This window comes from Oncorhynchus mykiss, chromosome 4 (genome assembly GCF_057628025.1).
Source record: "Oncorhynchus mykiss isolate SJ-2025 chromosome 4, ASM5762802v1, whole genome shotgun sequence".
In the NCBI taxonomy this organism is placed as follows: Eukaryota; Metazoa; Chordata; class Actinopteri; order Salmoniformes; family Salmonidae; genus Oncorhynchus; species Oncorhynchus mykiss.
The window spans coordinates 8,918,146-8,990,055 of NC_143025.1; the positions used below are offsets into that span (position 1 = coordinate 8,918,146).

Below are 71,910 nucleotides of genomic sequence, written 5' to 3' on the forward strand. Positions count from 1 at the left end.
GTTAAGGTCTTGTTGAGCAGCTAATTAGTAGAATCAGGTGTGTTTTAAATTAGTGTTGGACTGAAAACTCATTGGACTGTAGATCTCCAGGAAGTGGGTTGGACAGCCATGCTTTAGGCTGTTATTGTAGACTCTCTTTAGTCCCAGTAAGGGGAGAGTTAGGCTTTGTTTAGAATTGGATAAGGGGTAATCCCTAGTTATGCTGTTGAGCATTTAGGCCTAGTTTTAGCTGCAGCAGGAACCCAATTGAGGGGCTGCGCTTTAGACTCACAGTCATCTGTCATTTTTGTGAATTTTCTTTTCCTGACTGTTGCTATGGATAACTGTGTGAGACAAGCCATGTGTCCTGAAATTCATTCATTCAAGTATTGTTTTTGTACAATGATGGGTCCTCATTCTATCACCTCCCTTGGCTACTCTCGGTTCACTCCCTTAAAAGTAGTTATTGTAGTCATTTTCAGCTTTTTAATCATTTGTAAAAATGTCTGAACAAAATTCCCCTTTGACATTGTGGGTTATTGTGTAGATCAGTGGCACAATATAAATTGATCAATCTTTAAATTCGGACTGTAACACAACCAATGTTAGGGGGGAAAAAACAATTTTAAAAAGTCAAGGGGTGTGAATACTTCCTGAAGGCAGGCACTACGTATTAAATGTGAGCGGAGAGAGTTACTTTTATAACTTTGCGCATGCGCCGTGGGAACTTGGAATTGCGCTACCAGCTAAAATCCTTGAGTCAAAGTCTGATCCCATCAAAATTTGCTTGTCCGTAACGTTAGCTGACTGTCGCTGCATCATGTTTCGAGCCGCCGTCCGACTTTCGGTGTCCGGTGCCCGGAGTTTGACACGGCCACAGCTCGGACTTACAGGTATTATTGTGTTATCACTTAATTTCGTAGTTTGGGACGTTCATGCGGAAATCACTGTCGGCAGTCGTTTTTGGCTGGCTAGCTAATGTTAGCATGTTACTAGCACAATCAGTTGCGAATGGTTAACTACAAAATACACGTTTTCGGTGAACTACAAGTGGTAGACGTGTTAGATGAGCTATACCCCTTTAATCCTTAAAACAAATGTAATGTTTAAAAACGCTCTGTAATATTAAAGTGGATTTTTTAAAACATTTTTTTATTGATGTCCTTGCAATGACCGACTGCTTGAGGTGAGGCTTAGGCCTGTAACTAGCAAGTTAACTATCTAATGCCATAACCATGGCCTATATTTGTCTAATACTAGCTAGCGAATTACCACTGGATAGCAGATGACTTGCCAGCCATGTCTAACTAGCTTACGTTTGCATATAGACTGGAATGGTTGTTAAACTCGATGCTAGATTGTGCTTTTAAATGAAGGACTGTAACATTAACTAGTACTAACAGGCAGCAACTCTAGCTAGCAAACCAGCTCGACTAACTAGTAGCGAACTACTGCTGGTTAATAGTACATTGCCGCATAAACCCATTAATAGACCTGCTCACTGATTTGGTGCCTATTGACGATGGTATACTATGACCAGGGGTATTTTAAGATCCCCGAAGCTCGTTCTGAACATGGGCGGCCACATGTACTAATTAGCTGGCGGGCTCCAAACACCGGTGTAAAGGCTTCGGTGTGGCTGGTGCCTAGCCGAATTTAGCTAACCGTGTATGTTACCCCCTTAAAATACCTTCGGCAATAGTACTGTCTGTCCATTTTTTTTTTACAATTTGAAGCCAGTATCCACTTCCTCAATAGTCCGAATTAATCTAAGAACTGAAATCGGTCAATAATTCGTTTTTGCAGATATCTTAATTGCACAATTTCAGATAATGTTTGGTGCAGTATTTTTCAATGAGGAAAATGGTCATGAAAACTAGTAGTCTCTCGTTGAATAACATACTTTTATTGAAGAGTCCCTACTGTTGACCAATCACCGATGAAGGGGTGTAGACTTCGGCTCCGTACTTCCGTTTTCCTCAAGATCATTTGTGCCCGAACAGCCGAAAAAAAAACGAAGTCCAAAACGAACAAACGATGTCATATGTTCGACTGGGGAGCATGCAGACGCCTTATGCGTAACTGGGGAGGAAGTGTCGTTCACTTTAACTGGAGACACACACACACACACACAGTTTATGGATATGTGCAAAGCTGCTACAGTAAGTGTTAAGACTATTTCTCGCTGATATGAAAGATAAGGGGTATATCAGTATATGGTTTGAAAACCATTTATCAAGTGACGATTATTGACTTTAAAACGTTAACACAGCGTCGGAATTTTAGTTCACCAACCGTGGCCGACGCTAACCACTGAAACCCCTACTGTTATATTAAGGGTTTTCTATAGCGAGGTGCTGCCCTGCATAGCTCAAGCCATAGCAAATGGCATAACTTGTTAGCTATATTTTCTCAACATATATTGGAACATATTTGGTTCTTAGAAAGCATAACTTACTTTGTCTAGCTACCCAGACTCCTTGCTCCAGACAAACAGGGATGTTATTATATTCTCCACAATGACTCTGGTTACCTCCCTGCACCGAAAGCTCACACATTTGGGTCTGTCTGATTGGTCCAGAAACCGATTGGTTGGACCAGACCCAGCCCACAGGTGGGTAAAAGCAGCGTTTAAAAAAAAAAATAACAAAAAGTTAATGACTTTGATACTCTGATTGGTTAGACGATCCAATTGCTGATTACTTTGTACAACACTCCTCATCACCTCAAATGACTAAAATGATGGCCGTCTCAGACCGAAGTATGTAGGGAACGACAGAGCAGGGGAAGCATTTACTCAGTCGTCAGGCTATAATTTACTGTGCCTTCAACCTGGCTTCCATTCCCTCACCATGTTGGACTGTGAACAATTTAACCATTAATGGTGCCATGACTGCCATCTAGCTAGGTCATGCCAATACACTGGTCACACAATGTCAGTTTTTACTTATTTACATCTACGGCCCTAGTAGATGTAGCTAAATACACTTGACTAGTGATGGCTCTGCTACCCGACCCCTGACGTTATACATCAGGTTCTCTTTTTTTCCCCCATCAATAACTAGGGTACGGGCAGGGCTCGGTTATCACTAAATGACTCATTTAGAAGCTTTGTGCTCTGCTTGCTGCGCTGTAAAGTCCCAAAGGTCTAAAATCATAACATGGTGTCAGAAGTGCTTCAACCTCATCAAATATAAGACAAATTATTTCACAATGTTCGCGATTTATCGGAGTTTAGGGTAGTTAAATCAACTACAACAACAAATATTTGTCATATGCGCCTAATTACAACCGGTGTAGACCTTACCGTGAAATGCTTACTTACAAGCCCTTAACCAACAATGTAGTTCAATAAATGGAGTTTAGAAAAGATTTACCAAATAAACTAAAGTAACACAATAAGTTAACAATAATTAGGCTATATACAGGGGGCACTGAGTTAATGTGCGGGGGTACAGTTAAGTTGAGGTAATTTGTTCATGTTTGTAGGGGTGAAGTGACTATGCATAGATAATAAACAGCCCAAGTGTTGTTGCTATGCATACTCAGCCCCTCCCATGTTTTGAACTGGGATCTGAATATCTGTGGCCCTGACTAGAGTCTGAGGCGATGCTCTAGTCAGACTATAGGCTCTCTATTCCCCAAAGAAAAGGGGTGGGGCTTAGAGAGCCTATAGTCTGACTAGAGTCTGAGGCGATGCTCTAGTCAGACTATAGGCTCTCTATTCCCCAAAGAAAAGGGGTGGGGCTTAGAGAGCCTATAGTCTGACTAGAGTCTGAGGCGATGCTCTAGTAAGACTATAGGCTCTCTATTCCCCAAAGAAAAGGGGTGGGGCTTAGAGAGCCTATAGTCTGACTAGAGTCTGAGGCGATGCTCTAGTCAGACTATAGGCTCTATTCCCCAAAGAAAAGGGGTGGGGCTTAGAGAGCCTATAGTCTGACTAGAGTCTGAGGCGATGCTCTAGTCAGACTATAGGCTCTCTATTCCCCAAAGAAAAGGGGTGGGGGGAGGGCTGACTCCCAAAATCCATGGTGGTATAAGACTGAGGTGACATTTTTCTTTAATAATCCCTGTATCTTTTCCTGCAGCTCCCCTGGTCCAGAGGTGTTATGCCCATGGTGGGAAGCTGGAATCGGACGAGGAGTTTGATGCCCGCTGGGTAACCTATTTTAACAAGGCAGATATTGATGCGTGGGAGCTGAGGAAAGGTGAGTGACGATGAAATCACATGGTCAGCCCTACGATTATGACGAAGAGCATAGTGCACAGCTGCATTGATTACTTGGAAGAGTGTGTGTATGTATGTTTTTATGTGTGTGTGTGTAAATCTCTATATACAGTTGACTAGATATCAGTAGTTCTCAACTAGGGTTGTGGAAGTCATGACATTTTGTCAGCTGGTAAGTGTCATGCAAATAACTGCTGGTCTCATGGTAATTGACCGTTAATTAACAAAGCATGTTTAGCATCTTCACTCATAGCCTACAAACCACTGATGCCGACCTTTGGAACATCTACAATTGAAAGTCTAATAAATCAATTTATACTCAACAAAAATATAAATGCACCAATATAAAATATTTGGCTTAATTACATTAATTACATAGAATCACAAGGTTCAGTCAATTGAAAGAAATTCATTAGGCCCTAATGTATGGATTTCACATGACTGGGCAGGGGCGCAGCCATGGGTGGGCCCGGGGGGGGCATAGGCCCACCCACTTTGGGAGCCAGGCTCAGCCAATCAGAATGAGTTTTTCCCCACAAAAGGGCTTTATAACAGACCGACATACTAAAGAAAGTTCTCAAGAAACGCGTTGTGAAAATGTCGTATTTCAGAAGAACAGAATACCGTATTCTGAGTCATCCTTATGTTGGGCCCTGATCTGGTTATGCCATATGGCTGTAGGCTACACTAGTTAATTTAGCAGACAAGATTTGCTTATGATTATTTTATAGTAAGTAATACAATTGAACGTGGCTGAAATAAAATAGAAGATATGATTTCCGGAGGAGTTGAACGGTTAACAAAATTATTATTTGAAACAGGTACTCCTATATGCTTTACTTTAAAGTTAAAAAAAATATATATATATTTTTTAATGCAACTTTAGTTGTGATCCGAACCTTAGGCCAAATGTTTTGGTTTCTAATACATTCTTAGGCTGCATGATAAAACTACATATGTTTTGAAAAAAGTTGCATGAAAGGCATGACCTCTGCTCAGTTAATTGGTCAGACTACACACAATCAGTCTCTCATTCACAATGTGACAAGGACTTGATGTTATTCTCACCATCAGACTATTCTCCATTTTTATTTGGTATTTACATATAACCTACAATGTGTTGAATTATCTTTTTTTTTAGACATTTTTGCTAATTTTTTTTAATGGTGGTTAGACATTTTTGCTAATTTATTAACAAAACTTATATTACATTTACATAAGTATTCAGACCCTTTACTCAGTACTTTGTTAAAGCAGCGATTACAGCCTCGAGTCTTCTTGGGTGTGACACTACATGCTTGACACACCTGTATTTGGAGTTTCTCCCATTCCTCTCTGCAGATTCTCTCAAGCTCTGTCAAGTTGGATGGGGAGCTTCGCTGCACAGCTATTTTCAGGTCTCCAGAGATGTTGGATCGGGTTCAAGTCCAGGCTCTGGCTGGGCCACTCAAGGACATTCAGAGACTTATCCCAACCTTCGCCCCAGTCTGAGGTCCTGAGCGCTCTGGAGAAAGTTTTTATCAAGGATCTCTCTGTACTTTGCTCCATTAATCTTTCCCTCGATCCTGACTAGTCTCCCAGTCGCTGCCGCTGAAAAACATCATGCTTTCGCCACCATGCTTCGCCATAGGGACGGTGCCAGGTTTCCTCCAGGCGTGACGCTTGGCTTTCGGGCCAAAGAGTTCATCTTGGTTTCATCAGACCAGAGAATCTTGTTTCATGGTCTGAGAGTCCTTCAGGTGCCTTTCGGCAAATTCCAAGCAGGCTGTCATGCCGTCTGGCCATTACTGTAAAGGCCTGATTGGTGGCGTGCTGCAGAGATGGTTGTCCTTCTGGAAGGTTCTCCCATCTCCACAGAGGAACTCTGAAGCTCTGTCAGAGTGCCCATCCAGTTCTTGGTCACCTCCCTGACCAAGGCCCTTCTCCCCTGATTGCTCAGTTTGGCCGGACGGCCGGCTCTAGGAAGAGTCTTGGTGGTTCCAAACTTTCATTTGAAGAATGATGGAGGCCAATGTGTTCTTGGGGACCTTCAATTCTGCAGACATGTTTTGGTGCCCTTCCCCAGATCTGTGCCTCTACACAATCCTCGACACAGTCTCTGTGCTCTACGGACAGTAGAAGTATTTCTGATTAGTTTTTATAAACGGGCAAACCATTTCTAAACCTGTTTTCGATTAGTCATTTAGGGTGTATTGTGTGTGTGTGTGTGTGTGTGTGTGTAGACAGAGGGCGGAAAATATACATGTCATTTATTTTAGAACAAGGCTGTAACGTAACAATGTGAGTAAAACGTCAAGGGGCCTGAATACTTTCCCGCATACTAATTATACAAATAGGCCCTATTATAATCAAATTCGCTAGCTTCTACTTGCTTTAGCATGGTTTAAATGATTCCTGTCTGTATGATACAGTACAGTAATACAGTTCACTCAAAGATTAGCCTAATGGAGCTAGTTTAATCGATTTACCCAAGAGAACATGTAGCTAGCTCCATCTATGGGCTTTTGTGTTTTTCCTCTCGTGCGGAATTTGCAGTAGCCTTTATCATATGTATTGGATAACGCCACAATCATTTGGGCTTCCTTGAGCTCATTAATAAATGTATTTTTTTTTGTTATATAGTACTCCTAAAATGTATTTCATGTATGGCTCGTTAGGTTCCGGTAGCATCGGGCTTGACTTTTATACCAAAAGCTATAATCAAATCCAGACATATTTATATACTTTGGAATGACACTTACGGTTTTAGCGGGAAATCCTGGGTTACCCGGGAGTAAAGTGATTTATTCTCGGGATGGAAAACATTTCTAAAATACGGGTATGCACTTGAACAGAGGACTCTCTTCCTGCAGTTCCTTTTCATGCCAGCCGGGTACGCTACTCTTGTCGTGAAGCGGCGCGATATTAATTCATTAACATTAGAGAAGTTGAGAAATAAATGGGCCTAGCCTATAGAACGCTGATGCGATCTTTTTAATACAGGCCATCAACTTTCTCACTCGGTTGCGTTAGCCTATAGAACGCTGATGGGATCTTTTTAATACAGGCCATCAACTTTCTCACTCGGTTGCGTTAGCCTATAGAACGCTGATGGGATCTTTTTAATACAGGCCATCAACTTTCTCACTCGGTTGCGTTAGCCTATAGAACGCTGATGGGATCTTTTTAATACAGGCCATCAACTTTCTCACTCGGTTGCGTTAGCCTATAGAACGCTGATGTGATCTTTTTAATACAGGCCATCAACTTTCTCACTCGGTTGCGTTAGCCTATAGAACGCTGATGGGATCTTTTTAATGCAGGCCATCAACTTTCTCACTCGGTTGCGTTAGCCTATAGAACGCTGATGTGATCTTTTTAATACAGGCCATCAACTTTCTCACTCGGTTGCGTTAGCCTATAGAACGCTGATGGGATCTTTTTAATACAGGCCATCAACTTTCTCACTCGGTTGCGTTAGCCTATAGAACGCTGATGTGATCTTTTTAATGCAGGCCATCAACTTTCTCACTCGGTTGCGTTAGCCTATAGAACGCTGATGTGATCTTTTTAATACAGGCCATCAACTTTCTCACTCGGTTGCGTTAGCCTATAGAACGCTGATGTGATCTTTTTAATACAGGCCATCAACTTTCTCACTCGGTTGCGTTAGCCTATAGAACGCTGATGGGATCTTTTTAATGCAGGCCATCAACTTTCTCACTCGGTTGCGTTAGCCTATAGAACGCTGATGGGATCTTTTTAATACAGGCCATCAACTTTCTCACTCGGTTGCGTTAGCCTATAGAACGCTGATGGGATCTTTTTAATGCAGGCCATCAACTTTCTCACTCGGTTGCGTTAGCCTATAGAACGCTGATGGGATCTTTTTAATGCAGGCCATCAACTTTCTCACTCGGTTGCGTTAGCCTATAGAACGCTGATGTGATCTTTTTAATGCAGGCCATCAACTTTCTCACTCGGTTGCGTTAGCCTATAGAACGCTGATGTGATCTTTTTAATACAGGCCATCAACTTTCTCACTCGGTTGCGTTAGCCTATAGAACGCTGATGTGATCTTTTTAATGCAGGCCATCAACTTTCTCACTCGGTTGCGTTAGCCTATAGAACGCTGATGTGATCTTTTTAATACAGGCCATCAACTTTCTCACTCGGTTGCGTTAGCCTATAGAACGCTGATGTGATCTTTTTAATACAGGCCATCAACTTTCTCACTCGGTTGCGTTAGCCTATAGAACGCTGATGGGATCTTTTTAATGCAGGCCATCAACTTTCTCACTCGGTTGCGTTAGCCTATAGAACGCTGATGGGATCTTTTTAATACAGGCCATCAACTTTCTCACTCGGTTGCGTTAGCCTATAGAACGCTGATGGGATCTTTTTAATGCAGGCCATCAACTTTCTCACTCGGTTGCGTTAGCCTATAGAACGCTGATGGGATCTTTTTAATGCAGGCCATCAACTTTCTCACTCGGTTGCGTTAGCCTATAGAACGCTGATGTGATCTTTTTAATGCAGGCCATCAACTTTCTCACTCGGTTGCGTTAGCCTATAGAACGCTGATGGGATCTTTTTAATGCAGGCCATCAACTTTCTCACTCGGTTGCGTTAGCCTATAGAACGCTGATGTGATCTTTTTAATGCAGGCCATCAACTTTCTCACTCGGTTGCGTTAGCCTATAGAACGCTGATGTGATCTTTTTAATACAGGCCATCAAATTTCTCACTCGGTTGCGTTAGCCTATAGAACGCTGATGGGATCTTTTTAATGCAGGCCATCAACTTTCTCACTCGGTTGCGTTAGCCTATAGAACGCTGATGGGATCTTTTTAATACAGGCCATCAACTTTCTCACTCGGTTGCGTTAGCCTATAGAACGCTGATGGGATCTTTTTAATGCAGGCCATCAACTTTCTCACTCGGTTGCGTTAGCCTATAGAACGCTGATGGGATCTTTTTAATGCAGGCCATCAACTTTCTCACTCGGTTGCGTTAGCCTATAGAACGCTGATGTGATCTTTTTAATGCAGGCCATCAACTTTCTCACTCGGTTGCGTTAGCCTATAGAACGCTGATGGGATCTTTTTAATGCAGGCCATCAACTTTCTCACTCGGTTGCGTTAGCCTATAGAACGCTGATGTGATCTTTTTAATGCAGGCCATCAACTTTCTCACTCGGTTGCGTTAGCCTATAGAACGCTGATGTGATCTTTTTAATGCAGGCCATCAACTTTCTCACTCGGTTGCGTTAGCCTATAGAACGCTGATGGGATCTTTTTAATGCAGGCCATCAACTTTCTCACTCGGTTGCGTTAGCCTATAGAACGCTGATGTGATCTTTTTAATACAGGCCATCAACTTTCTCACTCGGTTGCGTTAGCCTATAGAACGCTGATGTGATCTTTTTAATACAGGCCATCAACTTTCTCACTCGGTTGCGTTAGCCTATAGAACGCTGATGTGATCTTTTTAATACAGGCCATCAACTTTCTCACTCGGTTGCGTTAGCCTATAGAACGCTGATGTGATCTTTTTAATACAGGCCATCAACTTTCTCACTCGGTTGCGTTAGCCTATAGAACGCTGATGTGATCTTTTTAATGCAGGCCATCAACTTTCTCACTCGGTTGCGTTAGCCTATAGAACGCTGATGTGATCTTTTTAATACAGGCCATCAACTTTCTCACTCGGTTGCGTTAGCCTATAGAACGCTGATGTGATCTTTTTAATACAGGCCATCAACTTTCTCACTCGGTTGCGTTAGCCTATAGAATGCTGATGTGATCTTTTTAATACAGGCCATCAACTTTCTCACTCGGTTGCGTTAGCCTATAGAACGCTGATGTGATCTTTTTAATACAGGCCATCAACTTTCTCACTCGGTTGCGTTAGCCTATAGAACGCTGATGTGATCTTTTTAATACAGGCCATCAACTTTCTCACTCGGTTGCGTTAGCCTATAGAACGCTGATGGGATCTTTTTAATACAGGCCATCAACTTTCTCACTCGGTTGCGTTAGCCTATAGAACGCTGATGTGATCTTTTTAATACAGGCCATCAACTTTCTCACTCGGTTGCGTTAGCCTATAGAACGCTGATGTGATCTTTTTAATACAGGCCATCAACTTTCTCACTCGGTTGCGTTAGCCTATAGAACGCTGATGGGATCTTTTTAATACAGGCCATCAACTTTCTCACTCGGTTGCGTTAGCCTATAGAACGCTGATGTGATCTTTTTAATACAGGCCATCAACTTTCTCACTCGGTTGCGTTAGCCTATAGAACGCTGATGGGATCTTTTTAATGCAGGCCATCAACTTTCTCACTCGGTTGCGTTAGCCTATAGAACGCTGATGGGATCTTTTTAATACAGGCCATCAACTTTCTCACTCGGTTGCGTTAGCCTATAGAACGCTGATGTGATCTTTTTAATGCAGGCCATCAACTTTCTCACTCGGTTGCGTTAGCCTATAGAACGCTGATGTGATCTTTTTAATACAGGCCATCAACTTTCTCACTCGGTTGCGTTAGCCTATAGAACGCTGATGTGATCTTTTTAATGCAGGCCATCAACTTTCTCACTCGGTTGCGTTAGCCTATAGAACGCTGATGTGATCTTTTTAATACAGGCCATCAACTTTCTCACTCGGTTGCGTTAGCCTATAGAACGCTGATGGGATCTTTTTAATGCAGGCCATCAACTTTCTCACTCGGTTGCGTTAGCCTATACAAAAATTGTACAATACGGCTTTAATAGAAAGTTATTTTAAATCCATGCATCAACCAGCAATGAGGAGCTGGCTCTCGCTGAACAGGTGCTCCTATTACGCTCCAACTCAATGCCAGGGCTCTGTTTTTATTATTTAAAAAAAAAAAATATTTCATTAGCATTGATGTCAGAGATGAGAGGGACAATAGAGCACTGAGTACCAGGCCATCAGCAAGTTTTTGTAGGTTATGAATGACCATCAACGACATCAGAGCATTTTGGAGAAGCCTAGTTACCATGACTCAACGGTCATGACTTATGACTGCCGATGTGGCGGTAAGATGGTCACCATGCCAGCCCTATGCTCAACCTGTCCTGGTTACTGAACCCCAATCATATTTTCCTCTGCCCTGAGTCTTCCCCAGGGGTAATGGTAGTACGACAGAACCAGCGCCCTAGATGAGCAAAACCATTTTTTTTAAGGAATGATTTGAGTGAACAAAATCTATCCTTTTGGAGTCTCAAGTGACTTGCCGTCATTATTTTTTTTTTTTAAATCAACTGTTGTGAAAAGTAGACCTCTTCTATCATCCTGTGGTAACTAACCCTGGCGTTGTTTGTCCAGGGATGAACACGCTGATTGGATACGACCTGGTGCCTGAGCCTAAGATCCTGGAAGCAGCTCTCCGAGCCTGCCGCAGATTAAATGACCTGGCTAGCGCCATACGTATCCTGGAGGCTGTCAAGGTGAGTTGGAGGATGCTCCTCGGAACACGTCAAAATGATAACGATCAGTTCTAGAAGAACGCGTGTTGAATGGCAATGACCCCTTTGACCCCCCCCCCCCCTAGTCACTAGTCTATCCCCTTTCTGTATGTTTACTCTGAACATGAGGTATATTACAAACTCCCAATTTTATATATATTTTTTGTAATCATTCTGCCCAGAAATAAACAAAACATATATATATATATATATATATATACACATATGTGTGTGTGTGTTGCTGCACATCGTCCCTGACATTTTCCTCAAAGCAGTTGGTTTATGTTGTTTCCCCCAGGACAAATCTGGCCCCCACAAAAAAATCTACCCATACTTAATTCAGGAGCTGCGACCAACACTAGAGGAGCTTGGTATCTCTACACCTGAAGAGCTTGGCATGGACTAAGTATAGATGGGTAGGTATCCAATGGACATGCACTGTCTAAGCAATAAGGCCCGAGGGGGTGTGGTATATGGCCAATATACCACGGCTAAGGGCTGTTCTTAAGCACGATGCAACGCGGAGTGCTAGGACACAGCCCTTAGCCGTGGTATATTGGCCATATACCACAAACCCCTGAGGTACCTTATTGCTATTATCAACTGGTTACCAATGTAATTAGAACAGTAAAAATAAATGTTTTGTCATACCTGTGGTATACGGTCTGATATTCCGGCTGTCAGCCAATCAGCATTCGAACCACCCAGTTTATTACAGTCTTTATACCCTGAATCCCAAATGAAACATAATCGGCACACGTTGTGTTTGTCATTTTAAATCATATTTATATTGGGGGGGGGGGGGGGGGGGCTCAATATGCTTTCAAATAACTAAAACCGAATTGAAACTGGTGTAGAAATTATAATTATTATTTTTACTGTGTCCACTAATCACTGAACTGAAAGCTAGATTTGTTTTGTGCTCTTACTATCTAAAACCATGGGTGGAGGAGTATCTTAGGGCAAATTGACAGCAAATAAATATAACCAATTTTCAGTGCGGCCCTTCGGGCCTAGTTAAAGACTAAATGAGTCACGCCCTAGGCAGTTGTATAGATCTTAGAGGATTGGATAGGTGTAAGCAATATGGTGATGGCTCCATCTGGTATATTACCCTTTAGATAGGCCTGGTGGAAATGCAGCGATAGTGCTTACACCTGTTCTCTTAACTGAAATAATGTTTTCCTCCCTAGTTTTCTCTGGGCTGCTGTTTTCTCTGGGCTGCTGTTGTCTCTCTGGGAACCTTGTACTTCGTCTTTGCCTCGTATAAATGTGATATTTAATTTGGGCCTTTATTAAGTTATTTTGCTTGTATAATATTGATGAACCTAATAAAGGAAAAAATACAATTTTTATTTTTTTATTTTTTTAAATGTGTCAAATGTGCTTCTTGGTATCATTTTAGATATGTTTGCATTTCAACATTGCAGGTGATTTATATTATTATTTTCTTCACGTTTTTAAATGTAACTAGGGAAGTCTGTTAAGAACAAGGATGGCCTACACCGGCCAAACCCTAACCCGGACGATGCTGGGCCAGTTGTGCTCCGCCCTATGTGAATGCCGACTGACTGAACTACAGATTGCCTTGAGTCATAAATAACTATTAATTATTTGTAGATCAGTCACAATTTAACCAAAATGCCTCACGTCTGCTGGGGCGGCAGGTAGCCAAGTGGTAAGAGCTTTGGGCCGGTAATCGCAAGGTTGCTGGAGCGGATCCCCGAGCTGACAAGGTAAAAATCTGTAATTCTGCCTCTGAACAAGGCAGTTTAACCCACTCTTCCCTGGTAGGCCATTATTGTAATTGACCGTTGAGGTGGTGGGTGCGGTCTGTCAGGAAGTCTAGGACCCATTTGCAAGGACCATTCTAGTCATTTTAAAGTAGCCCATTATCATCGTCTGACTGCTCAACTCAGGAATCGCCACCCAGTTGACTACTTTAAAATGGTAGAAGCCCTCTGGCAATGTCCATGCTAAAACGCATTATCTGTGATTTAGTCTCTGACAACAGGCTGATGACAACTCTGATAAGTTTGTTTTTGGGTAAGTTGCCAAAAGGTGACCAAGCCATAGAGAAAGATAGAGGACTCATTTGTATCAGTGTTGTTATAGCATCCACTCAGTGCATTTATAACAACCTAAACATTCCAAACATCTATTAAATCAAATAAACCTCAAGCAGCAATTGAGCAATTACCTTTTTTTTGTTTACCAAATAAGACGCTCATTGACCTCCATACAGAACTCCTCACTTCTGGGCAGTGTTGTAAAGTACTTCAAAATATTTTAAAGTACTACTGGAGTAGTTTTTGTTTTGTATTTCTACTTTAATATTGATATTTTTGGGAACTTTTACTTCACTACATTCCTAAATAAAATAATATGCTTTTTACTCCGTACATTTTTACATTTTGACACCCAAATGTACTCGTTACATTTTGACAGGAAAATGGTCCAATTCACACACTTATCAAGAGAACATTCCTGGTCATCCCTACTGCATCTGATCTGACGGACTCCAAACACAAACGCTCCGTTTGTAAATTATGTCTTGAGTGTTGGCGTGTGCCCCTGGCTATCCGTCAATAAAAATAACAAATGTGTGCTGTCTGGTTTGCTTAATATAAGGAAGTTAAAATGATTTATACTTTTATCAAATTGTATTTCTAACATGCGCCGAATACAACAGGTATAGGTAGACCTTACAGTGAAATGCTTACTTACAAGCACTTAACCAACAATGCAGTTTAAAATAAAAACAAACATTTTAGTAATTCCATTTACTTTTGATACTTCAGTATATTTAAAACCAAATACTTTTACTCAAGTAGTATTTTACTGGGTGCATTTTACTTTAGTCATTTTCTATGTTTTTACTTGGGTCATCTTTTACTCGGGTACGACTATTGAGTACTTTTTCCACCACTGCTTTGGGGTTTATTTTCGTGGACAGATTTTGGGCAGAGAAACCTCTCACTTTCGCTTCTTCCTCTGTCCATGGTCTCTGAGATCTTCCGTCCAACCGCGAACTGAATGATTTGCTTTTCAATGTTTAAATTCCTTATATTGCATTCGAGTAGCACTATAGCACCGGAGAACGTATCTACTAAACGAATGACTCTTGCACTGCTCTACCGTGACTATAGCAACTGGTGATGCAGTGTTACATGCATGTTACAGTGTGTTTATGCCACCAGGGAGCAGAATCGAGTCCTGAATTTGATAAGTACTGTTAACATATTTTTATATGCGGTTTTGACTAGAATATAGTTTGTCGCAATTTACCATAATGCATTAAAAAAAAGCCAGTTAGGGGAACATACGCAGCAGGTTAGCATAACTAAGTTAAGGTTAGGAAAAGGGTTTAACTAAAATACACCACCAAAAAAAATCCACTTTCGACTTCAATTTGACAAACTATATTCTGTTTAAGCAATGACCTTAATATGCGCTCATCACGCTGAAGCGCGTGGATGGCCTCCATTATAAAATGGGGGAGACTACATCAACATGGCCAAAGAGCAGACCTAGATATAGATTGTAGGCATAAACATGGTATGGTTATAGTTTTTTAAACATGGTGGTATAGAAATATGCCATGCAAAGAAATTGATAACCGCTGTCTGGTCTCCGCACCAGTGTAACATGTGATCGGACTTCCTAGCATTGTGCTTTTAAAGAAACGACTGTCCAGCCAGTAAACCCAGTTGATTGGTGTTTCTTCTGATGAGCGGGACAACAGTATGTTGATGGTTGTAGATTAGTCTGTTGGCATGAAAATAACTGAATTAGCAGGGAGCTAATGTGACCATTACAATTACAGCATGCTAAGCTAACTCGCTGTTACAGCAATAGCATACAAAAAGCACATATCAGGACGCCCCCAACACCTAACAGGTACCATACATATATATAAACATAGTGAACTCATACACGTTGTAAATCTGAGAATATAATACAGTATTTCAGAACGTGACCGACTGCATGGATGTCAATATCAGACTGGGAAGAATGAATGTTCGCGATCCCCCCCTAATCTGCAAGCATGACCAATGGCGTAACACCTTTTTGATATGTCAATTCAACCAACCAATAGGAATACATAAACATTGAATACATATTTCTGCTACCTCAAGTGGGAACGCAACTAACCCTGCTAAACGTGTAAAATACGTGGATCACCCATGTGCATGTATTGTTGATGGTGTTGGTTAGTAGGATATAAACTATGCTATGAAAAACACCTTCATATAGCAGGCTACAGTTGCGTCATTTGTTCTATAAACACTATTCATAGTGAATAGTATTTCACTTTGCTGTCTGAGGAGCACTGTGGTAAGAATTGACCAACACCATCATGTTGCGAACGAAGAGGCACCACTTTTGAAGTAGGGCGGGCCTTCTCTTGTTACTGTGGGGGTGTAGTAGACTACTAACCTATACAGGCAAAGACAATCAAGACCAGGGTGAGTTTTTTATGTTCAGGCTGCGGTCAGGGAGGTGAGGCCCGGCATTTACCCTACACTGGCCTCCTCGCCAATCTTCCTATCACAACAGTTACAGGCATTATATGGATTTCAACCGAACGTTTATCATAATAAACTATATTGGTATATAAATTGATTTACGTAGGAGAGAGAACGAGTGAAAAAGAAGGTTAAATTGGGAAGCTGAGGGGAGGATGGAAAACTCGAAATCGCAAATGGTGAGTTTCGATCGAGTCAGTTCGCTGCTGACGGACGGTTTCCTTTGGCACCGTTCCCCCATTTAGTTAGATACTGCAACAAATTGGGCAACAGTCGTGAAAGTGCATACGTCGTTTTACACTTTTGAAACTAATATTTAATAAACCATGATGGGACGACATTTTGTTACCTGGTCGGTGAATTGTTTACCTTATTCCTATACGTGTTTAAAGATTGAGACACTACTTTTGGAAAAGTAGGCGACTGTTGTACACGTCATGTTTGCTTTACCATCACCACGGAGCAGAAGAGATCATCACATTTTAGAAAGTTGTAGATTGATACATTGTTGTCGATGGAATCTCGTGAAATATACATTCGACAACATGTTTTCTATTCACCGTATAACCCTTCGTAGATCAATCGTAATTGTAAATTCATCTGTTGGAATGGTTTAAATGTAATGTAGACCAGGCGTGAGATTGTATTTATCTCAACAATAAGTTTGTTTGAGCCATCCACGTGCCAGTGTATCCTATTTATAAAAAAAAAAAACGGTCATTTCGATGTACTAACGGTCATTTCGATAGGGGCATATTTTATTTAACTACTTTGGTTTAATAAGTAATATTTAATTAATCATATTTTCATATTTCTATACCGTGTGGTAGGTAACTGCCCCTGTTTATCAAAGAAAACATGCCTCTCCTTGAATCGCTTTTTAAATTACTTTGAACATGCTGAAAAGAAAAGCCAATTATAGAAACTGTGTTGACTCTTACACTGCCGCCATTTTCTTTCAGGGTAACTTATAGACCTATATGTTAACAGCTGACCATACATTGTGTAGGTAAAATTCTGAAGTGGAGTGGTCGAGGCTCTACCCAGAACCCTAGCCAGCAGATCCGACATGCTTGCTTACTGGCTGCACTAGGATCCCTGTGTATATTAAGGACACTGTGTAGCCATTGTGAGATATGGCTTGGAAAACGTACCTCAATCCAGGGATGAGATATGCATTGGACTCCGAATTGGCCCATTATTCCAACTGTTAAACTGAGAAGATTGAACAACTGCTATACTTATTAAGCTAGCAGTTTAATCTTTACTGTGTAACAGTTAGGATAATGGGACAATTCGGAGTACAACGCATTTCTCCTCCTTGGATTGAGGAACATCTTCAGAGACATATCTTGTGCTAAATCAGCACAACACAGCTGATTTAAATAACCAACCCATCATTAAGCTTTCATTCTTTGAATTGTCTGTGTAGTGCTTGGGGGAAAAAATAAAACTAAATGCAGTTAGGGGGAAGGGGGAGAGCTGATTTAGTTTGGAAACCCTGTCTTGATATACACATGAATGCTGTCTGACCCTGGTGCAGCTGTAACCGAGCAGGTTGGATCTGCTGTCTACCCAGAACCCCATATATAGGACACAATCTTACACCCCTGTAACACCCAGCCATCAACTACATAACTATACAAATAAGAATATTCTATCTTTGGGAAAATCTTAATTATTATATAACAGTTATTTAAATTGCTATTTATAATGACGGCCTCCACAATGTATCTGCGTGTACATTGTTTATCTCTAGTCTATAAATTCCATAATGTATCTTTTTGTACAATATTTTTTACTTCCTTACATCTGTGGGGAAAAATAAGATATCTGTTTACAATATATTTACTCTACATTTCGTTGCTTTCCTCTCCCTACAGCCCAACCTATCGCAGGAGGCTGGGGGTGGTCTGGGTCTGGGTAGCCCTGTTGGTGTCAGACTAGAGGCTGTGATGGAGCAGCTCCAGAGACAGCAGGAGGCCAAGCTGGAGATGGACCGGCAGGAGAAACACCTCCGCCAGGCCCAGATGATGTTCATTAAACACGTAACTGCCACCCGGAACACTGGAGCCCCCCTGGACTCTGCCTTCCTGGGCAAACGGGTGGAAGGAACCGGGACAGGAAGGACCCCTCAGATGGGTCGGCAACAGACCGAGGCTGGTGGTAGTAACACCAACACTCAAAGTGGTGTGCATAGAGAGAACGGAGAAGAGGGACTGGGAGGTGAAGGGTCAGAGGAAGATGATGAGGAAGAAGAAAGGATGGCATATGAAGAAGAGAACAGTGAGGATGAGGATGATGGTGGCCACATGACGAAGATGTCTCCACTCCAACAGGATAGTTCCTTATCTTTTCCTCTGTATTCGACCTCTCCGTCAGCGGCTGCTGAACACAGCGCCCTTCCTATGAATCTAAAGCAAGAGTCTGTGGAGAAGGACCAGTCTACCACAGAACAACACTCCTTCACATCGTCCAATGGATTTGGAGATTGGAGCTTTGATGATGGACCATTCAAACAAGTAAGTTGTATTTCACCCTTCAACCCCTTACACTCTTGTCAATGTTTTGTGGTAAGATTTTACATTCCAAAAGCCAGGAGTGTGATCTACTTCCACTTGAAGAACATTGGAATGGGTCTCTACAGGGAATGTGCAGCCTAAACTGTGCAGTCACTTTTAATGACTGGCTTCATATGAAACTAATGCTTCACAGTGAGTGGCGGCATCTTTTTTTTTCTCGTCTTCTGTTGTTTTGTTTCCATCCCTCCTTACTCTCTGTTGACCCACTCACACTGAGAGTCAAGGACCGAACACTGCCATCTCTGCTCCTGCTGCTAAAATAATATAGTAACGTACAATGTCCCACTTTAGCAAAACTGTGTTTTTATTCAAAATGACTTGGTAGACTAGAGTGATTGCATAGAGCCTACATTTTTCTATTCTCTTGACGGGCTGTTAACATAAATGGAATAGCTGGCCAGCACACTGAGATTAATGCATTCTTTAGTAGGGGTGTGATCCTTATTGGACATGAACTCATGACTTTGGCATTGCTTGTAGCACCACTGAAATCCTCTTAACAATTGAGTTTACACAGACAGCCTGCACTGCTTCTGCTTCCTGTTTCTTCACATGTAGAGGTCAGGCAGAGAGCACAGAGAACTGTGTTCTCCTGGCAGCTAGCCCAACAGGAAGGGGAGAGGAGGTTATTCTCCCACTTTCTTCTTTGTCATCGTGTCTTCCTGGCCACTAGCCCAACAGGAGGGGAGTTTATTCAGCCTGGCGCTCCAGGGGTTTTCCCACCTTCTTTTGGCTCGTGTGACTTCTTCTTGTTTACGTCCCAAATGGCACCCTATTCCTAATATAGTGCACTACATTCTACATGGACTCTGGTCAAAAGTAGTGCACTATATAGGGAATAGGGTGCCGTTTGGGAGGGTACCCTCCACACTCTTCACACAGAAGGGTTCTTGGCAGAGCTAAGTAGCCTTGGCCTCTGTCCAAGATACTGTTGAATGAATGGGAACTACTGGAAGCAGCTGGTTCAGAATGAGATGTGATAGGCCGTAAAGTGTGAGACTAGTATTTGTGAATGAATATGACATCAAATAGTTTTATGGGGGGGAGGGGGGGGGGGGGGGCAATCGAATCAAATTCTATTTGTCACATGCGCCGAACACAACCGGTGTAGATCTTACAGTGTAATGCTTACCTACAAGCCCTGAATCAAAAAATGTTGTTAAGAGAAATACCTACAAAAATAAGAAATTTAAAGTAACAAATAATTAAAGAGCAGCAGTAAAATAACAAAAGCGAGGCTATATGCAGGGGGTACCAGTATTTTATATTTTAATTAGGATCCCCATTAGCAGCAGCTACTCTTCCTGGTGTCCACACAAAACATGAAACATTATACAAAACATCATTACACAAGAACAGCTCAAGGAAAGAACTACATACATACATCTTGGCCATGTTCTGTTATAATCTCCACCCAGCACAGCCAGAAGAGGACTGGCCACCCCTCATAGCCTGGTTCCTCTCTAGGTTTCTTCCTAGGTGTTCTGGCCTTTCTAGGGAGTTTTTCCTAGCCACCGTGCTTCTAAACCTGCATTGCTTGCTGTTTGGGGTTTTAGACTGGGTTTCTGTACAGCACTTTGAGATATCAGCTGATGTAAGAAGGGCTATATAAATACATTTGATTTGATATATTTTTTTAAAGGCACACATAGCCTACATGTGAATACATACACACAAACTATCTAGGTCAAATAGGGGAGAGGTGTTGTGCCGTGTGGTGTTGCTTTGTCTGTTTTTTAAAACCAGGTTTGCTGTTTATTTGAGCAATATGAGATGGAAGTTCCATGCAATAAGTGCTATGTATAATACTGTACGTTTTCTTGAATTTGTTCTGGCTTTGGGGACTATGAAAAGACCCCTGGTGGCATGTCTGGTGGGATAAGTGTGTGTGTAAGTTGACTAGGCAAATAATTTGGGATATTCAACACATTAATGTTTCTTATTAAATGAAGTGACGCAGTCAGTCTCTCCTCAACTCTTATTGAAGAGAGACTGGCATGAATAGTATTAATATCAGCTCTCTGATTACAATGAAGAGCAAGACGTGCTGCTCTGTTCTGGGACAGCTGCAGTTTAACTAGGTCTTTCCTTGCAGAACTGGACCATATGACTGGACAATAATCAAGATTAGATAAAACTAGAGCCTGCAGGACTTGCTTTGTGGAGTTTGGTGTCAAAATAAACGGAGCATCTCTTTTTTTTACGGCCAGACCTCTCCCCGTCTCTACAACCATTGAATCTATATGTTTTGACCATGACAGTTTACAATCTAAGGTAACAACAAGTAATTTAGTCTGCTCAACTTGTTCAACAGCCACACCATTTATTACCAGATTCAGCTGAGGTCTAGTACTTAATTTGTTTACAGAGAAATAGCATTGTATTTGTTCCAACACAATTTTTTTCCAACAGTTTGCTAAGAGCCGGCAGCAAGCTTATAGGTCTGCTGTTAGAACCAGCAAAGGCCACTATACCACTCTTGGGTAGGGACAAGACTTTGGCTTCCCTCCAGGCCCGAGGACAAAGACTTTCCTCTAGGCTCATATTAAAGATATTACAGATAGGAGTGGCTATAGAGTCAGCTACCGACCTCAATAACTTTCCATCTAAGTTGTCAATGCCAGGAGGTTTGTCATTATTGATCGTTAACAATAATTCTCCCACTTCTCCCACACTAACTTGACAAAATTAAAACTTGCACTGCTTTTCTTTCATAGTTTTTTCTTAATACATGAATATAATTGCTCACTTTTTGTCGTTGGGCATTTCCTGCCTAAGTTTGCCCACTTTGCCAATGAAATAATCACTCAAATAATTGGCAACATCAAATGGTTTTGTGATGAATAAGCCATCTGATTCGATGAAAGATGGAGTTGAATTTGTCTTTCTTTGTGCTCCACAACCTGCTCCACCCGTCGATGAGAATGGGGGCGTGCTCCGTCCTCCTTTCCCTGTAGTCCACAATCATCTCCTTTGCCTTGTTCACGTTGAGGGAGATGTTGTTGTCCTGGCACCACACGGCCAGGTCTCTGACCTCCTCCCTATAGGCTGTCTCGTCGTTGTCGGTGATCAGGCCTACCACTGTTGTCATCGGCAAACTTAATGATGGTGTTAGAGTCGTGCCTGGCCATGCAGTCATGAGTGAACAGGGAGTACAGGAGGGGACTGAGCATGCACCTCTGAGGGGCCCACGTGTTGAGGATCAGTGTAACAGACGTGCTGTTGCCTACCCATACTACCTGGGGGCTGCCCGTCAGGAAGTCCAGGATCCAGTTGCAGAGGGAGGTGTTTAGCCCCATGGTTCTTAGCTTATTGATGAGCTTTGAGGACACTATGGTGTTGAACGCTGAGCTGTACTCAATGAACAGCATTCTCACAGGTGTTCCTTTGTCATCCATTCTTATAAGCTTCCGGGTTAGAGTCCTGCTCCTTGAAAGCAGCAGCTCTACCCTTTAGCTCAGTGTGGATGTTGCCTGTCATCCATGGCTTCTGGTTAGGGTATGTACGTACAGTCAATTTTCGGGACGACATCATCGATGCACTTATTGATGAAGCCAGTGACTGATGTGGTGTACTCCTCAATGCCATCAGAAGAATCCTGGAACATATTCCAGTCTGTGCTAGCAAACCAGTCCTGTAGCTTAGCATCTGCTTTTTTTTATAGACTGAGTCACTGGTACTTCCTGTTTTAGTTTTTGCATGTAAGCAGGAATCAGGAGGTTATAATTATGGTCAGATTTGCCAAATAGAGGGCAAGGGAGAGCTTTGTATATGTCTCAGTGTGTGGAGTAAAGGTGGTCTAGAGTTTATTTATTTATTTTTCTCCATCTGGTTGCACATTTAACATGCTGATAGAAATGAGGTAAAACGCCTTGTTTCCCTGCATTAAAGGTATTTCAGTAACAAACCTCCAAGAACTAACAAAAGGTTGGACATAGACCGGGAAACACTTTTATTAAACTTTGAGTTAGCTGGGTGTGGGGCGACTTTTACCTGGGTGTGGGGCGACTTTTACCTGGGTGTGGTGTAAGATGATGAGTGCGGTGGGGATTTCTTTAGAGGTGCCTGACGTCAATCTTTTACTTGTTATTTTTGAAGGTAGTAATCCATTCTTACATTATTTTAGCCGCCCCCCCCAAGGTCATGTATCCACTACCCCCGACCCCTTGTAATTTCAACCATTCCATTTATTTTTCATCTTTACTGCACCCTATTGTCTTCCTCTTTGGTCCTAGTGTCAGTTTTCATTAAAGATGGTGGTGGAGGTGAGAGGATTTGTTTGAGATGATTACATCTTTCTGATTTTCCTTCTGTGTTCAATCCAGTTAAGAAACCATAAAGAAAGATACTTCCTCCATTTGAGTTGGATGGGTGTAGTACCAGGATAGTGTCCCGGATAAAGAATAAGTCTGCCTCCAAATGCTTTAATTCCCTTTCATCTTTTACTGCAGCCTATAGACTAGTTTTCCTCCTTAGTCTCAGGGTCAGATGTCATTAAAGATGGAGGTGGAGAGCCAGACTGGTTTGATGGCACTGTCTGTCCGTACAAAGGCTAGCAGATGCCATAAAATCCATTTACAAATGAGAGATTGGAGGATGGGTTTTAATTTTTAAAGCTTTTTGCTCAATAGATGTAAATAAGAATTTGTTCTTAACTGACTTGCCTAATTAAATAAAGGTTAAATGTATAAACCAATAGTAACATAGGCATAGAAAGCATAAAGTACACACACACATGATAACATACGCACTACATACACACGTTCACATTGATTTTGCGTTGTAGATATGTGGTAGTGGAGTATGGGCCCGAGGGCACACACACACTTAAGTGTGTTGTGGATTCTGTCATTAATTTATTGTAATGTTTTTACTGCCTCAATTTTGCTGGACCCCAGGAAGAGAAGTTGTTGCCTTGGCAGCAGCCAATGGGGATCATTTAATAAATGCAAATACAAAATGGTCGTCTGTTTCTCAGTTGGTAGAGCATGGTGCTTGCAATGCCATGACAGTGGGTTAGATTCCCGGGACCACCCATGCGTGAACTGAATGCACGCAGCACTATATCACTTTGGATTTTGTTTTTAAAAAGTCTGCTAAATACTATATATTATTCATGACAAAATCGATACCATAAACATGAGTTCAAAGGGGCCTGACCTTGTGAGTGGGCCCGAGAGGAGATCTTCTTTTTAGTACTTCATTTCTGTCAATAACAAAGTTAATTTGTCTTAACGAGGCTAGCCTGGTTAAATTAAATCAATTCAGTACTTACGTCATGGACCACCCCTGGTCCTTGCATAATTCCGCTGTTGCTCGGCAACGCTTTGTGCTGCAGTTTTAGCACAGCTGCACATGATCAATGGAGCCCTAAACACGGCCCTGATTTGGTTTTACTCTGGCCTCCATTTACGTTGATTGATGAGGACCAACTGTCTTGTAGAGAGATACAAGATGGTTTATAAACCAAATAGAAAAAGTTAAAGGGTCTGTCTTTACATTAGTTCTGCCTAGGGGTGTAACAGTTCACCGAACCCATGGTTTTGTACATATTACAGTTTTGGGGAAAGTTTAAATGCCATTCACAATGCTCAGCTTTCATAATGTTCCATGCATTGTTGTTGTGACCGGATCGACACGTTAGGCCTCTCAAGTTTCCATTCTGATGCTGCGTTTTTAACCATGTAGGAGGTGGGAATTTAAGTCAGAAAGGTTGCATGAATTCATGTGGTTTGAAGTAGTTGAGAAATGCCATTTTGGCTAATGGCCAACCAGGTGTGTCAACCATACACTAAAAGTACAGCTGTTATGCTGTCATCCCATAGGACGGCACACAATTGGCCCATTGTCGTTCTTGGTTAGGGGAGGGTTTGACCAGGCTAGACCGTCCATTGTAATTAAGAATTTGTTATTCACTGACTTGCCTAGTTAAAGGTTAAATAAAAAATAAGTGACAGCCCAATCACATTACCCCATCGTGCTACAAACATGCCTCCTTTTATGAGGGTCACAAGTGTGCATCTGGCGCTGAAGGAGGCGGTGTCATGGTGCGTTCGTAACCAAGCGGGAATCTACCACATACGACTGGTCAGAAAATACTTGAAAAGCTCTCAAACTGGTGATTTACTCATTCTCACACGTGGTGACCTCATTTACTAAAGAAATGGCCTCTAGTACAGCGTTTTCGGCAGTTAAATACAACAACAAAACAGTATTTTATAAAAAGCAATCTATTCATGTGGTTTATGAACTCAGTTATTTGTTTACAAGCATTTTTTTAATTTAACGTTTTATGTAACTTGACAAGTCAGTTAAGAACCAATTCTTATTTACAATGACAGAATACCCCGGCCAAACTCGGACGACCCTCATATCCGTGGCTATAAACCAAAATATATACCTACCACTCTTGTAATTTATTCTGTCCCGGTCAGAATTAGCTGCCAAGGGCTGCTTGAATTCAGAGGGGAGACAATGTTTCTTTTCGTGCCAGTCCGGTGTACTGGGGTGATGTCTGCGTGACATGGGTCAACGTGTGTGAGGTGTTGGCAGCTGCATAGGCTATTGTTGTTGAGCGTGGCAACACACTGCTTAATGTTTTGATCCACAACTCTCTGTACATCATTGGGAATCTTCTGGGATGCTAAAATGTTCCCAAACTGGCGATTTTTAAAGGACAATGGCAGATCCTCCAATTCTGGTTTATCCACCCATCCACTCGACATCATATAGAACTAGTTCCCGGCTGCGCCTCACAAAAGGACAGTTTTTGGAATGCGTCATTTAAGAATAGAATTTTACACCTTGTGTATAGTCTCTCGTTAAGGGAATAGCCTGGCATGTTTTCAGCTCAGATTTACTCGAGGCCTAGACCGCAGCATAGCCTAGTGGCCTTTGTTTTTATTTTGTACATTTTTGGTAGGTATTAATTAGGATTCACAGTACGGACTGAACCATCGGTACGAATACATGTACCCTTTACACCCCTAGTCCTGTTCCACCCTATGGGTTAAGTGTCTTTTACATTAGTCCTGCCACTCTGGAGAGTGTGTGTGTGTGTGTGTGAAATGCATGCATACATACAGTTGAAGTCAGAAGTTTACATACACCTTAGGCAAATACATTTAAACTAAATTTTTCACAATTTCTGACATTTAATCCTAGTAAAAATTCCCTGTTTTAGGTCAGTTAGGATCACCACTATTTTAAGAATGTAAAATGTCATAATAATAGTAGAGAGAATCATTTATTTAAGCTTTAATTTCTTTCATCACATTCCCAGTGGGTCAGAAGTTTACATACACTCAATTAGTATTTGGTAGCATTGCCTTTAAATTGTTTAACTTGGGTCAAATGTTTTGGCTAGCCTTCCACAAGCTTCCCACAATAAGTTGGGAGAATTTTGGCCCATTCCTTCTGACAGAGCTTGTGTAACTGAGTCAGGTTTGCAGGCCTCCTTGCTCGCACACGCTTTTTCAGTTCTGCCCACAAATGTTCTATGGGATTGAGGTCAGGCTTTGTGATGGCCACTCCAATACCTTGACTTTGTTATCCTTAAGCCATTTTGCCACAACTTTGGAAGTATGCTTGGGGTCATTGTCCATTTGCAAGACCCAGTTGCGACTAAGCTTTAACTTCCTGACTGATGTCTTGATGTTGCTTCAATATATTCACGTAATTTTCCTCCCTCTTGATGTCATCTATTTTGTGAAATACACCAGTCCCTCCTGCAGCAAAGCACCGCCACAACATGATGCTGCTGCCCCCGTGCTTCACGGTTGGGATGGTGTTCTTCGGCCTGCAAGCCTCTCCCTTTTTCTTTTAAACATAACGATGGTCATTATGACCAAACAGTTCTATTTTTGTTTCATCAGACCAGATGAAATTTCTCCAAAAAGTACAATCTTTGTCCCCATGTGCAGTTGCAAACCCGTAGTCTGGCTTTTTTATGGAAGTTTTGGAGCCATGGCTTCTTCCTTGCTGAGCAGCCTTTCAGGTTATGTCGATATAGGACTTGTTTTACTGTGGATATAGATACTTTTGTACCCGTTTCCTCCAGCATCTTCACAAGGTCCTCTGCTGTTGTTTTGTGATTGATTTGCACTTTTTCGCACCAAAGTACGTTCATCTCTAGGAGACAGAACGCATCTCCTTCCTGAGCTGTATGAACCGAAACGGCTGACTTTTAATGGAATATCTACATAGGCGTACAGAGGCCCATTATCAGCAACCATCACTCCTGTGTTCCAATGGCACATTGTGTTAGCTAATCCAAGTTTATAATTTTAAAAGGGTAATTGATCATTAGAAAACTCCTTTTGAAATTATGTTAGCACAGCTGAAAACTGTAGTGCTAATTAAAGAAGCAATAAAACTGGCCTTCAGACTAGTTGAGTATCTGGAGCATCAGCATTTGTGGGTTTGATTACAGGCTCAAAATGGCCAGAAACAAAGCACTTTCTTCTGAAACTCGTCAGTCTATTCTTGTTCTGAGAAATGAAGGCTATTCCATGCGGGATATTGCCAAGAAACTGAAGATCTCATACAACGCTGCATACTACTCCCTTCACGGAACAGTGCAAACTGGCTCTAACCAGAATAGAAAGAGGGGTGCGAGGCCCCGGTGCACAACTGAGCAAGAGGACAAGTACATTAGAATGTCTAGTTTGAGTAACAGACGCCTCAAGTCCTCAACTGGCAGCTTCATTAAGTAGTACCCGCAAAACACCAGTCTCAACGTCAACAGTGAAGAGGCGACTCCTGGATGCTGGCCTTCAAGGCAGAGTTCCTCTGTCCAATGTCTGTGTTCTTTAGCCCATCTTAATATTTTCTTTTTATTGGCCAGTCTGAGATATGGCTTTTTCTTTGCAGCTCTGCTTAGAAGGCCAGCATCTCGGAGTCGTCTCTTCACTGTTGATGTTGAGACTGGTGTTTTGCGGATGCTTTTCTTTCAAAAACATGGACATATCTAAGTGACCCCAAACTTTTGAACGTGTGTGTGTGTGTGTACACATACACACACACACACACACACACACAAACTATGATCCCTTATTGCTGTCACCTGTTAAATCCACTTCAATCAGTGTAAATGAAGGGGAGGAGACAGGTTAAAGAAGTCTTGAGACATGGATTGTGTGCCATTCAGAGGGTGAATGGGCAAGACAAAATAATGAACATGGTATTATGGTACTAGGTGCCGGTTTGTCAAGAACTGCAACGCTGCTGTGTTTTTCCACACTCACCAGTTTCCCCTGTCTATCAAGAATGGTCCACCAGCCAAAGTATATCCAGCCCAACTTGACACAACTGTGTGAAGCATTGAAGTCAACATGGGCCACCATCCCTGTGGAATGCTTTCGACACCTTGTAGAGTCCATGCTCCGATGAATTGAGGCTGTTCTGAGGACGTGTAACTCAATATTAGGAAGGTGTTCCTAATGTTTAGTATACTCAGTGTATAGTGTGGAGAGGGGTAGTGGTGTGGAGAGGGGTAGTGGTGTGGAGTTAAAATATATATATATATATATATTACATGTTTCTTATCATTCATTTGGATTTATTTTGCATTGTGTAGTACAGGATGGTAATGTTTGAAAAGAGGTTTAAGATTCTAGAAATATCTAAAATGGAGTTAATTTTTTTTTTTTAAATGTCATCAATTTTAGTAGCTTTTATTGGGAAAAGCAATAATACAATAATGTTGTAGCAATCTGGTCTCTTCGAATGTTTCCTTTTTTTTTTTAAACAAATAGCTTTGGAGATTAATACACTCATATTAAACATCTCCAATCCAAAATCAAATCTAGAATCTGCTTTCTATTTCGCAGCAAAGCCTCCTTCACTCACGCTGCCAAACTTACCCTAGTAAAACTGACTATCCTACCGATCCTCGACTTCGGCGACGTCATTTACAAAATAGCTTCCAACACTCTACTCAGCAAACTGGATGCAGTCTATCACAGTGCCATCCGTTTTATTACCAAATCACCTTATACCACCCACCACTGAGCTGTGTGCTCTAGTCGGCTGGCCCTCGCTTCATATTCGTTGCCAGACCCACTGGCTCCAGGTCATCTACAAATCCATGCTAGGTAAAGCTCCTCCTTATCTCAGCTCACTGGTCACCATAACAACACCCCCCATAGCACACGTTCCAGCAGGTGTATCTCACTGATCCTTCCCAAAGCCAACACCTCATTTGGCCGCCTTTCCTTCCAGTTCTCTGCTGCCAGTGACTGGAACGAATTGCAAAAATCACTGAAGTTGGAGACTTTTATTTCCCTCATCAGCTAACCAATCGCTGCAGCTGCATCTGTAAATAGCCCACCCAATCTACCTACCTAATCCCCATACTGTTTTTATTTTATTTACTTTTCTGCTCTTTTGCACACTAGTATCTCTACTTGCACATCATCATCTGCTCATTTATCACTCCAGTGTTAATCTGCTAAATTGTAACTGTTCGCTCCTATGGCCTATTTATTGCCTTACCACCTCATGCCTTTTGCACACGCTGTATATATACTTTCTTTTTCTTCTACTGTGTCATTGACTTGTTTATTGTTTACTCCATGTGTAACTCTGTGTTGTTGTCTGTGTCACACTGCTTTGCTTTATCTTGGCCAGGTCGCAGTTGTAAATGAGAACTTGTTCTCAACTAGCCTACCTGGTTGAATAAAGGTGAAATAAAATAAAGAAAAAAATCAAAGTCTTGAAACGTGCAGAATGCACACACCACCCGACGAGAAACAACTTCCACAGTGCTGGTGCTGGGTCAGGGCCAGCCATGTTTAATCCTTGCGTGTGACCAGGCACACCGGCTAACCATGACATCACTGAGCTAACGCTGTTGGATAAAGACCCTTATCCGCTCAGATAACCCCGGGCACAGCAAAGGGCCAGACCAATTATTTCGACTTGTGGAGGGGAGAGTGGAGGCCCAATAAGTTGATTAAAGATCATTTGGATGAAAGATTTGCCCCCTGCCCCCCCCCCCCCCCCCCCCTGCTGTAACTGTATGTTTTAGGGATAAGGTTTCACTGCAGGAGCAGCTGCACCTCTGGTAATGAAGCTCATTACTAGAAAAGCTACGGACAATGAACACAATTGCATCTAATCGATGGCAATTTGAATGCACAGAGATACCGTGACGAGATCTTGAGGCCCGTTATCATGCCATTCACCCTCTGCCTTCACCTCATGTTTCAACATAATGCACGGTCCCATGTCGCAAGGATCTGTACACGACTCCCGGGAGCTGAAAATGTCCCAGTTTTTCCATGGACTGCATACTCCACTCCCAGACATGTCACCCATTGAACATATATTTTGGATGCTCTGGATCGACATGTACGACAGTGTGTTCCAGTTCCCACCCATATCTAGTAACTTTGCACCATCATTGAAGAGGAGTGGGACAACATTCCACAGGCCACAATCAACAACCCGATCAACTCTATGTGAAGGAGATGTGTCTCGCTGCATGAAGCAAATGGTGATCACACCAGATACTGACTGGTTCTCTGATCCACGCCACTACATTTTTCTTTTTAAGGTATCTGTGACCAACCGACGCATATCTGTATTCCCAGTGATGTGAGATCCATAGAATTACTGATTTCCTAATATAAACCGTTTTTATATTTTTGTTCACTATAGTTAGTGTATTATTGGATACATTTAGATTTTTAGATCAACTAAGTGATTTATATTGTGAAAAAAATATATAAGTTCCCCGAATACTTTTACCCTGATCTGCGTTTTGCTCTCTGTTGTTGTAGGGTCCTCTTATCTTAAACGAACATAAAGTGGTCAGAATTGAAAGCCTAGAAAGTAATCACTAAAAGGAGATGACTAAGTGGAGCTTTTTTGTCAATAGACAGATCCATAGTGGGATTTCACTATCTCCTCAACAGGGAAGCAGATTTTATTTTCACTTTATTACCAACGAGTCACTCAGATCAGGGCAGGGGCATCTGCTTCCTCGTCAATAGAAAGGTCCGGTCTATTGGTCGGTTGCCCGGGGCAACCAGACCGCCATTATTAGAATAATATATAGCCACTGGTTTGGCCATTACTGCTGCTTCATGCGACAGCTGTACTCACAGGGGTACTGTTACGGCTCGACAATACGGCCTTTACAATGGATTGGCTGTATCTGTCTGTATGGACGGACTGTTGTTAAAAGCGTAACACACAGGGAACCATACAGGGCTTTTCAATGGATTTTGTGTAGATGGACTGTTCCTAAAGAATAGCCCCCCCCCCTATTCCAGGTCTGGTGGTCTCCAGAACTAACATGTATCTGGCTACATGAGAGAACCGAAGAATAAAAAAACAACACAGGGAGCTTGAATAAAAAGTATTGTTATGCGGAATACAAATTAATCATCCATTTAAGTCGATCTTGCGAGACATTGATTCGTCAGGCGGCTTTTACAACAGTGATTTTATACTACATTTTCCAAAGCGACCACCGACTAGCTCCGTAGGACCATGTTGGAAAGGATTCATATCTCTGTAAATAACTGGTACATAATGCCCAATGAGGGCTTAAAAATGTTAGTTGGTTAGTCTTGAGAACACCTATAAAATGGTCAGAGCCATTGATATTTGTCCTTTTTGAATATTTTGAAGAAGGTACCCAAAAAAACTTCCCAAAATACTGATTCTTGAACATACTTTCGTCTTACTTTTCTGTGTTTTACATGTAAACACTCATCTGTCAAATGAGTGTTTCCTAAAGTCTACTAAATACAGTGATTTATAAAATATGACATTCTGCATTTTGTCAATTTCTAGAAATGTGACGAGAAACCTCCCCTGTACATAGAATGTTGACAATGGGACCATGGACATGAAGCCATTTCCAATATAACTCTACCTTGATGGAATGGGACATGATACTAAGGCTACCATTTACTTTTTGTTTAACCACTGTTTTGGCACATGTTCTATATCATTCTAATCCAGAGATATTACACTATATTTTGAAGTCATTAGGAGCATGTTCAAAATGTTATCCTCTCAATCGTGGGATCAAAATATATTTTAAAAAAAAATCTGATTTAGACAGCATTTTGGGCACATTTTTGGTCATATTTAAAAAATAATAATAATAATTTTAAAAAACATGATCTCTTTGATTGTATTTTCTACTCTCCATGAACATTTTAAGCCATCATTATGTAATTTACTAATGGCCCATTATAAATAACAGAACAGTAATTTTAGGGGACATTTCCACCACATTTCTGCATAAAGTTTAAAGGACAGTGCATTCAGAAAGTATTCAGACTCCTTCACTTTTTCAACATTTTGTTACGTTACAGCCTTATTCTAAAATTGATTAAAGTAATTGTTTTCCTCAATCTACACATAGTACCCCATAAAGAGAAAGTGAAAACAGGTTTTTAGTTTTATTTAGCAAATGTATAAATACCTTATTTACATAAGTATTCAGACTCTTTGCTATGAGACTCGATTGAGCTCAGGTGCATCCTGTTTCCATTGATCATCCTTGAGATGTTTTTAACACTTGATTTGTAGTCCATCTGTGGTAAACTCAATTGATTGAAAATTATTTGGAAAGGCACACACTTGTCCCACAGTGGACATCAGAGCAAAAACCAAAGCCATGAGGTCGAAGGAGTTGTCTGTAGAGCTCAGAGACAGGATTGTGGAGAGGCACAGATCTGGGGAAGGGTGCCAAAAAAAGTCCGCAGCATTGAAGGTCCACAAGAACACAGTGACCTCCATCCTTATTAAATGGAAGAAGTTTGGAACCAACAAGAGCTGGCTCCCTGGCCGAACTGAGCGATCGGGGGAGAAGGGCCTTGGTCAGGGAGGTGATCAAGAACCCGATGGTCACTCTGACAGAAGTCCAGAGTTCCTCTGTGGAGATGAGGAGGGGAAAAAATGAATGTCACTACAGCAACAAAAAAAACGTATTTAAACATGACCTAGCTGGGTGTGAAATTTAGTGGCTCTGTCACACTTTTGTAATTTTGTTTCACGTAGCCACTGGACTATGGTCAAATTTACTTTTAATATTACCCCTTATTCAGATCTTAACAGTACTTTATGATCAGAGTTTTCTGTATAATTGTTTCAGTGCTTGGGAGCAGAGCTGTCTGGAGTATGTCATTGTGTCCTTGAAGCCAGGGGAACAAACAAAATCCACAGCTGTGTAAATGGAGAACATCTCTCATGGGTCACGCTATGCAAATAAAGGTGAAGTCACACACACACACACGTTTCCATCCACTGGCTCTCCCTGAACCCTGTTTTGTAGCTGGTAGAAGATTGAGAATATAGGGCAAAGAGTATGGGGGTAAGAAACCGAGGTGTTAGATACAAAAGAACACAGACACTGGACAGAGGAACTCTGCCTAGAAGGCCAGCATCCCGGAGTCGCCTCTTCACTGTTGATGTTGAGACTGGTGTTTTGCGGGTACTATTTAATGAAGCTGCCAGTTGAGGACTTGTGAGGCGTCTTTCTCAAACTAGACATTCTAATGTACTTGTCCTCTTGCTCACTTGTGCACTGGGGCCTCCCACTCCTCTTTCTACTCTGGTTAAAGCCAGTTTGCGCTGTTCTGTGAAGGGAGTAGTACACAGCGTTGAATGAGATCTTCAGTTTCTTGGCAATTTCTCGCATAGAATAGCCTTCATTTCTCAGAACAAGAATAGACTGACGAGTTTCAGAAGACAGTGCTTTGTTTCTGGCCATTTTGAGCCTGTAATCGAACCCACAAATGCTGATGCTCCAGATACTCAACTAGTCTAAAGAAGGCCAGTTTTATTGCTTCTTTAATCTGAACAACAGTTTTCAGCTGTGCTAACATCATTTCAAAAGGGTTTTCTAATGATCAATTAGCCTTTTTAAAATGATAACCTTGGATTAGGTAAAACGACGTGCCATTGGAACACAGGAGTGATGGTTGCTGATAATGGGCCTCTGTACACCTATGTAGATATTCCATTTAAAAAATAATCAGTTTCCAGCTACGATTGTTAATGTTGTAAATGACTACGTCTACACTGTATTTCTGATCAATTTGATGTTTATTTTAAAGGACAAAAAAAATGTTTTGCTTTTCTGTCAAAAACAAGGAAATTTCTAAGTGACCTGAAACTTTTGAACGCGTGTGTGTGTGTGTGTGTGTGTGTGTGTGTGTGTGTGTGTGTGTGTGTGTGTGTGTGTGTGCGTTTTTATTAAGTCTTCGTAGGTTTATTGTATAGAAAGAGGAGACGGTGCTGACATGGCACTAGCACGGATTCAGACCCCTTCTGCTGCAGCACACATGCACTGGAGGCAGCAGCCCTTTTGTGTGTGTGTGTAACCATGTTTTTTTTTTGTGTGTGTTTACAGAAAGGCAGTGTGGGCTGGGCGGAGGAGAATGAAGGAGGCAAAACAAGAGGAGAGCCGTCCAGAGACTTCGCCAAGGTAATCAGATTTTAAAGAAGGATGTAAGCTGATGCATTAAGCTCAGCTAAACTAAAACTAATCCACACAGACCCGTCTGAGCAAAGCTAAGCTACATTCCGAAGCTCTACCCGTGTATTTAGAAGGAGCGGGACTGGTGTCAGGAAATATGGTGGAAACCCCTTCCAACTATGCTTGCACCAATCCAATGCCTTTTTAAATGCCTGAGTGGGTAGTGAACAAGTGCACACTTCTTGGAGGGTAGAGAGTAGGTACTCAGCCCTATACTCCAAACTGGATTCCTTTTTGATGATTCATTTTGTACACTTGATCTTGATGTGTTCTCCTATTTTGTCAAATGTTCAGTGTGGCAGTTGACAGCCAGTCTTGTTGAGATGAGTCTAGATTTTCTCCAATGGTCTTCGTGGGCCATCCACTGGATAGTATGTCTGAGTAGTGAATAAACATACACTTGTGTTTGGATGGTTATTAACCCAATGAGTCCCACCGTAAGTCTGGCCTATTTTGGACTTTTAAACCCTTTTTTTAATATATATTTATAAAAATTGTATATATTTTTTAAACATTTTGTGTTTGGGTGTCAATTCTGGGTTTATACCTTTTTTTTTATAGATTGGTTTCCTCTGCATCTGTATATACCAACCATTAGTGCGCGATTAACGGGGTCTGACGGCAGATCCCGATGGGGCTCGGGGCCGTGTCTTTTTATACAAAAGAGTCCGAAGGTTTGTAGCTCAAACCAATCTATGACAAGCTGAGACCCTCAAGAACACGCACATGTAACATGTTGTGCTCAATGACCCCACAAGCTACGCTAGTCGTTAGAAGGTAAGGGGTTCTTCTACATGGATCATAGGAAATCCCAGGACATCGTGTCTATACTACTGTAAGGGGGTTCTTCTACATAGAAGATCATAGGAAATCCCAGGACATCGTGTCTATACTACTGTAAGGGGGTTCTTCTACATAGAGATCATAGGAAATCCCAGGACATAGTGTCTATAATACTGTAAGGGGTTCTTCTACATAGAGATCATAGGAAATCCCAGGTCATAGTGTCTATAATACTGTAAGGGGGTTCTTCTACATAGAGATCATAGGAAATCCCAGGACATCGTGTCTATAATACTGTAATAAGCTCACATAGTTGATGTCACAAACTCCTGTCACTGACTTTGAATTTGTCAATAAAACTCACGACTTCAACTGTTTTGTCAAATTGTAGTGTTCTACTTGTATCCCTGGTTGTCCTGAAAAGACATCAGTAACTCTTCATTGTGAGGCTACATGTAATTGCTGGGCGGGCAGATAAATGAAAGTCAGATCAAGGAAAAGCCGATTTTTGGCTGTTATCTCGGGGCTGAAGGGGTTAACTAAGTTAGTTATAAAGTTGATTATTAAAGTGAAGGAACAGAGGTCTGGTGAATTTTGGGTTAAACTACGTGAGTATTTTTAAAAACCTCCCGCTTTTGGCTGGTTGTGACAATAAGTAATTCCTGCATGCAGAATCTATGAACAGAATTACTGTCTTAACTCATTTAGCAACGGAATCCCTAGTTTGAAAGCGACTATTTAACTCTGTGATAAAGTTATTAACAAGTTAATTTCCATCCCCAGCTGTATGAATTGGACAGTGACCCAAACCGGAAGGAGTTCCTTGATGAACTGTTTGTCTTCATGCAGAAAAGAGGTAAACCTCCAGTCTTTTTTTTTTTTTTTACTATAAAGCCAGTTCTGCTTTTGTCGAAAACATTGCACCTGTGGATTCCTCACTTGGAGTGAACATGTGAACCTTCAGTCGAGCGGTTTTAAGATTATACTGCACATTCTAAACTCTCATAGAATAGCGTAGCATGCCACTCATCTAAACTCTCATAGAATAGCGTAGCATGCCACTCATCTAAACTCTCATAGAATAACCTAGCATGCCACTCATCTAAACTCTCATAGAATAGCGTAGCATGCCACTCACCTAAACTCTCATAGAATAGCGTAGCATGCCACTCACCTAAACTCTCATAGAATAACGTAGCATGCCACTCATCTAAACTCTCATAGAATAGCGTAGCATGCCACTCATCTAAACTCTCATAGAATAGCGTAGCACGCCACTCATCTAAACTCTCATAGAATAACGTAGCATGCACTCACCCAAGACTTGTTTAATGTTCAATTTCCTCTTTCAGTTTGTGAAAAAATGAGCGACTCTTTCCAGAACCAATCTTTAAGAAGTAAGGATCGATCTTAACCTTATGTCCTAGGAGCCATGTCTGTGGGTTTGATTCCCTGGGATCCCTCTAAACGGGTTCCTGAAATTCCTCCAGCTTTATTTGTAGACTGCATTTCACGAGAAAATGAGAAAAATATGAATGGTTTATGAGTGCAATACTGCAGGAATGTCAGTAATGGCGGGTTAAACAGTTCAAATCCTCCAGTTCAAATGTTATTGAAGATGTCAGCTGTGATTAAAGCTAAGGCCATTCTTTCCGCCTTACAATAATGTACCCTCTTTAGCCCCCCTAACCATGCTTCTCCGTATGTTCAGTCTTTCCCCTATACTCAAATATTGATATTTTTCAAATGTATGTATATTTCTGCTTAATGCGCTTTTAAATTAATAATTGTTAGCTCAACGACTGGAAGTTTATGGGAACGGCTAGCATGTTATTGCGCTAACGCTATTAGCAATGCAAAGTAGGGTTATGGAGGGTGAGGAGGGGGGTATGAAGGGGGTTAAGGGTCTGGATTAAGGGGCCCCTGTGTTTCAATTAGGCCTGATGGATGAACAAGCCTCTAATTCAGGGCCTCTTCTTTCATACAGTGCCTTCAGAAAGTATTCACGCCTAGGGGTTGTTAGTGTGACTATATTACCGCCACACTGGCGGTCAAGACTCATGACCGCAGTCGAATTCCACGTGACCATTCGGTCACGGTAATGAGGTTTCTCCAAGCTCTGATGCTGCTTATGGTCATTAGTAGACATGACAGGTGTATGATAATGGTCCATTCTAAATCCAAACTAATTTCACACAAACAGCATTCGGAAAGTATTCAGACCCTTCACACTTTGTTAGGCTACAGCCTTATTCTAAAATGGATTAAATCGTTTTTTTCTCCTCATCAATCTACACAGAATACCCCATAATGACTAAGCAAACACAGGTTCGTAGATTTTTTTTTTGCAAATGTATTAAAAGTAATAAAAAAAAAAACTGAAATCACATTTACATAAGTATTCAGCCCCTTTACTAAGTACTTTGTTGAAACACCTTTGGCAGCGATTACATCCTCGAGTCTTCTTGGTTGTGACGCTACAAGCTTGGCAAACCTGTATTTGAGGTTTGAGGAATTCTTCTCCAGTTCTATCAGGTTGGATGGGGAGCGTCGCTGCACAGCTATTTTCAGGTCTGTCCAGAGATGTGAGATCAGGTTCAAGACCGGGGTCTGGCTGGGCCACGCAAGGACATTCAGAGACTCGTTCCGAAGCCACTCCTGCATTGTCTTGGCTGTGTGCTTAGTGTTGTTGTCCTGTTGGAAGGTGAACCTCCGCCCCAGTGTGAGGTCCTGAGCTCTCGGAAGCAGGTTTTCATCAAGGCTCTCTCTGTATTTTGCCCCGTTCATCTTTCCCTCGATCCTGACTAGTCTCCCAGTCCCTGCTGCTGAAAATTATCCCCACAGCATGAATGCTGCCACCACCATGCATCACCGTAGGGATGGTGCCTGTTTTCCTCCAGATGTGACGCTTGGCATTCAGGCCAAAGAGTTCATCTTGGTTTCGTCAGACCAGAGAATCTTGTTTCTCATGGTCTGAGAATCCTTTAGGTGTCTTTTTGGCAAACTCCAAGTGGACTGTCGTACCTTTTTACTGAGGAGTGGCTTCCGTCTGGCCATTGTACCATAAAGGTCTGATTGGTGGAGTGTTGCAGAGATGGTTGTCCTTCTGAAAGGTTCTCCCATCTCGACAAAGGATCTCTGGAGCTCTGTCAGAGTGACCATCGGTTTCTTGGTCACCTCCCCGACCAAGGCCCTTCTCCCTCGATTGCTCAGTTTGGCTGGGCGGCCAGCTTTTTATTTTTCACCTTTATATAACCAGGTAGCCCAGTTGAGAACAAGTTCTCATTTACAACTGCGATCTGGTCAAGATAAAGCAAAGCAGCGTGACAAAAACAACACAGAGTTACACATGGAATAAACAAACTTTACAGTCAGTAACACAATAGAAAAACCCGTATACAGTGTGTGCAAATGAAGTAAGGAGGTAAGGCAATAAATAGGCCATAGAGGTGAAATAATTACAATTTAGCATTACCACTGAAGTGATAGATGGGCAGATTATTATTATGAAGTGCTATTTACAGATTGGCTGTGTACAGTTAGTTATAGTTACAGTGATCGGTCATAGATGGAAATGGCTTCATTTTACGTATAATTTTATATCTCTGAGGTGTTGGACTTCGTTGTCAGGGTAGGGATCAATTCCATTACAAATCAGTTAAGCTGAAAATAATCAATTCAATCTTCCTAATTTATTTTTAATTTTATGTTATGAAACAGTGGTTTACAAGACAAAATACAGGTTCTTCATGAGCTGCTGAATAGACTTCTAGCTTTACTGTAGGTTTGTAGGCTAATGGACCCACAATAGAGGACATTGTTTGGGACAGACATCTACAGAAGTTTACTGGTTGTGCTACATGTTAGCCCTTCCTGCCCTTAATTCCCCACCCGGCAACAAATGGCATGATTTGAAAACACGTGTGTTTTATGTGCGTTTTACACACTCATCCCGATGTCTAAAGTAAGAAATAATCCCAACCCAACAACTGCCGTTTAGCCCCCTTCGTTAATTGGTTTTAGGATTGACTGTCAATCCTCACTCTCTTCCTCTCCATGACTCGGTCCACCTGCCATTTACAATAGTTCTCCTATTACCTGACTGTTTTAATCTGGGTTAAATAGGTGTTCTTCACGTTGGGCCCAGTAACCGAAAGGTTGCTGGATCGAATCCCCGAGCTGACAAGGTAAAAATCTGTCATTCTGCCCCCGTGCAAGGCAGTTAACCCACTGTTCCCCGGGTGCCGAAGACGTGGATGTTGATTATGGCAGCCCCCCCCCGCACCTCTCTGGTTCAGGGGGGTTGGATTGCAGATGCAGAAGACACATTTCAGTTGAATGCATTCAGTGTTACCCATGTTTCTCCAGGCACCCTGGTCAACCACATCTCCGTCATGATATCTGCCACCATCTTGGATCTGTAGACCTCTAGTTTCAAGTCTTCTACCTGTTTTTACCTCTTTCTCCAGGCACCCCGGTGAACCGCATCCCCATCATGATATCTGCCACCATCTTGGATCTGTAGACCTCTAGTTTCAACTCTTCTACCTGTTTTTACCTCTTTCTCCAGGCACCCCGGTGAACCGCATCCCCATCATGATATCTGCCACCATCTTGGATCTGTAGACGTCTAGTTTCAACTCTTCTACCTGTTCTTACCTCTTTCTCCAGGCACCCCGGTGAACCGCATCCCCATCATGGCGAAGCAGATTCTGGACCTGTACATGCTCTACAAGCTGGTGACGGAGAAGGGCGGCCTGGTGGAGGTCATTAACAAGAAGATCTGGAGAGAGATCACGAGAGGACTCAACCTGCCCACCTCCATCACCTCAGCAGCCTTCACCCTCCGCACACAGTGAGTCTACTCTGGACCATGTTCATTCTGCACCAAAACAGAAGGAAATGCTCCCGAAATTGAGATCAACGGGGGAGGTACTATGTGAACCTGTCCAATAAGAAATGTTTTTTATTTTTCCTTTGCAAACCAATTTATACCGTCTTCTTACAGTGTGCCCAAATGAACACAACCCAACACTATCTACAACTACCAACACCCCATCTACTCTGTAGATGTTAGTTGTTTTCAAATGAGAAATGATTTCTTTATAGGCAACAAACATTTTTCTGTTCATGATAGAAATGTACTTCTAAATGCATAACAAATCCAACCACTGCCTTGTCATACGTCCACCCAGGTATATGAAGTACCTGTACCCGTACGAGTGTGAGAAGAAAGGGCTGAGCTCTCCAGGCGAGCTCCAGGCTGCTATAGACGGTAACCGGAGGGAAGGCCGAAGACACAGCAACAGCCTGTACCACTTCTCCCCCTCCACCACCCCTGGCCACCCCCACCACTCCCTCCTCTCTCCCCCCAAGATGCCCCACCACTCCCTCCTCTCCCCCCTCAAGATGGCCCACCACTCCTCAGCCGGTCACAACGGCCTGCACACCTCCCCCAGCCCATCTCTGAAAAGATCCACAGGTATTTGTATACATATTTTAAAGGTGTAATTGTTTTTGGTATGTAGATTGGAAATCCACCATGGTGTTCATCTAGTGTGAAAGCTGCTATCATGTGACGGGTACCTTGTGACGGGCTACCTAGTTTTGAGATCACATTTACAAAGAGTTCATGTGTTATGACACCCTCTGCTGTTTAGTTTGTTTATTTTATTTAACCAGGGAGGCCAGTTGAGAACAAGTTCTCATTTACAACTGCGACCTGGCCAAGATAAAGCAAAGCAGTGTGACACGAACAACAACACAGGGTTACACAAAAAAACGAATCTAATGGCCATGCTTCTGAAACTAATCTAATGGCCATGCTTCTGAAACGAATCTAATGGCCATGCTTCTGAAACGAATCTAATGGCCATGCTTCTGAAACAAATCTAATGGCCATGCTTCTGAGACTAATCTAATGGCCATGCTTCTGAAACTAATCTAATGGCCATGCTTCTGAAACTAATCTAATGGCCATGCTTCTGAAATGAATCTAATGGCCATGCTTCTGAAACGAATCTAATGGCCATGCTTCTGAAACGAATCTAATGGCCATGCTTCTGAAACGAATCTAATGGCCATGCTTCTGAAACGAATCTAATGGCCATGCTTCTGAAACAAATCTAATGGCCATGCTTCTGAAACGAATCTAAAGGCCATGCTTCTGAGACTAATCTAATGGCCATGCTTCTGAAACTAATCTAATGGCCATGCTTCTGAAACTAATCTAATGGCCATGCTTCTGAAACGAATCTAATGGCCATGCTTCTGAAACTAATCTAATGGCCATGCTTCTGAAACTAATCTAATGGCCATGCTTCTGAAACTAATCTAATGGCCATGCTTCTGAAACGAATCTAATGGCCATGCTTCTGAAACGAATCTAATGGCCATGCTTCTGAAACGAATCTAATGGCCATGCTTCTGAAACGAATCTAATGGCCATGCTTCTGAAACGAATCTAATGGCCATGCTTCTGAAACGAATCTAATGGCCATGCTTCTGAAACGAATCTAATGGCCATGCTTCTGAAACGAATCTAATGGCCATGCTTCTGAAACGAATCTAATGGCCATGCTTCTGAAACGAATCTAATGGCCATGCTTCTGAAACGAATCTAATGGCCATGCTTCTGAAACGAATCTAATGGCCATGCTTCTGAAACGAATCTAATGGCCATGCTTCTGAAACGAATCTAATGGCCATGCTTCTGAAACGAATCTAATGGCCATGCTTCTGAAACGAATCTAATGGCCATGCTTCTGAAACGAATCTAATGGCCATGCTTCTGAAACGAATCTAATGGCCATGCTTCTGAAACGAATCTAATGGCCATGCTTCTGAAACGAATCTAATGGCCATGCTTCTGAAACGAATCTAATGGCCATGCTTCTGAAACGAATCTAATGGCCATGCTTCTGAAACGAATCTAATGGCCATGCTTCTGAAACTAATCTAATGGCCATGCTTCTGAAACTAATCTAATGGCCATGTTTCTGAATCTAATGGCCATGTTTCTGAAACTAATCTAATGGCCATGCTTCTGAAACTAATCTAATGGCCATGCTTCTGAAACTAATCTAATGGCCATGTTTCTGAATCTAATGGCCATGCTTCTGAAACTAATCTAATGGCCATGTTTCTGAATCTAATGGCCATGTTTCTGAATTGAATCTAATGGGCATGTTTTGAAAAATGGTGATTGTTGAATGTGAGTATTTCAAATGTTGATATTTGAGGGGCGATTAATCTATGAAAAGTTCTCTCCCTCTGTTCCCTTTCAGAGGAGATTTCAACCCCCATGCTTCCAAGCCGTCTACCCATGGCCCATGCTCTCTCCCTAGGGCAGCAGCAGCAGCTAGCCCAGGCCGCCACCTTGGAGCACCTTCGAGAGAAGCTGGAGAGGGCTGCTGGCGGAGGAGAGGGTCCAGACATGAAGATGGCTCGTTTGGCCATGGAGGAACAGCAGAGAGTGATGCAACAGGCGTTCCAACAGAACCTTCTGGCTATGGCCTCTCACTTCAACCCCGGCATGAAGCAACTCAAACTCAACAACAACAGAAACGGTTGGTACTGGGCTGGGTGTGTTGGCTACCAGTTAGTTGTCATATTCTACCACTTACGTAGTCGGGTTTAGCCTGTTCTCAGATCTGTTTGTTATTTTTCTAAACTCCATTTGCAGCCCATTGTCAAGCCAAACATAAACATTTACTCACATAATTGAATTTTAAACATTAACAGAATGTCTCATTTTGTCTTTGTCCCACCTCAGAGAGTACCACTGAACAAGACCTGTCTCTCAGTATTTCCAGTAGTGGGGCAGCCAGCATCAGTGTGTCTGTGGAGGTCAATGGAACTCTATACTCAGGTGAGAGTAATCAAATGATTAGTAATGCTGTATTTCAGATTCTTGAGACATTTCGGACCCGTTCAGAAACAACTCCGATCCCCTTATTCCTTAGGCGGTGTGGCATTGAACTTGTCACACTCGCACAGAGGCCCACTACTGACCAACAAATGTGTTCTTGTCTCCCCTGCAGGAATGCTGTTCGCCCAGAAGACTCCTGGTGCAGCCTCTGTGATGTCAGAGACAGTGGCTCCTGCTGGACAGAGTGGTTTTGGTGTCCTCTCCTCCTCTCAGAGCCCTTCCTCCGCATCCTCCTCTTCCTCCAAGGGGCCAAACTGAGCATGGTGCTCCCTCAGTCTCTCTCCAGTGTTACTCATGTTATTCTATTGGCCTTGAGGACAAATTAGTGCTCAATCAAATACCTCTTCTTTAGTCAAACTGAATTTGTCTGTGTTACTGACGACAAATATGGGAGTGGAAAATCAAAGGAATTTACCTTAAAAAACGAATTTACTTTTTTATTAATAAGTTCATTTTTTTCTAATTCCACCCCTGACAACCAATCAACTGTTGTACAATCACTTTATCTTTTGTATTGAACACAAATGCATTTTGGGAGAAATCTAAATTAGAACCAGGTGAAGAGGCACATTTTGTATTCTGCAATGTTTTTATTTTTTTTATTTCTTTTAATTTCACGTATTACAAAAAAGTGCTGTTTTCTTTGTATACCTCAATTCATTGGCTGTGAGAGCTACAGTATTAGTAAAGAACAATTTCCCTTATTGCCACATCACAAACTGCTTGTGAACCGACTAATCTATTTAAGTCATGTAAGGAGGACTCACAATTGGATTTTTGTTTATTTTCTAAACCTTTAGAATAAAGCAAAAAAAAAGCATGATTTGAAAAGGTTTGTGAAAAAAACATTTTTTTATTTTTTTTGTGTGTTTTTGTTTTTACATCAAAATACTGTGTGGTGATTGGCTATACTCTGGAGCCGATTAGTTGTCTACCTCATTTGATGGTTTTAACATTATGTTGCCGTCACTTCTGTTTACGATATGTTATTATAGCCATCAGCAGGACAATATGGATGCCAATAAGGACTTTCAACCGGTGCGTTCATTTTAACTCGCCTTTGTCGTCGGTTGGGTGGAGTTGGCACATTTTAGACCATCCTAAAGTGCACGCCCCCCCTGTTCCCAGGCAGGGTGAGGTGAAACTGATGCACCCAAAAGTCATGTTCTCTTACAATTAGCTAAAGGTAAACAACTGGTAACAGCTCAGAGACGAGCTGTTTTGTAAAACAGGAAACGATACACGTCTTACCTCATTTAAAGGGGAAGTTCAGTATTTTACAACTTGATGTTTACATTGTTCCTCACCCTGAACGTAGTCTATGGCCCTGGAGAAACTGTCCTTTCAGGGTGAGGAGCCATCTAGCGTTTAAGTTGTAAAATACTGAACTTCCCATTTTTAAGGCATTTCCATCTCGGGAAGTGATTTTCTCAGGAACTCACAGGACCAGGGTAGTCTGTCTTAGAATACTCTTCAGGAAAATAGTTCAGTTTTCATACAGTGGGACACTGAAATAGGTCTACCTCACTTGTGACATCTGTGTCATGGGAGCTGGGTTGTGTTCATTAGCGCAAAATGCTTTGAAAGTAGTTGGTTGGGGTGGGGGGCTCAGCTACCTGTCTATCTTTCGAACCAGTCATTGGTCAGGGACCTTATTTAATATGATAATTCTGTATGTACAATCATGGGGCCATAATCATAGCCTGGTAAAACCATACTGAACGAATGCTGTGTCAGTGTTTCCAGATCAGCGTTATCTCACTTTGCGAAAACATTCAGTCTGGTTTAACCAGGCTAACAATCATGTATACCTCACACTGCAAACTACACAAATCACACAAAATGCCTCAATCACCAGCTAGCTGCATTATATACCAAAGACCTGATGTATTGATAGGAAATGATTCAAATGTTTTTGGTGTTTGTTCACTCAGTGTATTCTTATGTGGACAAGAGAAACTAAATAAACTTGAGGAAATAAGTCCCTTTCTCACTTTTTATTGCTATTTGTCATGCTGCTTCATAAGACCCAAAGCCTGGTTGGTCTTAATGCCTCAGACCTTCCTGGCCTGACGACTCCTGGCTGTCCCCAGTCCACCTGGTCATGCTGCTGATCCAGTTTCTGTTGTTCTGCCTGCGGATATGAGACGTTATTAGCACGTGTGTCATGCATTATGAATGTGTCATAACTGACATAAGGTGTTATGTTTACTTATGCATTATGAAGAGGGTATTCATGGGAAGGATGCAGTATAGGATGGATGCAGTATGATCCAGTGACCTGTTGGGGGCGGCATTGCCTCTTAAACAGATTACATCCAGTGACATCTCTGGAGCAGAGTCCATATCTGTGCTCTGTTTATTTACAAATGTGTATTACTATTTTATTAAGCCTCTACCATAACCTCACAGATATCTGGTGTCCTTTGTGATCTTAAATATTCTCCCATCTTTCTCTCGCTCTCCCAGAGGACCTGAGCTCTAGGACCATGCCTCAGACCTTCCTGGCCTGACGACTCCTGGCTGTCCCCAGTCCACCTGGTCATGCTGCTGATCCCGTTTGTGTTGTTCTGCCTGCGGATATGGAACCTGGATCTGCTGTTTCGACCTTCTCTCGCTCTCTTTCCTGCGAACACACTTTCTGTCCTGTCCTCTGAATGCTCGGCTATAAAAAGACAACTGACATTTACTCCTGAGGTGCTGACCTTTTGCACTCTCTAGAAGCACTGTGATTATTATTTGACCCTGCTGATCCTCTATGCACATTTGAACATATTGAAGAACGAGCTAGCCTTAATGACCCTTATACACCTGGCACAGCCAGAGTCTGGTTTCTTCCTAGGTTCCTTTCTTTCCAGGGAGTTTTTCCTAGCCACTATATAATATTTCAAAGACAAATACAGGACGAGAAGTCAATAGAGAACTAACGATCAATGGAAATGTAATAGGGGATTAATGGGAGGAATTTGTCTATATTTTATTTTATAGAACAAATTCTGCAATGACAGCCTAGGAACAGTGGGTTAACTGCCTGTTAACGATTTGTATCTTGTATCTCAGCTCGGGGGTTTGAACTTGCAACCTTCCAGTCACTAGTTCAACACTCTAACCACTATGCTACCTGCCGCCTCTACACTCTAACCACTAGGCTACCCTGCCGCCTCTACACTCTAACCACTAGGCTACCCTGCCGCCTCTACACTCTAGCCACTAGGCTACCCTGCCGCCCCTACACTCTAACCACTAGGCTACCCTGCCGCCCCTACACTCTAACCACTAGGCTACCCTGCCACCTCTACACTCTAACCACTAGGCTACCCTGCCGCCCCTACACTCTAACCACTAGGCTACCCTGCCACCTCTACACTCTAACCACTAGGCTACCCTGCCGCCTCTACACTCTAACCACTAGGCTACCTGCCGCCTCTACACTCTAACCACTAGGCTACCCTGCCGCCCCTACACTCTAACCACTAGGCTACCCTGCCACCCCTACACTCTAACCACTAGGCTACCCTGCCACCTCTACACTCTAACCACTAGGCTACCCTGCCGCCTCTACACTCTAACCACTAGGCTACCCTGCCGCCTCTACACTCTAACCACTAGGCTACCCTGCCGCCCCTACACTCTAACCACTAGGCTACCCTGCCGCCCCTACACTCTAACCACTAGGCTACCCTGCCACCTCTACACTCTAACCACTAGGCTACCCTGCCGCCTCTACACTCTAACCACTAGGCTACCTGCCGCCTCTACACTCTAACCACTAGGCTACCCTGCCGCCCCTACACTCTAACCACTAGGCTACCCTGCCACCCCTACACTCTAACCACTAGGCTAACCTGCCACCTCTACACTCTAACCACTAGGCTACCCTGCCGCCTCTACACTCTAACCACTAGGCTACCCTGCCACCTCTACACTCTAACCACTAGGCTACCCTGCCACCTCTACACTCTAACCACTAGGCTACCCTGCCGCCCCTACACTCTAACCACTAGGCTACCCTGCCGCCCCACATATATTAAGTCTGAAAAAGGATATGTGTTATTTGGCCATTGGCCAGATAAAGATGTATGTGTATAGATGTATGTGTGTAGATGGATGTGTGTGTATAGATGTATGTGTATAGATGTATAGATATATATAGATGTATGTGTATAGATGTATATGTATAGATGTGTGTGTATAGATGTGTGTGTATAGATATATATAGATGTATGTGTATAGATGTATGTGTATAGATGTATAGATTTATATAGATGTATGTGTATAGATGTATGTGTATAGATGTATAGATGTGTGTGTATAGATATATATAGATGTATGTGTATAGATGTATGTGTATAGATGTATAGATTTATATAGATGTATGTGTATAGATGTATGTGTATAGATATACAGTTGAAGTCGGAAGTTTACATACACCTTAGTCAAATACATTTCAACTCAGTTTTTCATAATTCCTGACATTTAATCCTAGTAAATATTCCCTGTTTTAGGTCAGTTAGGATCACCACTTTATTTTAAGAATGTGAAATGTCAGAATAATATTAGAGACAATATTTTCTTTCAGCTTTTATTTCTTTCACAGTTTTTCAGTTCTGCCCACAAATGTTCTATAGGATTGAGGTCAAGGCTTTGTGATGGCCACTCCAATACCTTGACTTTGTTGTCCTTTAGCCATTTTGCCACAACTTTGGAAGTGTGCTTGGGGTCATTTTTCATTTGGAAGACCCATTTACGACCAAGCGTTAACTGATGTCTTGAGATGTTGCTTAAATATATCCACAAAATGTTATTTCCTCATGATGCCATCTATTTTGTGAAGAGCACCAGTCCCTCCTGCAGCAAAGCACCCCCACAACATGATGCTGCCACCCCCGTGCTTCACGGTTGGGATGGTGTTCTTCAGCTTGCAAGCCTCCCCCTTTTTCCTCCAAACATAACTATGGTCATTATGATCAAACAGTTCTATTTTTGTTTCATCAGACCAGAGGACATTTTTTACTGAGATCTTGGCTGATTTCTTTTGATTTTCCCATGATGTCAAGCAAAAAGGCACTGTGTTTGAAGGTAGGCCTTGAAATACATCCACAGGTACACCTCCAATTGACTAAAATTATGTAAATTAGCCTATCAGAAGCTTCTAAAGACATTGCATCATTTTCTGGAATTTTCCACACTGTTTAAAGGCACAGTCAACTTAGTGTATGTAAACTTCTGACCCACTGGAATTGTGATACAGTGAATTTTAAGTGAAATTATCTGTCTGTAAACAATTGTTGGAAAAATTACTTGTGTCATGCACAAAGTAGATGTCCTAAGCAACTTGCTAAACTATAGTTTGTTAACAAGAAATCTGTGTAGTGGTTGAAAAACGAGTTTTAATGACTCCTCCGCAACATCTTCAAGTGTGTTTTTGTCCATGTGTGTGTGGAACGGAGAGAAGGAGTTTGTTTCCGGATTAGGAGAGTCAATTCCTGAACTCGGATGTGCAACAGACGGATGACAGTGGACATGCTAATAGAAGTGACAGCTTAGGGGGGGGGGGGGGGGTTGGTGTTGGTCTATGTACATGGATGAGGGGTGAAGGGTAAGTGTACTGTGTGTGTGAGAGAGAGAGGTCGGTACTCGCTTCACTGCTGGATTGACATCTGGAGCAATGGTTTAATTCATCCTGTAACCCCTCCTTCCTCCCCCTCCCAGGCCCCTCCTCCTGGGCCCCTCCACCCACCCTCCCGGCCCCTCCTGGCCCCTCCTCCCCCTCCCGCGTACCCTCCTCCTCCTGGGCCCCTCCACCCGCCCTCCCGGCCCCTCCTCCCCCTCCCGGCCCCTCCTCCCCTTCCCGGCCCCTCCTCCCCCTCCCGCTTTCCCTCCCCCTCCTCCTCCTTCCGGCCCCTCCTCCCCCCTCCCGCCTTCCCTCATCCCCCTCCCGCCTTCCCTCATCCCCCTCCCGCCTTCCCTTGTTCCCCTCCCGCCTTCCCTTGTTCCCCTCCAGCCTTCCCTCCTCCCCCTCCCGCCTTCCCTCCTCCCCCTCACGGCCCCTCCTCCCCTTCCTGGCCCCTCCTCCCCCTCCCGCCTTCCCTCCTCCCACCCTCCCGGCCCCTCCTCCCCCTCCCGGCCCCTCCTCCCCCCTCCTGCCTTCCCTCTTCCCCCTCCTGCCTTCCCTCCGGCCCCTCCTCCCCCTCCCGGCCCCTCCCCCCCTCCCACCTTCCGCCCTCCCGGCCCCTACTCCCCCTCCAGGCCCCTCCTCCCCCTCTCGCCTTCCCCCCTCCCCCGCCCGGCCCCCCCTCCCCTCCCGCCTTCCCCCCTCCCCCGCCCGGCCCCTCTCTCACTGGGGAGTCTCTCTGTAGAAGAGGGAATTACCAAAACGTTTAATCTCTGGAATTATTATCCTGGCTGGATTGAGACAGTTGAATCACAGAGAGGACATTGGAGAAGGACTGCAAGATTGGTCAACCCATCCTTGAAGCAGTGTGGAAACGGGGATTTTTGGAATGATATAAGGTTGATGCATCATTACAAATTTGAAGATCAGACTTTGTGATACTAATAATAACTATGGAGTTGTACAGATTAGATCTTCCTGACCATTCTGTCATGTCATCTAGATGTCAAGGACATTGTGATGTTGACTGCCAAAATTCAAAGTTGTGTTTTTCCTTTGTTTGTGACTTTGATCATCACTCTGAAGCAATGTGGGGCAAACAAAGAGCCTTCTGAAGAGAAAAGCTAAAGAAGAAAGAAAGAAAGAGATTTTGGATTGGGAATGAAGACACGGAGCAGGGATAAGGACACGAAGCAGGAGTAAAGACACGGATCAGGGATAAAGACACGGAGCAGGGATAAAGACACGGAGCAGGAATAAAGACACGGAGCAGGGATAAAGACACGGATCAGGGATAAAGACACGGATCAGGGATAAAGACACGGAGCAGGAATAAAGACACGGAGCAGGGATAAAGACACGGAGCAGGGATAAAGACACGGAGCAGGGATAAAGACACGGAGCAGGGATAAAGACACGGAGCAGGAATAAAGACACGGAGCAGGGATAAAGACACGGAGCAGGGATAAAGACACGGAGCAGGGATAAAGACACGGAGCAGGAATAAAGACACGGAGCAGGAATAAAGACACGGATCAGGAGTAAAGACACAGAGCAGGGATAAAGACACGGAGCAGGGATAAAGACACGGAGCAGGGATAAAGACACGGAGCAGGGATAAAGACACGGAGCAGGAATAAAGACACAGAGCAGGAATAAAGACACGGAGCAGGAATAAAGACACGGAGCAGGAATAAAGACACGGAGCAGGAATAAAGACACGGATGAGGGATAAAGACACGGATCAGAGGAAGTACTGACATGAGTGAAACGCTGCTCTGCTTCACAGAATGCAATCATCCTGCAATCCGTCCTAACTCGGCAATCCGTCCTAACTCGGCAATCCGTCCTAACTCGGCAATCCGTCCTAACTCGGCAATCCGTCCGAACTCGGCAATCCGTCCGAACTCTGCAATCCGTCCGAACTCTGCAATCCGTCCGAACTCGGCAATCCGTCCGAACTCGGCAATCCGTCCGAACTCGGCAATCCGTCCGAACTCGGCAATCCGTTCGAACTCGGCAATCCGTCCGAACTCGGCAATCCGTCCGAACTCTGCAATCTTTCCGAACTCGGCTATCTGTCCGAACTCGGCAATTCGTACTAACTCGGCAATCCGTCCTAACTCGGCAATCCGTCCGAACTCGGCAATCCGTCCGAACTCGGCAATCCGTCCGAACTCGGCTATCCGTCCGAACTCGGAAATCCGTACGAACTCTGCAATCCGTCCTAACTTCGGCAATCCGGCCGAACTCGGTAATCTGTACGAACTCGGCTATCCGTACGAACTCGGCAATCCGTCCGAACTCGGCAATCCGTACTAGCTTCGGCAATCCGTCCGAACTCTGCAATCCGTCCTAACTTCAGCAATCTGTCCGAACTCGGCTATCCGTCCGAACTCGGCAATCTGTCCGAACTCGGTAATCCGTCCTAACTCGGGAATCTGTCCGAACTCTTCTGGATTCTCTGAACTGGTACGGATGTTTCGAAATAAAGTGAAGTACCTACAGGATTTAATCTCAGGCTCTTCCCTGTGCTGCACAGAATGACAACAATCCTAAACCAGAACTGTCTCTTCTTATGCTGCACACAATAACATATCCATCCTAAACCCTAACTGTAGTTTTGTGGAACCTGGTGGATGTTTAGATACCTCATATCTAAACTCAGGGTTTCCCTTTACTGAACAGAATGTACTATCCATCCTAGCTCAGCAATGAGTCCTAACTCTGTGTAATGGATCCAGTGGATGTTTAGAGGCACCATATTTCTGTGGAGAATTTCCAGTAGGACCCCACAATTCTCTGGAGACTAGCACTGTTGAGGCCCTCTGCTCCACTAGGAGCTGAACGGAATAAGTCAAGTCCCAATAAGACCTCTGGGACCCAGGTCCTCCCTGTAGAACCACTTATATATCTACGAATTATTCTGGATCTAATATACTGGAGTAGGAGTTGAGCTATGGAGTAAGCTATCTCTCCTAGGATCCATATTTAAGTTGAAGTTTCTGCTCACTCAATAGAGCCCAAGGGCATCCACGAAGATGCACTCTTAAGACATTTCGCTTCACTTAAAATAATAACTCAAGTCCAATAAGACATTCGGGCATCACCAGCACCATGCCTTACCACGATGAGGAATACCCTGACCAGACCCTGTGGCAGGCAGTGGTACTCTTCTGCTGTAAAGGAATGATCGAAGGCATTATGGTCGTACTGTTCTTCTGGCTGCTCATACAGGTCCTGTTCACCAAGCAACTGGAAGGTATAGTTCAGCTGGAAGGTATGGTTCAGCAGGGATGTATGGTTCAGCAGGGAGGTATGGTTCAGCTGGAAGGTATGGTTCAGCTGGAAGGTATGGTTCAGCAGGGAGGTATGGTTCAGCTGGGATGTATGGTTCAGCTGGGAGGTATGGTTCAGCGTGAAGGTATGGTTCAGCGTGGATGTATGGTTCAGCATGGATGTATTGTTCAGCTGGGAGGTATGGTTCAGCTGGGATGTATGGTTCAGCTGGGAGGTATGGTTCAGCTGGGAGGTATAGTTCAGCTGGGAGGTATGGTTCAGCTGGGAGGTATAGTTCAGCTGGGAGGTATGGTTCAGCGTGGAGGTATGGTTCAGCTGGGAGGTATAGTTCAGCTGGGATGTATGGTTCAGCTGGGAGGTATGGTTCAGCTGGGAGGTATAGTTCAGCTGGGATGTCTGGTTCAGCTGGGAGGTATAGTTCAGCTGGGATGTCTGGTTCAGCTGGGAGGTATAGTTCAGCTGGGAGGTATGGTTCAGCTGGGAGGTATGGTTCAGCTGGGAGGTATAGTTCAGCTGGGAGGTATAGTTCAGCTGGGAGGTATGGTTCAGCTGGGAGGTATAGTTCAGCTGGGAGGTATAGTTCAGCTGGGAGGTATGGTTCAGCTGGGAGGTATAGTTCAGCTGGGAGGTATAGTTCAGCTGGGAGGTATAGTTCAGCTGGGAGGTATGGTTCAGCTGGAAGGTATGGTTCAGCTGGGAGGTATGGTTCAGCTGGGAGGTATAGTTCAGCTGGGATGTATGGTTCAGCTGGGAGGTATAGTTCAGCTGGGAGGTATGGTTCAGCGTGAAGGTATGGTTCAGCGTGGATGTATGGTTCAGCGTGGATGTATGGTTCAGCGTGGATGTATGGTTCAGCTGGGAGGTATGGTTCAGCTGGGAGGTATGGTTCAGCGTGGATGTATGGTTCAGCGTGGATGTATGGTTCAGCTGGGAGGTATAGTTCAGCTGGGAGGTATGGTTCAGCTGGGAGGTATGGTTCAGCTGGGAGCTATGGTTCAGCAGGGAGGTATAGTTCATCTGGGAGGTATGGTTCAGCTGGGAGGTGTGGTTCAGCGTGGAGGTATGGTTCAGCTGGGAGGTATGGTTCAGCTGGGAGGTATGGTTCAGCGTGGATGTATGGTTCAGCTGGGAGGTATGGTTCAGCGTGGATGTATGGTTCAGCGTGGATGTATGGTTCAGCTGGGAGGTATGGTTCAGCTGGGAGGTATGGTTCAGCGTGGATGTATGGTTCAGCGTGGATGTATGGTTCAGCGTGGATGTATGGTTCAGCGTGGATGTATGGTTCAGCGTGGATGTATGGTTCAGCGTGGATGTATGGTTCAGCTGGGAGGTATGGTTCAGCTAGCAAAAAAAACCTATATGTTGTTATAAATCATCTCAGCGTAAAAAAATATGACTAATATCATCAAATACTGTACAAATAATGTAACAATGTCAAGTTTTCTTTTAACTTAAAATGTGGTTGTTGACTTATAATGCTTAGCTCAGGTCTGTAAGGAAAAGGTTGATTTAATGCTTCCTTCTCCATTTTGTACCATGATCATTGTCAATGACTTACTAGCTAGCAGATGTGGACTGGGACTAGAAATCAGTCCTGCTATTTCACACGGCCCATTTGAATTATATACACTGTTCAAAAAATCCCTCAGGAGACCATCCGCCACCTCATCAGGAGCATGCCCAGGCGTTGTAGGGAGGTCATACAGGCACGTGGAGGCCACACACACTACTGAGCCTCATTTTGACTTGTTTTAAGGACATTACATCAAAGTTGGATCAGCCTGTAGTGTGTTTTTCCACTTTAATTTTGAGCGTGACTCCAAATCCAGACCTCCATGGGTTGATACATTTTATTTCCATTGATCATTTTTGTGTGATTTTGTTGTCAACACATTCAACTATGTAAATAAAAAAGTATTTAATAAGAATATTTCATTCATTCAGATCTAGGATTTTTTTGAGCAGTGTATTTCACACGGCCATTTGAATGATGTATATATACTGTATATATTTCAAATGGGCCGTGTGAAATAGCAGGACTGATTTCTAGTCCCAGTCCACATCTGCTAGCTAGTAAGTCATTGACAATGATCATGGTACAAAATGGAGAAGGAAGCATTAAATCAATCAATATATATATATTTTTAAATCTTCCTTGTTCTGTAGTCCATCTGCAGGTTCTGCTGTTGGTTGGCTTGGTGACATTCTGTCTCTGTCTAATCCTGGGCTGTGTGTTGTGCTGGAAGAGGAGTAAGACCTGTCCTCTCCAAGACCAGGAGCCCAGAACTCCACCACCACCTGGTGACACCATGACCCTGGGAGTCCAGGCACTGAGCCCCGCTTCACCTCATCCTCCCCAGGCAGGGACCACCACAACCAGGCAGCAGGATGAGGATCTAGACGGGGAGGTGGTGGAGTACCCCACCACCTTCAGCAGCTCTACTCCCTCCGATGACGACTTCACCACCCTTCCCCTCTCCTCCGACCGCTCCTCCCGTGGAGCCTCCTCCGAGCACAAGGAGCAGCATCCCAAGTCCTACTTCCCCCTGCGTCGTCTATCCACACCCTCCATCGCCTCCCCGCACTACAAGCCCATGAACTCCCACCATGGTGGTGGACGCTCCTCTTTCCCCTCCCTCCCTCGTCTGGGTCTCATCTCCAAGACTCGCCAGACTCTGGAGCGGAGTTGCTCCATCACAGGACACAGCCTGTACAGCGAGCGCAGAAGACTCACCAGTACATCCTCATACCATACCCCTTCCACCTGCGCCCCCGAGGATGGCCACTTCGCCCCCATCCCACTCCATACCCTCCACTACGGGTCCAGCTGCAGAGCACCAGCTCGGCCGGCCCCAACCCTCCACTTCACCATGTCCTTCTCCTCAGAGAAAGGCACCCTGAGCATCACGGTCCTCAGCCTGACCGGAACCACTCACCGCCTGGGGGAGGTGTCTGTGATGGCCAACCTAGCCCCTCTGTGCCCCTGCCCCCTCCAGGCCTCCACCCTCTGTAGCCCCAGCCTTAGCCCCAACTCCAGCCTTAGCCCTGGGCCTAATCCGGACCCCCACACCCTGGGCTTGACCATGAAGGCTGGTTCCCTGGAGGAACTTCAGCACTGTGTGCTCAGACTGGTCGTGTACACACGAAACCTACCCAGCCTGAGACGGTCTCTGCTTGGGGAACTAGAGGTACAGCTGGGGGGAAAGGACTGGAAGACAGATCATTCCATCTACTGTACTAAGGAGCTTAGCCCCAAGAAGTGGAAGCTAAAAAAGGTAGTGGTCTTTGGTCGTTTGAATTGATGTGTTCAGCAAAATATAATTGTGATGGTGATACTGATGACGTGTTTTGAATTGACTTCTGTGATCTGTGTGAAGAGGACATGGATGAGTTTATCAATTGAAAAATAAATTAGGTTAATGTACTGTATTGGAAAGAGCATTAGTATGAGAGAGATGATACATCTACTGGTGTTTTGAATTGACGTCAGTCTGGGGATCTGTGACGAAGAGATCTACGGGTGAACATGGGATTGTTATGTCCAAGACAGATGGAGTTTGTGATTTTATCATTTGAAATTAGGTTAATGGTAATGTAGATGAGCATTTTAGTATGAAAGACAGCGTGAAGAGAAAAATAGGTTACATCGATCAAATAAATTTATATTTTCTTCTGTTATGTCGTGTTACGTGCAGCGTCAAGGGTAAGACCTGCTCTGTGATAGCAGGGATCATGGTACAGGCTTAGTTAGTGTCCTTTAGTCATGTGACAATGATCCAAGCAGTTTGACATTATTAACTGTTCTCTGCTGTATGAAAACAGTCCGTCTGGGTGCGTTCCAGAACCGTTTGCAAAGCAATTGTTTTGCTGCACAAATTAACCACTGAATGAATGCCACGGCATCTCGATCGCAGTCAGTTGGGCATCGGATTGCGATGTTATATTGATGTGATTACTGACGTTACATGATTAACATTTATCCAGGTGTTGTGAGATTTGGTACTCAACTGACGGCCTAGGAACAATGGGTTAACTGCCTTGTTCAGGGGCAGAACGACAGATTTGTACCTTGTCAGCTCGGGGATTTGAACTTGCAACCTTTCAGTTACTAGTCCAACACTCTAACCACTAGGCTACCCTGTGTCCCAAGGCTTGTTTTGTAAGGCTACAGGTTGTCTGTGACAGAATTCCATGCCTTCTAGATTGCTTACAGTCGGGCATCAGATTGTTTGCCCTTTTTTACCTTTGACCCCGTGCAGAGCCTGACCTCCCAGGATGCGGCGACCAGTAGAGGACTGAGCCTCAGCCCACAGGTCCAGGGTCAGCTGTTTATTCTGCTCCAGTATCAGACCCTGGTCCACCGCGTCAAGGCCATGGTCCTCCAAGCAGATAACCTGGCCAACCTTACACCAGGTAACCCAACCTCACACACTAGGAGCACCAGGTAACCCAACCTCACACACTAGGAGCACCGGGTAACCCAACCTCACACACTAGGAGCACCGGGAAACCCAACCTCACACCAACACACTAGGAGCACCAGGTAACCCAACCTCACACACTGGGAGTACCAGGTAACCCAACCTCACACACTAGGAGCACTAGGTAACCCAACCTCACACCAACACACTAGGAGCACCAGGTAACCCAACCTCACACACTAGGAGCACCAGGTAACCCAACCTCACACCAGCACACTAGGAGCACCAGGTAACCCAACCTCACACACTAGGAGTACCAGGTAACCCAACCTCACACACTAGGAGTACCATGTAACCCAACCTCACACACTAGGGGCACCAGGTAACCCAACCTCACACCAACACTAGGAGTACCAGGTAACCCAACCTCACACACTAGGAGCACCAGGTAACCCAACCTCACACACTAGGAGCACCAGGTAACCCAACCTCACACACTAGGAGCACCAGGTAACCCAACCTCACACCAACACACTAGGAGCACTAGGTAACCCAACCTCACACACTAGGAGTACCAGGTAACCCAACCTCACACCAACACACTAGGAGCACCAGGTAGCCCAACCTCACACACTAGGAGCACCAGGTAACCCAACCTCACACCAACACACTAGGAGCACCAGGTAACCCAACCTCACACACTAGGAGCACCATGTAACCCAACCTCACACCAACACACTAGGAGCACCAGGTAACCCAACCTCACACACTAGGAGCACCAGGTAACCCAACCTCACACACTAGGAGTACCAAGTAACCCAACCTCACACACTAGGAGCACCAGGTAACCCAACCTCACACCAACACACTAGGAGCACCAGGTAACCCAACCTCACACACTAGGAATACCAGGTAACCCAACCTCACACACTAGGAGTACCAGGTAACCCAACCTCACACACTGGGAGCACCAGGTAACCCAACCTCACACCAACACACTAGGAGCACCTGGTAACCCAACCTCACACACTAGGAGTACCAGCTAAACTACTCTGTCTCTAACGTTGTCTCTCTGTATCTGGTCAACCTCACGTATAGGAGCAAACCCAAACACTAGGAGAAACAGGTGGAACATCTCTCACTCCCTCTCTGTCTCTGACTCTTGGTCCCAATCTCTCCCCCTATTTCTTTCTCTCTCTCCCCCTCTCGATCTCAATCTCTCCCTCCCTCTCTGTCTCTCTCTCTCTGTCTTTACCTCTTGGTCCCAATCTCTCCCTCTTTCTTTCTTTCTTTCTTTCTTTCTTTCTTTCTTTCTTTCTTTCTTTCTTTCTTTCTTTCTTTCTTTCTTTCTTTCTTTCTTTCTTTCTCTCTCTTTCTCCCTCTCTTGATCTTAATCTCTCCCTCCCTCTCTCTTTCTCGTTCTCTCTCTCCATCTTCGTCTCTCTGTCTCCTTCCCCATCTCTCACCCTCTGCATCTACCTGGGTTCTATTCCCTCACCAAACAGCCATATTGTGTTCATCCATCCATCCACTCAGATCCAGACATTGTGTAAGGTGGTTGAGCTGCGTGGGTTGTTGCCCTGGCCTCTGAGCTTTGCTTTTTAGGGCCAGAGGTAACAGTAAAGTAAACCCTCATGTTTGCTTTTAATGTTTGGGGGATTAAATGATGTCTTACAGGAGCCAAATTAATGCAGCAGGAGATCATCCCTTCTTTTTTTAAAAATTACATTGTGATTGTGGTTTAATCCTCTCTGTCTCTCTCTTCACAATCCTCCAGACAATGTTTCAATCCCATCTAGCCCAGTGCTGATTTAAAGAGCTGCTTCTTGGTTGGTCAGCTTTAGACTGACAGTTTAATGCTGGGATACTGGAATGAGAGTGTAATTTATAGCATCGATCCAGCCTTCCTGTTCACTGTTGTGGATTATATGCCTCTCGGACTCTAGAATAAAATGTGAAATGTTTATTATATTCATATTAAATCATATTTCTTTGCTGAATAGGTGTCTTTCTCTCTCTCTCTCTCTCCCTCCCTCTCTGTCTCTCTGTGATTATTGTTGGTCCTCTCTTACCACAGCTGCTCTATTTCCACATCTGGAAGTGCTGTAGTAATACTGTAGTAATACTGTAGTAATACTGTAGTAATACCCTGAAGCAGTTAGCATTTGTGCTGTTGAAGAGAGGTAGTAGAGTCTGATATTTGTATACGTCTCTACTCTCTACAGACTCCCATGTGGTGATCAACCTGCGTCACGACGGGTTGGTGATCGGAACCAAGGAGACCAAGAGTGTGGGCGGGGCCAACACCCCCTTCCTGTTTGACCTGCCCCCTGGTGATGTCACTACGCTGCCCCTCGTGATGGAGTTCATCGTCATGCAGGTAGGAGGAGCTACTTTCCTCTGCTTTTCATATGACATATGATTATCTCACATTAGATAAATAACTATAAATATGGGTTTCTGTAAAAAAGACCCTGCAGAAATAGCATAACCCCTTCTATAATTGACATTGTAGTCATTTAACAGACACTTATCCAGAGCGAGTTACAGACAGTGCATTCAACTAAAGTAGGAAAAACAACCACATATAAAGATCACAACTATTGCAAGTAAAACCTTCTCCCCCCCCCCCATTGTGACAGGAGCACGTGTACTCCAATAACACGGTGCTGGGGAGAGTTCTGATTGGTTCAGAGGCTCCAGAGACGGGACGTTCTCATTGGAGGGACATGTGTAGCCAGGGTCAGGTGGAGAGGGCACGCTGGCACACCGTCGAACAAGAACCTTTGGAAAACAATAAAAAACAATCAGACTCCAGAACATTGGGATACTAAACTAATAAGAGGACAGATCCGGCTTGGGCCGGATTACCGAATGGGCACGCAGGATTACCGCCCCCCCAGATAGTTTATGATAGTAAAATGTGTAGAATAGCAGAAAATTAGCTTCAAAACGGCAACATTTTCTCATAGCCTAGATCCAACCAATTACACTCCAGAATTCTGAGATACTGACCAACTGGAACCTCTATAGGACATCATCAGCCAATCTCTGATGTACTCTGGACAATTCAACCAGTTCACCTTTGGCCCTGATGGACTCAAAACAATCTGAGACAGCCATACCATGAGAAAATCCATTGGCTAGAAAGACCTCTTCCCACCAACATTTTCCTGGGATTGAGCAGATCATAGACTGCTAATATAGCTGGATGGAGTGATACTGTACCATCTGGTAAGCATGACTGGAAGTGAACGTGAGCATGACTTTTTGGAGAGACACTTGAAAAGGAAAACTAGCATGCTTTAAACTGGCATTTGAACTGGAGAATACAAGCATTGAATATGATATAATCATACCGCTTGGTGGAGGTACTGTAGCTGTGTGCTGTAAATACACTACATGACAAAAGTATGTGGATACCTGCTCGTCAAACATCTCATTCCAGGAATGGGCATTAATATGGAGTTGGTCCCCCCTTCTTTGCAGCAAAACAGCCTCCACTCTTCTGGGAAGGCTTTCTACTAGATGTTGGAACATTGATGCGGAGACTTTCTTCCATTCAGCGACAAGAGCATTAGTGAGGTCGGGCACTGATGTTGGGCGATTAGGCCTGGTTCGCAGTTAGCATTCCAATTCATCCCAAAGGTGTTCGATGGGGTGGAAGTCAGGGCTCTGTGCAGGCCTGTCAAGTTCTTCCACACCGATCTCGACAAACCCATTTCATGAAGCTCCCAACGAACAGTTATTGTGCTGTCATTGCTTCCAGAGGAGGTTTGGAACTCGGTAGTGAGTGTTGCAAGTGACGACAGAAGATTTTTAAGCACTGCACGCTTCTGCACTCGCCGGTCCCATTCTGTGAACGTGTGTGGCCTACCACTTCAGGGCTGAGCCGTTGTTGCTCCTAGACGTTTCCACTTCACAAAAACAGCACTTACAGTTGACCGGGGCAGCTCTAGCAGGCCAGAAATTTGATGAACTGACTTGTTGGACTTATTGGCATCCTATGACGGTGCCACGTTTAAAGTCACTGAGCTCTTCAGTACGGGCCATTCTACTGCCAATGTTTGGCTATGGAGATTGCATGGCGGTGTGCTGGATTTTAGTAGAATCTACTAATTTGAAGGGGTGTCCACTTACTTGTCTTGAGATGTTGCTTCAATATATCCACATAATTTTCCTCCCCTCATGATGCCATCTATTTTGTGAAGTGCACCAGTCCCTCCTGCAGCAAAGCACCCCCACAACATGATGCTGCCACCCCCGTGCTTCACGGTTGGGATGGTGTTCTTCGGTTTTCGGGCTTCCCCCTTTTTCCTCCAATCATAACGATGGTCATTATGGCCAAACAGTTATATTTTTGTTTCATCAGACCAGAGGACATTTCTCCAAAAAGTACAATATTTGTCCCCATGTGCAGTTGCAAACCATAGTCTGGCTTTTTTATGGCGGTTTTGGAGCAGTGGCTTCTTCCTTGCTGAGCGGCCTTTCAGGTTATGTTGATATAGGACTCGTTTTACTGTGGATATAGATACTTTTGTACCTGTTTCCTCCAGCATCTTCACAAGGTCCTTTGCTGTTGTTCTGGGATTGGTTTGAACTTTTCACACCAAAGTACGTTCCTCTCTAGGAGACAGAACGCAGTCCTTCCTGAGCTGTATAATGGCTGTGTGGTCCCATGGTATTTATACTTGCGTACTATTGTTTGTACAGATGATCGTGGTACCTTCAGGCATTTGGAAATTGCTCCCAAGGATGAACCAGACTTGTGGAGGTCTTCAATTTTTTTCTGAGGTCTTGGCTAATTTCTTTTGATTTTCCCATGATGTCAAGCAAAGAGGCACTGAGTTTGAAGGTAGGCCTTGAAATACATCCACAGGTATACCTCCAAATGACTCACATGCTTCTGTCAGAAGCTTCTAAAGCCATGACATCATTTTGTGGAATTTTCCAAGCTGCTTAATGGCACAGTCAACTTAGTGTATGTGAACTTCTGACCCACTGGAATTGTGATAAAGTGAATTATAAATGAAATAATCAGTCTAAACAATTTTTGGAAAAATTACTTGTGTCATACGCAAAGTAGATGTCCTAACCGACTTGCCAAACTATAGTTTGTTATTTTGTACATTGTAGAATAACAGTGAGACATATAAACTATGAAATAGCATTTGGAATCATGTAGTAACAAAAACATATATTTTATTTTTGAGATTCTTCAAAGTAGCCACCCTTTGCCTTGATGACAGCCTTGCAGACTCTTGGTATTCTCTCAACCAGCTTCACCTGGAATGCTTTTCCAACAGTCTTGTAGGAGTCCCCATATATGCTGAGTCCCCATATATGTTGGCTGCTTTTCCTTCACTCTGCGGTCCAACTCGTCCCAAACCATCTCAATTGGGTTGAGGTCGGGTGATTGTGGAGGCCAGGTCATCTGATGTAGCACTCTATAAACTCTCCTTCTTGGTCAAATAGCCTGGAGGTGTGTTGGAGGTGTGATAGTCCCACAAGCGCAAATCAGATGGGATGGCATATTGCTGCAGAATGCTGTGGTAGCCATGCTGGTTAAGTATGCCTTGAATTCTAAATAAATCACCGATTGCACCCCCACACCATCACACCTCCTCCTCCATGCTTCACGGTGGGAACCATATATGTGTAGATCATCCGTTCCCCTACTCTGTGTCTCACAAAGACCTGGCGGTTAGATCCAAATATCTCAAATTTGGATTCATCAGAGCAATTTACAGATTTCCACCGGTCTAATGTCATTTGCCCGTGTTTCTTGGCCCAAGCAAGTCTCTTCTTCTTATTAGTGTCCTTTAGTAGTGGTTTCTTTGCAGAAATCTGATCGCGAAGGCCTGATTCACGCAGTATCCTCTGAACAGATGATTTTGAGATGTTACTTGAACTCTGTGAAGCATTTATTTATTTAGGCATTTATTTAGGTTGCAATCTGAGGTGCAATTAATTCTAATGAACTTATCCTTTGCAGCAGAGGTAGCTCTGGGTCTTCCTTTCCTGTGGTGGTCCTCATGAGAGACAGTTTCATCATAGCGCTTGATGGTTTATGCGACTGCACTTGAAGAAACTTTAAAAGTTCTTGAAATTTTCCGTATTGACTGATCTTCATGTCTTAAAGTAATGATGGACTGTCATTTCTCTTTGCTTATTTGAGCTGTTCTTGCCATAATATGGACTTGGCTTTTTACCAAATAGGGTTATCTTCTGTATAACACCTCTACCTTGTCACAACACAACTGATTGGCTCAAACGCATTAAGATGGAAAGAAATTCCACTATTGAACGTTTAACAAGGCACACCTGTTAATTGAAATGCATTCCAGGTGAGTACCTCATGAAGCTGGTTGAAAGAATGCCAAATGTTTGCAAAGCTGTCATCAAGGCAAAGGGTGGCTACTTTGAATAATCTAAAATCTAAAATATATACTTTGATTTGTTTAACACTTTTTTGGTTACTACATGATTCCATATGTGTTATTTCATAGTGTTCATGTCTTCACTATTATCCTACAATGTTGAAAATATAGAAAAAACCCTTGAATGAGTAGGTATGTCCACATTTTTGACTGGTACTGTATGTAAATAAAGTACTTGTAAAAATTTCTAAAAAACTGCTTTCACTTTGTCATTATGTGGTATTGTATGCAGATTGATGAGGATTTGTTTTTATTTAATGCATTTCAGAATATGGCTGTAACATAACAAAACGTGGAAAAAGGGGAAGGGGTCTGAATACTTTCCGAATGCACTGTAGACAGATAGATAGATCTTTAACACCTCCTCCAGGGGACACCATCTGTAGTTCTGCCCTCACCTGGCCCCAATCCACCTCATCCAGGGACACCATCTGTAGCTCTGCCCTCACCTGGCCCAAATCCACCTCCTCCAGGGACACCATCTATAGTTCTGCCCTCACCTGGCCCCAATCCACCTCATCCAGGGACACCATCTGTAGCTCTGCCCTCACCTGGCCCCAATCCACCTCCTCCAGGGACACCATCTGTAGCTCTGCCCTCACCTGGCCCCAATCCACCTCCTCCAGGGACACCATCTGTAGCTCTGCCCTCACCTGGCCCAAATCCACCTCCTCCAGGGACACCATCTATAGTTCTGCCCTCACCTGGCCCCAATCCACCTCCTCCAGGGACACCATCTGTAGTTCTGCCCTCACCTGGCCCCAATCCACCTCCTCCAGGGACACCATCTATAGTTCTGCCCTCACCTGGCCCCAATCCACCTCCTCCAGGGACACCATCTGTAGTTCTGCCCTCACCTGGCCCCAATCCACCTCATCCAGGGACACCATCTGTAGCTCTGCCCTCACCTGGCCCCAATCCACCTCCTCCAGGGACACCATCTGTAGCTCTGCCCTCACCTGGCCCCAATCCACCTCCTCCAGGGACACCATCTGTAGCTCTGCCCTCACCTGGCCCAAATCCACCTCCTCCAGGGACACCATCTATAGTTCTGCCCTCACCTGGCCCCAATCCACCTCCTCCAGGGACACCATCTGTAGTTCTGCCCTCACCTGGCCCCAATCCACCTCCTCCAGGGACACCATCTATAGTTCTGCCCTCACCTGGCCCCAATCCACCTCCTCCAGGGACACCATCTGTAGTTCTGCCCTCACCTGGCCCCAATCCACCTCCTCCAGGGACACCATCTATAGTTCTGCCCTCACCTGGCCCCAATCCACCTACTCCAGGGACACCATCTATAGTTCTGCCCTCACCTGGCCCCAATCCACCTCCTCCAGGGACACCATCTGTAGTTCTGCCCTCACCTGGCCCCAATCCACCTCCTCCAGGGACACCATCTGTAGTTCTGCCCTCACCTGGCCCCAATCCACCTCATCCAGGGACACCATCTGTAGCTCTGCCCTCACCTGGCCCAGCTCACTATCCGACTCCTCCTAAGACACCTGTGCAGCCTGTGTCTGTAATGGTATACTAGGACATAACAAATGTAAAATGTTCCTTTGTCTCTGTATAAATCCAGATGTATTGCATTTAGAGTCTAGAGACAGACAACAGAAAGACACGGTTATGGTTCATCAGAATTCATACGTTACTATGCTTATGCAAGTCGTCCTAGTTCTAAAATCAAGATCCATAGATAATACTAAACAGTTATATATTGAATAATCGGCTCAATCTGTCTCTGTTCCTTTATCAGAAGTGTGTACTCCTTCCCCACCTGCAGAGGACAACAGTAAAAAACAGGAGTTTATCGCCCCCTTGTGCTCTGTACCATCAAGATATGAAGTTTAATATCAAAATATGAGGCTTCACCCCAAAATATGAGGTTTAATCCCAAAATAAAATATGAGGTTTAATCCCAAGATATGAGGGTTGCCTTTTACCTTTGAGTTTGTTGTGCAGAGTCAGACTCATGCTGCTTTCCAGCTCCGACTGTTGTTTACAAGCATCCAGCTCTACCTTCAACAGATAACCAGTATATTTTCTGACTCTGCTCAGCTCTACCTTCAACAGATAACCAGTATATTTTATGACTCTGCTCAGCTCTACCTTCAACAGATAACCAGTATATTTTATGACTCTGCTCAGCTCTACCTTCAACAGATAACCCGTATATTTTCTGACTCTGCTCAGCTCTACCTTCAACAGATAACCAGTATATTTTCTGACTCTGCTCAGCTCTACCTTCAACAGATAACCAGTATATTTTCTAACTCTGCTCAGCTCTACCTTCAACAGATAACCAGTATATTTTCTGACTCTGCTCAGCTCTACCTTCAACAGATAACCCGTATATTTTCTGACTCTGCTCAGCTCTACCTTCAACAGATAACCAGTATATTTTCTGACTCTGCTCAGCTCTACCTTCAACAGATAACCAGTATATTTTCTGACTCTGCTCAGCTCTACCTTCAACAGATAACCAGTATATTTTCTGACTCTGCTCAGCTCTACCTTCAACAGATAACCAGTATATTTTCTGACTCTGCTCAGCTCTACCTTCAACAGATAACCAGTATATTTTCTGACTCTGCTCAGCTCTATCTTCAACAGATAACCAGTATATTTTTTGACTCTGCTCAGCTCTACCTTCAACAGATAACCAGTATATTTTCTGACTCTGCTCAGCTCTACCTTCAACAGATAACCAGTATATTTTCTGACTCTGCTCAGCTCTACCTTCAACAGATAACCAGTATATTTTCTGACTCTGCTCAGCTCTACCTTCAACAGATAACCAGTATATTTTCTGACTCTGCTCAGCTCTACCTCTGTACTGGCCCAGTGCAGAAGAAGATTCTGAATCTCTTCCCTGAGGAAGACCAGATGTATTAGTAATGTTATGGTTATAAGCATAGACAGTCAGGGATGTATATTTGTACATGCTCAGGGTATCATGTAGGGTACACATCATGGAAGGTCCGTACTCACTTGTCTCTCTGCCCCTTTCTGTCTGAAGTGACTCAAACCTCCACCATGAGCTGTCCTTTTCTTGAAGCTGGAGTCAACATATTACACATCAACAGTTTTTAATAGTACAGACAGCACTATAATGCTAATCTGAATCAAATCAAATGTATTTATATAGCCCTTCGTACATCAGCTGATATCTCAAAGTGCTGTACAGAAACCCAGTCTAAAACCCCAAACAGCAAGCAATGAAGGTGTAGAAGCACGGTGGCTAGGAAAAACTCCCTAGAAAGGCCAGAACCTAGGAAAGAACCTAGAGAGGAACCAGGCTATGAGGGGTGGCCAGTCCTCTTCTGGCTATGCTGAATGAGTTTAATGTGGCCCCAATGGTACATAATATGGTACATAATGAATCATGTTATTGGTTGGTTGGTTGGTTGGTTGGTTGAGACATCTTAATGGATGGATGGATGTCTAACAGGATACATTAGATATGATTTTACTAAATCGCCAGGTTTCTTCTCTCTGAGTTCCTCTAGTTCTGCCTAGGACGGTGTGCAGATCCTTCCACTTCTCACTCCAGCAGTTCTGCAATCTCTGGTATTTCTGACTCAAGGGCATCCTTGAGATTCAATAGTGACATGATGTGAGACATGACAATCCCATCATTAATACATGTTCGCATAGCTCTTGTGCATGATTTTCTAAGCGTAAAAGTGTCAGACATTTTATGTGTTTTTTTCTTCAAGGAGAGGCACAGATTAGCTTTTTCTTGATCACATGAATGAGTAGTTATTTGGGATGCATGATCTAGATCAGTGACTCTACGCAGAGCCTTTCTCAGGCCAATCCTTTCAAACATTTAGTTTGTTTCTGTGATAAAGTGTGTCGTGATGTTTTGCCAGTGCCATATCTCCAAACGTGCATCACATCTACTCATTAGTCTATTCCTCCCTCCTCTCACTTGAGCTGACAGCATATCTACCTCAGTTCTGTCACTTCCTGCTCCTGTCCTCCATCCCCGTCCAATAGCGCTCAGCAACATCCTTCTTCTCTCCAATCAGCTGGCTGCGCCCGGTCCCCAGAGCTGCGATCTGATTGGTGTGGATGACTCTCTCCGCCCCTAGCTCCTGCAGCTGAGCCAATGAGAACTCCAGCCTCTGTTAGGTCATCTCCAGCTGTGATATCACCTTTTCATTCATCTGAAGACCATGTCATAGACAAATCTATGATTATAGTCATATTTGAACAGGCATAACCATTGAAGAAGAAGAATTTATTGTCTATTTTCACAGTCCAGTCACATGCCACAATCCATAACCCACCAGTATCCATTCATATCTCCCACGTATCTCACAGTCATTAGTTCCTCCTTCATCTGCCACCTGCCTGTTGGTGTGGACCTTGGTCTCAGCCAGCTGGTTGCTGAGCTCACACACCTGTCCCTCTGGCTCCTCTCCAACTGCAGCTTCAGACTCCGAGTGGGGTTGTCTTTAACCAAGCCTGTACAAAATATTTTTTGTTCAATGAGGTTACTTTGAAATACAGTAGTTGTACAATGTACCTCTCTGTAAGTCTTGTTGTGTAACAGGTAAGGTTTTTCTCAGTGACTTGTTGTTAGCTCTTGAGGCTGTAGGTTTGATAACGTTCCCCCTCTCCGGACTTGGTCTCATTTTTAATATGTTAATTTACAAGCTGAAGGACCCTTTCAATGTAAACATTCAAGTATACCCTTCAATTGCACATGTACAGTATTAAGTATTCAGACCCCTTGACTTGTTCCATATTTGGTTGCATTACAGCCTTATTCTAAAATGGATCAAATATTTTTTCCCCCTCATCAATCTACACACTATAACCCGTAATGTCGAAGTAAAAACAGGTTTTTAGATTTAAAAAAAAAAACATTTATTAAAAATGAAACAGAAATATCTTATATACATAATTATTCAGACCCTTTGCTATGAGACAGTATATTGAGCTCTTGTGAATCCTGTTTCCATTGATCATCCTTGAGATGTTTCTACAAGTTGATTGGAGTCCACCTGTGGTAAATTCAATTGATTGGACATGGTTTGGAAAGGCACACACTTGTCTATATAAGGTCCCACAGTTGACATCAGAGCAAAAACCAAAGCCATGAGGTCGAAGGAGTTGTCTGTAGAGCTCAGAGACAGGATTGTGGAGCGGCACAGATCTGGGGAAGGGTGCCAAAAAAAGTCTGCAGCATTGAAGGTCCACAAGAACACAGTGACCTCCATCCTTATTAAATGGAAGAAGTTTGGAACCAACAAGAGCTGGCTCCCCGGCCGAACTGAGCGATCGGGGGAGAAGGGCCTTGGTCAGGGAGTCTATATAAGGTCCCACAGTTGACAGTGCATGTCAGAGCAAAAACCAAGCCACGAGGTCGAAGGAATTGTCCGTAGAGCTACGAGACAGGATTGTGTCGAGGCACAGATCTGGAGAAAGGTACCAAAAAAGTTTGAAACCCAATTGTCAAACTTGACTAAAGGTAAAGATACCTTAATAGGACATTTTGTGAAGTAAAAGTAAATATTGTCAAAAATACCAGGCTGTATCACATCCGGCCATGATTAGGGCGCCGCACAATTGGCCCAGTGTCGTCCGGGTTTGGCCGGAGTAGGCCGTCATTGTAAATAAGAATTTGTTCTTAACTGACTTGCCTAGTTAAATAAAGGTTAAATAAATAAAAAAATGTAATAAAAATTAATAGTAAAGTACAGATACCCCCCAAAAAACTACATAAGTAGTACTTGAAAGTATTTTAACTTAAGTACTTTACATCACTGGTAAAGGGTCTGAATACTCATGTAAATGTAATATTTCAAGGTTTTTTATTTTTAATACATTTGCAAAACTATTCTAAACCTGTTTTTGCTTTGTCATTATGGGGTATTGTGATGTCATTATGGGGTATTGTGATGTCATTATGGGATATTGTGATGTCATTATGGGATATTGTGATGTCATTATGGGATATTGTGATGTCATTATGGGATATCGGGTCTAGGTTCGTGATGGGAAAGCTATTGAATACATTTTTAAAATAAGGCTGTAACGTAACAAAATGAAGGAATCTGAATACTTTTCCAATGCACTGATAACATATTGTTTGTTGTGTATGTTTGTTGTCATTCTATTTGTAACCTAGCCAGCAATAATTGCCCCTCGTGAATTAATACAGTTTATTAAAGCTAATTGAATTGACGATCTCCTAAGGAACACTTTGCCATGAATGCCATTCTTAACAGCTTAGTCATCATCCTCACTTGTCTTGCAGTTCTCCTCCTCCTCCTGCTGCTCAACAGCACTCACTGCATCTGCCAGCTGCTGTAGGACACACCAGAGTGTGGGTGAGGAAAAGGCCAGAAAGAAGACAAAAGAGTCACAAAAAAAGGGGAGCCACAAATACCAGTATCACTCATAGAAGTAATTCAATAACGAAGAAGAATGTACTTATCCCAGCACTGGTCCCCCTTCTCGTGTGTTTCATCTCCAGTATCTGTGCAGTACTACCACTGTGCTGCAGCTGTGTGTCTCTGTTCTTCAGCGGGCCTGTCTGACTGTGTAGACGTCCACGGGCCTCCCAAGCCTCTGCTCTCACCTGGTGCTCATTTTCTACAGGGACTTGTATTGTAGCACAGTTACTTGCTACTGTCTACAGGACAGTGAGGAAACACTACAAGCCACTGACTGAGTCCAAAATGGAATGGGACACCGACATCATCACTTTGAGACAATATCGGTATATATAGCCTTTCTCTCATTCACACCATGTTGTTTGTGGCTTTATAGGTATTTTATCAACCAAACATCACATCCTATATTTACTCCATAAAATACATTTGATAACAAAATCATACATTTTATTGTGCTGTGTGTTTCATATCTGGTCAAGTGGACGGCTTGATACCCCCCCCCCCCCCCCCCCACACACACACACACAACTGTGATTACTTTTATTTAGAAATGTGTATGGAAGTTGTGCGACCCTAGCTCATTCTACTGAAACGAAGCTAACCATTCAACCAAGGACCCTTAATTTAATACATTTCGTGGACAACAGTTCAAAGCCTAAATTAAAACCGCCGTTATACGGAATATCACAAAAGGTATGCTAATTTCTCCATGAAACAATAAGGCATGTATTGCCATTCTGAATGAGAAAATTAGAAGTCAAGAGGCCATATTTTAGCTAACTTTAGCCAGAGCTAGCTAGCTGAGGAGACTGAGCTTGCAAACCTGACTCTTTTCATTAATGTTACACAAAATCATTAGCTAATTCCCACTCGGTTGCAACTGACATTCTATAGTCTGTTATTGAACTAACTAGCTAAGATGCTAGCTATCTAAGTTAACCAGTAGAAAACAATTGGCTAGCTATCTACATCCTCAGTAACCACTAGCTAGCTGGGTAATATAGCAAAAGTTATTTAGTGGTGAACTCATATTATATTTAATCTAGCATTGGCCTAGTACCCTCAAACTCAATTCTGGACCTCAAAGCCAGTTCCACTGTGTTTTTCATTGTTCCCCTCTAATCAAGGGACCGATTTAGACCTGGGACACCAGGTGGTACAAGAAATTATCAGGTAAAACACAAAACTAGCAGGCTCCAGACCTCGTAGGGTAACAGTTGATTACCCCTCCTAGTAGAACACAACCCTTCTTATGATGTGTTCAGAAGATTCACCAAAAACACGCCACTTCAATACAGCTATCACCTGAAGTGACTTTTGTTGTTGTTGTTGCAGGTTAGAAGAATTAGATTGCGGTTAGGATTCCAAGAACACAGGATGAGATGTTACTATCCTTTGTGCAAGCACTTCCAAGAGTTCATGAACAGTGAGCCGGGTGAAATTTGGGGAGCGCATCGTCAGTAGTGTACCTTTGGTTCCTAGGGTGTTTCGGCCTTTCACACTATACACCCTCCCCAAAGGCGGCCAGCGACAGGGTGATCAATCCTACGCCAATCCTAATCCTAGTCCCATTCCCAATTAGTCATAGGAGTTGCCTTGTTGTTGATAGCCAACATCCCATGGGACTATGCATGGCAGGGGCGTCCTCCTCCCTGAGTCAAGCATTGTTGACCGCATACCTCCTGGCCCTCTCACTTCGGGGCCCAGCTGGGGTCTAGCGAAAAGGCTATCTAAACCTGCTACGAAAAGTCACTTCCGGGTGTAGCTATATCAAAGTGGCGTGTGTTCATGCTCTTCTCGTTTTGACTAGACAGGATGGCTACAGACCGGTTGGGTAGCCTGGTGTGGATAAACTGTGGAGCAACCCTAGGGGTGTACCAAGGAGAGGTGTCGCCTGTGGACCAGTCCAGTCAGACCATCTCCCTCAGTCAACCCTTACACAATGGAGTCAAGTGCCCTGTGCCCGAGGTCACTTTTAGGTACAACTGTTTATAGTTTCCTGAAATCTTTGTAGCACTAAGTTACTTAATAACTCCAATGTAGGCAATGATTGGCTTGGGCAGGAGCTCAGCAGAACTGTGTACCCACACCTAGCGATTTTCTACTGCCCGAGTTTCTGCACCTTTTATAGAAGATGAACTCTAAAGTATTGTAGAATTCCTGAATGGAAACATAAACGGTACTGGCACCCAAAATGAATACAGGCACCTATTTCAGTCCAAGGTAAACACTGGTTGTAGGCAATGGACAAAAACAATGATCTTAGTTCTACAAAGCTTTCAGGAAATTCACCCCTGTTTATTATGACAGTGACATGTGTCCTACATGTGCAAACCAACAGGGATGGAATTTAAGGATTTTGGGGACTGGCCAGCTAGGCTAGTAGACTGACATTTTTACTAGCCACAGTCCAAAATGTGTGCCATGCGATATTTGAAAAGACAACATTTCCCTAGCCAGCTAGTTGGGCACATTTTCTACTAGCCCTTTCTGAAAAGTACTAGCCTCGGGCTAACGGGTTTAATTTCCATCCCTCCTCAGACCCCAAAAGACAGATTATGTTTCACACTTCCCTCTTGTGAAATTATACAAATGTACACATCATCAATTCATTCAGGAGAAAATACCTTTACATTTTTCTAAACAATTACCTTAAACTGATTGTTGTACCAGGGTTGAGATCAATTCTATTGTCACTTTTCCAGAATTCCCTG

General features: G+C 43.5%; 3 protein-coding genes across 6 annotated transcripts; all 3 read left to right on the forward strand.

The window, feature by feature from the left end:
* Positions 1-646: 646 nt before the first annotated feature.
* On the forward strand, positions 647-14,288 carry LOC110521232 (cytochrome c oxidase subunit 5A, mitochondrial). 2 transcript variants are annotated; one of them, XM_021598670.3, is made up of 5 exons: positions 647-872; positions 4,068-4,187; positions 11,543-11,664; positions 11,981-12,098; positions 12,876-13,035. In XM_021598670.3, exons 1-4 carry the CDS (start codon positions 800-802, stop codon positions 12,086-12,088), a joined length of 423 nt encoding a protein of 140 aa, XP_021454345.1. In that variant the 5' UTR covers positions 647-799; the 3' UTR covers positions 12,089-12,098; positions 12,876-13,035. The 2 variants fall into 2 exon arrangements, with proteins under 2 accessions (XP_021454345.1, XP_090087188.1); XM_090231062.1 differs by lacking the exon at positions 12,876-13,035 and adding an exon at positions 14,131-14,288 and having other exon boundaries at positions 686-872.
* A 1,557-nt stretch (positions 14,289-15,845) lies between these two features.
* On the forward strand, positions 15,846-44,989 carry LOC110521233 (AT-rich interactive domain-containing protein 3B). 3 transcript variants are annotated; one of them, XM_090231063.1, is made up of 10 exons: positions 16,064-16,151; positions 16,318-16,390; positions 18,095-18,733; positions 34,170-34,244; positions 35,862-35,934; positions 39,750-39,933; positions 40,274-40,560; positions 42,365-42,646; positions 42,853-42,948; positions 43,121-44,989. In XM_090231063.1, the coding sequence occupies exons 2-10, from the start codon at positions 16,367-16,369 to the stop codon at positions 43,264-43,266; spliced, it is 1,806 nt and encodes a 601-aa protein (XP_090087189.1). In that variant the 5' UTR covers positions 16,064-16,151; positions 16,318-16,366; the 3' UTR covers positions 43,267-44,989. The 3 variants fall into 3 exon arrangements, with proteins under 3 accessions (XP_090087190.1, XP_090087191.1, XP_090087189.1); XM_090231064.1 differs by lacking the exon at positions 16,318-16,390 and having other exon boundaries at positions 15,846-16,151; XM_090231065.1 differs by lacking the exons at positions 16,064-16,151; positions 16,318-16,390 and adding an exon at positions 15,927-16,020.
* A 6,515-nt stretch (positions 44,990-51,504) lies between these two features.
* On the forward strand, positions 51,505-55,736 carry syt18b (synaptotagmin XVIIIb). Its single transcript, XM_090231066.1, has 2 exons — positions 51,505-51,884; positions 54,089-55,736. Exons 1-2 carry the CDS (start codon positions 51,740-51,742, stop codon positions 55,222-55,224), a joined length of 1,281 nt encoding a protein of 426 aa, XP_090087192.1. The 5' UTR covers positions 51,505-51,739; the 3' UTR covers positions 55,225-55,736.
* The last annotated feature ends 16,174 nt before the right edge of the window (positions 55,737-71,910 follow it).

What these genes read in the sequence shown, in the direction of transcription:
- LOC110521232 (XM_021598670.3), top strand. Translation starts at nt 800, where the DNA reads ATGTTTCGAGCCGCCGTCCGACTTTCGGTGTCCGGTGCCCGGAGTTTG. An exon ending in TGCGTGGGAGCTGAGGAAAG is followed by an intron (nt 4,188 to 11,542) that starts GTGAGTGACGAT and finishes TTGTTTGTCCAG; the next exon opens with GGATGAACACGCTGATTGGA. An exon ending in GTATCCTGGAGGCTGTCAAG is followed by an intron (nt 11,665 to 11,980) that starts GTGAGTTGGAGG and finishes TGTTTCCCCCAG; the next exon opens with GACAAATCTGGCCCCCACAA.
- LOC110521233 (XM_090231063.1), top strand. Translation starts at nt 16,367, where the DNA reads ATGGAAAACTCGAAATCGCAAATG. An exon ending in GCCTTCACCCTCCGCACACA is followed by an intron (nt 39,934 to 40,273) that starts GTGAGTCTACTC and finishes ACGTCCACCCAG; the next exon opens with GTATATGAAGTACCTGTACC. An exon ending in ACTCAACAACAACAGAAACG is followed by an intron (nt 42,647 to 42,852) that starts GTTGGTACTGGG and finishes GTCCCACCTCAG; the next exon opens with AGAGTACCACTGAACAAGAC.
- syt18b (XM_090231066.1), top strand. Translation starts at nt 51,740, where the DNA reads ATGCCTTACCACGATGAGGAATACCCTGACCAGACCCTGTGGCAGGCA. An exon ending in GTTCACCAAGCAACTGGAAG is followed by an intron (nt 51,885 to 54,088) that starts GTATAGTTCAGC and finishes CTTGTTCTGTAG; the next exon opens with TCCATCTGCAGGTTCTGCTG.